Raw genomic sequence first — 72,089 nt, forward strand, 5'->3', positions numbered from 1 at the left:
ACTGGGCTAGCTTTCAACCTTTCGTTTAAAACCTTCCTCAGAGCCCCAGATGCTACAGTTTTTCGGTCAAGCATTTTCTGCTTTCAAAACCTAGGTTTTGGAGATTCACTAGGTGGAGTAGTTGAGGATGAATTTGAGGGAGAAGGTGGAGGAGTGGTTCTAGGATGATCTTATGGGTTAGACATGGTTGTTGATTTCTTGAGAGAATTTGGGAATTTTGGAGAGGAGGGAAATTAGGATTGAAGATAAATTTTTGACGGTTTTAGAATTTTGAAGAGGGCTGGAGATGTGATGTGTATTTAAAGAGAATTAGACATTAATTAGGTAACGGCAGCTTTTTCAGGGGTCAAATAGAAGTCTAATCAAACTGAAATTCCAGCATTTTAATGATAGATTTGGCTTCCTTAGATTTTTGGCAAAAATCGCGGTTTTAGAGTTCAAAATAGAAGAAACTGGTTCAATGCTTCAACGGATAGAATTTTCTAGGAATTTGGCAAATATATGACTTCTGCTCATGATTGAATTGTTAATCTTTCTAACTGTGCAAAGTTTTGAAAACATACCTGAGCTATCATATGAACTCATATTGATGAACCAGGTTCTTCATTTAGAATTCTCTTGAACATGCCTCAAATGCCATAATAGAAAAAACTTTGTAAGAGATCAGTGAGTCATATATACACATGTCACAGGAGTATACTTATTAAAGTATGAAACTGAGTAAGAATTAATCTAGATATTTACACAAAGTTAGAATATTCCTAGCTAAATTTTTTTTTCATTGTGTATTCTGAGCTGGGCCTATTAGGTGATCTTAATCATCCCTAATTCGAACCTGTTCCTTTTAAAGTTTTCTCTACTTAGTGGTTTAGTGAAGATGTCAGCAATTTGCTTATCAATAGCATAGAATTCTATAGAGATCAAACCTTTCTCAAAGTTATCTCTTAAGAAGTGGTGCCTAACATCTATGTGTTTAGTCCTCTTATGATGAAAAGGGTTCTTTGTCATACTTATAGCACTAGTGTTATCACAGAATATAGGAATGCAACCAACTTCAATGCCAAAATCTACCAGTTGTTGTTTGATCCATAGCAATTGAGCACAACAAGAGGCAGCAGCAACATACTCAACTTCAGCAGTGGATAAAGCCACTGAATTTTGCTTTTTAGTAGCCCATAACACAAGACATGAACCAAGAAAATGTGTCATACCTGAGGTGTTTTTCCTATCCACTAGAAAACCTGCATAATTAGCATCAGCATATCCTACTAGATTGAAATTACTTTGGGGTACCAAAGACACAGATCAGTGGTGCCTTTCAGATATCTTAGTATCCTCTTGATAGCAGTCAAGTGAGACTCCTTTGGATTTGCCTGAAAACGGGCACAAAGGCCTACACTGAAAACAATGTCATGTCTACTGGCAATAAGATACAAGAGTGAACCAATCACACCCCTATATAATTTTTGATCAACTGATGAACCAGGTTCATCAATGTCTAATTTAGTGGCAGTTGCAATGGGTGTGTCTTTCTTTTGATTCTTCCAATTTAAACTTTTTGATAAGCTCTTTTGCATACTTCTGCTGATGGATCGTGGTTCCATTTGGACTTTGTTTGATCTGCAAGCCTAAGAAGAAGTTAAGCTCACCCATCACACTCATTTCAAACTCACTCCCCATTAATTTTGCAAAGTCCTTACTTAGCTTATCAGTGGTGGCCCCAAATATTATGCCATCAACATATATTTGTACCACAAGGAGATCCTCACTTTTTTTCCTTAAGAATAAAGTACTGTCAATTTTACCTCTTTTGTAACAATGCTCTAGTAGGAATTTGGACAGTCATTCATACCACGCTCTTGGGGCCTGCTTGAGTCCATAGAGAGCCTTGTCTAACTTATACACATGCTCAGGACATTCTTTGCTCTCAAACCCTGGAGGTTGTTTTACAAACACTTCTTTTTTTAGGTAACTATTCAGGAAGGCACTTTTGACATCCATCTGATGAAGAGTGAATTCCATGTGTGTTGCAAAGGCTATGAGGAGTCTTATTGCCTCTAATCTTGCAACTGGAGCAAAAGTCTCATCATAATCTATGCCTTCCTCTTAGCTGTAACCTTGGACCACCAGTGTTGCCTTGTTTCTTGTATCGGTTCCATCTTCATCAAGCTTGTTTCTAAAAACCCATTTTGTGCCAATAACTGATCTATCCTTGGGTCTTGGAACTAGATGCCAAACTTGACTTCTCTCGAACTGAGTGAGTTCATCTTGCTTTGCATTCACCCAATCTGCATCCTGCAAAGCCTCAACAACATTTTTAGGCTTAATAAGAGATAAAAAGGCATCAAAAGCACAAGAATTCTTTAATTGTGATCTAGTTTTGTCTCCAGATGTTGGATCAGTGATAATGTTCTCAATAGGATGAGAACTTTTATACTTGTGAGGTTTCACAACCAACTGGTTTCTGCTAGATGTTTTTCCCATATTCTGTTGCTGAGGAACAGGGTCATGAACAAGTTCATTTAGGGGATTTATTTCAATTCCTCCTTGATTAGTTCCCCCTGTCAGGTTACCCTGGATAGAAGAACCTATTCCATCACATGTTCCTTCTTTTGGTGCCACTTTGACTTGTGTTGAGGCTTCAGTCAGATCCTTTACCAATCCAATGGCGTCATCTTCGTGTTCATGTCTCTCAGAAAGAATGTTAGTTTCATCAAATACTACATGTGCACTTTCTTCTACACACAAAGTTCTTTTATTGAATACTTTATATGTTTTGTTATGTGAAGAATATCCCAAGAATACTCCCTCATCACTTCTGGGATCAAACTTACATAGGGAGTCTTTTCCATTATTGTGCACAAAGCACTTGCAACCAAATTCCCTAAGATGGGATATATTTGGTTTTCTCCCTTTAAGTAACTCATAGGGAGTCTTCTCTACAAGAGGTCTAGTCATGCATATATTGATAATGTAACATGCAGTGTTTACAGCCTCTGCCCAGAAGCTATGGGGCAGTTTACTAGAAAGATGCATAGTCCAAGCCATGTCTTCAAGAGTCCTATTATTTCTTTCAACTACTCCATTTTGTTGAGGTGTCCTAGGGGCAGAGAAGTTATGATTTATACCATTTTCATCACAAAATTCAGAAAACTTAGCATTCTCAAATTCAGTTCCGTGATTAGACCTAATTGATGCAAGTTGATTTCCTAATTGTTTCTGAGTTTTTCGAACAAAGTCAGTAAACATGTCAAATGCTTCATCTTTAGATGTTAGAAACAGTACCAAAGTAAATCTAGAATAGTCATTAACAAGTACCATTACATACTTCTTTCCACCTCTACTCATGGTTCTCATTGGACCACATAGATCCATATGGACTAGTTCCAACGACTTGGTTGTGCTTATCATTTTCTTGCTTTTGAAAGATGATCTTACCTGCTTCCCCCTTGCACAAGCCTCACAAACTGTCTTTCTTGAACTTGATGTTAGGTAAGCCTATCACCAAGTCCTTAGAGACCAATTTGTTTAGCTGATTCAGACTGGCATGACCAAGTCTTTTATGCCACGGGAGGGGATCATTATCCAGCACACTTAGGCAGGTTAGTTCATTTTCTAAGAGAGTGGACAAATCTACAATATAAATATTGTTAACTCTTTTTCCCTGCAAAGCAATCTTGTCAGTGGTAAGATTAATCACAAAGCATTTAGTAGAGGTGAACGCCACAAGGTTATCTCTGTCACACTGTGACACAATGATAAGGTTGTATTTGAAGTCATATATCAAGTAGACAATCTCAATGGAGTGAGTCTATCTCACATACATTTACAACCCAATAATCTCACCTTTCTTCCCATTTCCAAAGGAGACATTGCCTCCCTTTAAGTCCTTAAGTGAAAAGAATCGGTTCTTGCTTCCAGTCATATGGTTTGAGCAGCCACTATCCATGTACCATATTTGGTTGCTTCCCTTCACTTGGACCTACAAAATGAAATCAGAGGTTAGTATTAGGAACCCAAACTAGCTTGGGTCCCTTTCTATGGGCAAAGGGATAAATCAGATTCCTTCTAGCCCACCCAGGTAGCCTATTTTTTCTTGAACAAAAGTTTTGTTCTTTTGACTAGCCTTCTCTTTTGCATTACATTCATTTTTGTAATGGCCAGTCTTGCCACAATGTGTGTAAATTTTATTTTCAGGAAGAGTGAGGTACTTGCTTTTAGGATCTCACTTAGATGTTTGAGTTCCATAACCAAGTCCTCCTTTGTTGCTATTGTGTGATGTTCGTGTAGCCAGAAAAGTGCATCAAAAGCCTTGTTCCATTTGCAAGTTCTGTCTAGTTCATGTTTTACCTTCCCTTGATCTTCTTTTAGTACTCTCATCTGCTCATCTTTCCTGTATAGCTCATCCTTCATTTTTCCTAAGTTTTTTTCTAGGGTAAGATGACTGTGATCAGCTTTCTTCTTTCCTGTTCCTAGTTTAAGTTTTAAGTTGTCAGACCTAAATTCTAGGACACTAATGTCAAGTTCAAGAACCTAGTTCTTCAACTCAGTATTTTCACTTTCACTCTCATTAGCCATAGACTCTAGATTTTTGCACTTGGCTTTAGGATCATACATTCCCTAGACAGCTCTTCCTTTACTTTGTTAATTATCTCAAACTCATCAATGAAATCCTGCAATAGCTCAGACAACCTTTCTTTAAACAGGAATTTAATCTTGTCTTTGAGATGAAGAATACTTACCTCTTGTTCATCATCTGATTCTCCTATAGCCATAAGAGCTTGTTCATCTCCAGCTTCATCTTCTGAGTCCTCATCTGATGTTTCTCCCTAAGCAGCAACCATAGCCTTTGTTGATCCTTTGTTCCTTTTTGGTTGAACAGGTTCCTTCTTCATGCTCCTTCGTTCAGCTCTTTCCTTCCTCCACTCAATTTCCCATTGAGGGCAGTTCTTGATCATGTGATCAGTCTTACCACACTTGTAGCAGCCCTCATTGGTCTGTTTCTCAGGAGCCCTTAGTTTGTTGAAGGTTGTACCTCTTGAAGAACCCTTTCCTCTCATCAAGTAATTTTTGAAATGTCTAGTGATCACAACCATTTCATCATCCTCCAGATCTGAACCTTCAACAATTCTGAGAGCCAGACTTCTTTCCTTCTTGGGTGCATCCATTTTCATGGTCTGCCTTCTCAGTTCATAGGCAGTAAGGTTTCCTATTAGTTTATCCAGCTTGAGGGTAGCAAGTTCTTTTATTCCTGAATAGTAGTGATTTTGTTTTCCCAAGAGACTGGCAGAACCCTGGTCAAAATCTTCTCAACTTTGTCTTCTTCGAGAATAATCCTTCCAAGAGATTTAAGTTCATTTGTCAGTGTGGTGAACCTTGTATACATCTCTTGGATGGTTTCTCCTTCCTTCATGGTGAAGTTCTCATACTGGGAGTACAGCAGTGTTCCTCTGGACCTCTTCACTTGAGGTGTTCCTTCATGAGCCACTTGCAGAGTGTCCCAGATTTCCTTAGCAGTAGTACAGCTTTGAATTCTACTATACTCATCCTTAGCAGTAGTACAGCTTTGAATTCTACTGTACTCATCTGGACCTAGTGCACACACAAGCCATTTCTTGGCCTTGGCATTTTTCTCCCACTTCTTCAGGTCTTCAGTAGTGCAGTCAGCCCTTGTCCTAGGCACATCCACTCCTTCAGCATTCTTCTTTGTAGTTTCTAGAGGACCATTAGTGACTATGTCCCAGAGCTCATAGTCTTCTCCTATGATGTGATCCCTCATCCTGTTCTTCCACCAAGAATAGTATTGACCTTTGAAAGGTGGAAGCCTAGTAGTGGATTGCCCTTCCCAGTTCCCACTGCACTCATGTTGATCTTTTCCTAAGGTGTTAGCCTCTTCAAGGATAACCCGCTCTGATACCAATTGATGTTCTAAACGTCAATACCACACAAGAGGGGGGTGATTTGTGTGGTACCCAATTTTCACTCTAGAAGAACCTGGTTCTTCTAGGTGTTCTAACTACTACTGTTTGCGGAATAATAAGTACATAAAACAAAAAACACAAAGATTTTTACGTGGAAAGCACCTGGCTCAAAAGGTGAAAAATCCACGACCTACTACTCAGTAGGATTTTCCCAAACTTCCACTAAAATCACTGAGCCAAAATAATATTTACAAAAATTCTTTGTAAACCTAGGATTAACTCTAATCTTGTTGTAGCACACAGCCTCAACTGTTGCGATAACTTCAAGTTAACTTATAACTTGAACACTCAAAGTACCTAATACAATTGCTTCTATGAAAGCTAAAAGGTACAACTTTAAACCACCTACTACAATTGAACTAGAATAAGAAAAAGAACACAATCGAATTGGTTCTTGTATCTCGTTCAAGTAGCTTCAGGAGTGCACACTCAAATCTCACATAAATTGCTTGCAAAATCGCCTTGCTCTTTTGCTTTCAATTTAGTTTAACTTCTACGTTTGTGCAATACCTGTAAAAGAGATCAATCAATGTCATTTAATATGTTAGTAATCATATTTTGATTGGGACTCAATTGATGATCTTCTATCGTAGTTGAGTCCTTGAAGATCTCAAACTCCAACACTATCTTTTATCTGGATTGTGTTCTCTTCATATAAGGAGACTTTCTCCCCTTATCCAATATGCAACTTTTTCAATCAAATCACGAGATATTGTTGATGACTTATCTTTTTCATGTTCATCTCCTTCACATGCATCTCACATGTTTAGATCAAGACTGTGCTTCACCAGATGGACCTGGTCCATGACTGAGTTCATTTGTCATTCTTCAAAACTTTACCTGTTCCTGGGACAACAAGGTGACACTGAAAATATGGTCTAAGCTTCCGTGAAGCTATGACCAATGCCAAAGCCAATTTTTCAAGGTGGGGATACCTCGTTTCGGCATCAACTAAGGTTTTGTTGATATAGTAAATCAGAGAATGCGTACCTTCATTTTCGCGGACCAAAACTGTACTTACCGCGACTTCGGAGACGGCTAGGTAAAAAGGGAGGCATTCACCTGGATCTGCCTTGGCGAATAATGGCGGCAAGGACAAGTATGTTTTCAATTTTCTTAGGGCGTCGACACTTTCTAAATTCCACGGGTGCTTGTTATCTTTCTTTAGCACATTAAAAAATTTATGGCACATATCCAATGACCGTGAGATGAACCTTGACAGGGCGACTATTCGACCTGTCAATTCTTGTACCTGTTTTTTGCTGGTTAACATTTCCGGTATTTTCTTGATGGCCTTAATCTGATCTGGGTTGACCTCAATGCCTCATTGTGACACCAGAAAACCGAGAAATTTGCCCAAGTTTACACCGAAGGCACATTTTTCGAGGTTTAGTTTCATAATGTACCGCCATAGTATGTCGAAGGCTTCCCTCAGGTGATCGATGTGGTCTTCTTTCCTTTTTGACTTAAACAGCATGTCATCGATGTAGACTTTCATTGTTTTGCTGAGTTAATCTTTGAACATCTTGGTGACTAACCTCTGGTACGTCGCCCCTGCATTCTTTAGTCTGAACGGCATGACTCTGTAGCAGTACATTCCCTTGTGAGTGATGAAAGTAGTTTTCTCCTACTCCTCTTCCTCCATGAGGATCTGGTTGTAACCCAAGTAGGCATCCAAGAATCTTAGCAACTCGTGTCCCGCTGTTGCGTCGATGAGTTGGTCGATGTGTGGCAATGGAAAGGAGTCTTTTGGGCATGCTTTGTTTAGGTCTGTGAAATCAATGCGCATCCGCCATTTTCCATTTTTTCTTCACCATGACCACATTGGCGACCCACTAGGGATGTTTTCACTCTTGGACAGAGCCATTGGCGAGCAGCTTATCGACTTTTTCACTGACGGCTTCGTTAATTGCGGCATTGAACTTTCACCTCATTTGTCGCACTGGAGGGGGTCAACATTCAGTTTATGTGTGACGATCTCTTTCGGGATGCCTAGCATATTTGAATGGGAGAAGGCAAACGAATCGGGACTGTTAGTTAAGAATTTACGAAACTTACCTGGTTCCAAGAGATTGTGCCCGATACAAGCCTTTTTTGTGCTGCCATTGATGTCTAGTTGGACGGGATCGAGATCTTCTATGGTCGACTCGGAGGCTTCCATGATGTTGGGATCCTTAATAACGTCTGCCTGTATGTCGAGTTTGGTTCCCCACATCGCTGATTGCTATGCTTTCGCGCTTTCTACTTTTAGTTGTTGGGTATGTGCGCAATCCTGAGCGATGCAATAGCATTCTTGTGTGGTGCATTGCTCGCCTAGGATGCTAAATACCCACCATGGAGTAGGAAACATGATTACTTGATAGAGACTTGACGGGACTGCTCGCATGGCGTGTATCCATGGGTGCCCTATGATAGCATTGTATACCGTATCTTGGTCCATGACGTGAAACGTTGTTTCCAGGATGACTCCTCCAGCTATAACGGGTAGCACTATCTCTCCAGAAGTTCGCTCGACTGCAATATTAAAACTTGTTAGTGTTATGCTACGCGGTATTATTTTATCTTCGAGTCTCATCTGTACGAGGACTCGAGGATGGATAATACACGGGATGCTTCCGTCATCCACCATTATTTTTTTTACATCAGTATGTGCAATACGTAAAGTGATAACAAGAGCATCGTAGTGAGGGAAAGACAAACCGTCAGTATTTGATTTATCGAAGATGATAATATCTTTGAGGTCATTATACCTTTCATGAGTGATCGACCGTTTGAGTTTGTGTGTAGTGATGAACTTTACATGGTTGATTGTTGTGTCATCGCCTCCGCCGATGATCATCTGTATGGTACGAGCGGGAGAGGGCAGTTTTGGAGGTCCCTAGGGTTGTTTGCGCCTGCGGTCAAAGTTAGCTCGTCGCTAATTTAGCATTCTTACTACCTCCTGCCGCAGACCTATGCAATCCTAGGTTTTATGACCTCTTTCATAGTGGAATTCGCAAAGAACGTTCGACTTCCAAGTGCTCGGGTCGGACTTCATCTTTTGTGGCCATTGTACCTTTGTGCCGAGCTTCTCTAGTGTGTACCCTATTTTTGAAGGAGAAACACAAAAATTGTGAGCGGATAAGAGTGGAGGCATACCTCTTTCGTTTCGGTATGGCGCGGTATGTCGAGGAGGGGGATCTGTGTGCCGCGGAGGAGGTGGGATGGATGTCCTGATGCTAATGCCTTTCTCGGCCGAGACGGGGTCCCAACTAATCCCTTCGACCATCGTTGCGACAATCTTTCCGTGATTTAGCTTGAACTGATGTCAGCCGTTGGATCGAGCCATTGAGGTCGTCCTTGTCGGCCCTTACCTCAGCGTAGTAGGCGTTGTGGATTTCTTCCCAAGTAGTGTGAGGGTATTTCATGAGCCTGCTTAACAGTTTTCTGGTCGCTCTCGACCCATTCCTGCTTAACCCATTCTGGAAGGTTGCTACCGCCATCCCCTCTAACACATTCGGCAAGCTCATTCTCACCCTGTTAAATCGGGCTAAGAAGTCCCTGAGTCCCTCGATGTTCATCTACCTAACAGCGAATATGTCGTTTACCCAGCTCCCACCTTTTTAGCTCTTGCATGAGCGGTGACAAACTCTTCCGCCATTTCTTCAAATGTTGCTATTGACTGTTCTGGTAGTTGTGAGTACTAGTTTAGGGCTCCCCCCTATTAGGGTTTCGCCGAATTTTTTCAGTAGCACCGATGGTACTTGTTCTTTCGAGAGATCATTGCCTTTTACGGTTGTGACGTAGTAGATGATATGATTTTCTGGGTCTGTAGTACCGTCATATATCTTCAGGTATGGTGGAATTTTGAAGGTTTTTGGAATGGCGTGGGGGCTGCTTTCTCGTTGTATGGTTGCTCGATGAATCGACCAACGTCTCGTTTTGGCAACAACTTTGGGGCGCCTGGTATTTTGTCGACCCTTTCGTGATGCTCCTTTCTCTGGTAATGGAGTGCCTTATTCTTATTTTTCATTTCCTCCATTTTCTTCAAAATGGTTGCGAGTGCATCATTACCTGCGTCAGCAGTAGTATGAGTGTTCCCTGTGCGGTGGGCATCTTGTTCGCCAGTGACTGTCGTGACATCTATGTGTGCAATGTCTCTATTCTCCCTTTGAGCGGGTTTATCAAGTATGTTGTTCGGAGTACTTCTTAACTGCTCTTCTAGTAGTCTTTTTACTGCCGGTGGCGCCTCTGTTGAAGAGTAAGTGAATCAATAAAGTAGTAGATAGCAAAAACGAGGGGTAATTCATAAGATCAATGAAGTTGTATGAAACCCAAGGAGAATGTAGTTCACTCATGAAAACTTGTACCAATAACCATGTTACGTACTCTGCTACGTAAAGTTCCTCCATCTCAAATTAGACAAGGTAATGTACTTTTTGTCTGTTCCAAAATAAATGACATATTTTTAAATTTGAAAATAATTTAATTTTAAACTCTTTATTTTATGCATTTTATCCTTAATAAGAAGCTTTTATAATCACAAAAATGTCATGGCCCCACAAAAATTTTACCCTTTAAGCTTTTAAGACCACAAGTTTCAAATAACTTTTTTTCTTAAACTCTGTTCCGGATCAAAGTACCTCATCTAAATTGAAACGGAAAGAGTAAGTTGTAACAAAGAATTATAAGTTGATGAACTGACCTACACGTCATCAAGGAAGATGTATGCAGTTGCAATTAGAGATCAGGAGGATATATAGATAGCTTGAATCCGCTGCTTTTAATATAATTACCTTCCAAATTAGCTTGCTTGAGTTTCTTGGTTTGGATATCACGTGCACATTTTGCTCCTAATTTGGTGGTGATGTTCAGTTCCATCACTTGGAGGCTGCGTACATCCGTCAGGCCAAGGGGAATTTCTGCAAGTTTTTCACACAATACAAGAACCAGACGCTTCATTCTAGGAAAGTTATCAGCTGAAGCATGCCAGGCTGCTAAATCTGTTCTCTGAATCCACAAGACCTGAAGGGAACCAAAACCACCAACTTTTGGCTCCCAGTACTCTCCCTTAAATGCATTTTCTTTCAGTTTTAGAACTTCAAGGTACTGCAATTGTCCAAGTATAGATATATCATGATCCCAGTCCAACCAAGCATTTATTAACGTAAGCTGCAACTTCCTTGGAAATATGTATGCTGGAGGAAGGTGTAGTGGTATCCGGCCTATTTAACCAACATCATTAATTAACTTAAAACTTTCAAGGCACTCTAGCTTCTTAACATTGTTGAATAGTGCAGACTCGTTTGACTCAAGAAGCATACCTATGTTGCCACGAATGCCCAACTTCTTCATATTTGGAGCCCTAACAAACACATCTTCCGAGCAACTTTCAGATGCAATTGTCGAAAGAGTTTGTAAGGGTTGGTTTACCAGGGCAGCTTTACTACTTTTTGGGGCACGTAATATAGCAGAAGCATTAGTGTGAAGATGCCTCAGTCGTGGCATGTTCAATATGTCTGCTTCAATGTCAAGAGTCCTCTGTTGTGTGTCAACAATAAGAGTTTGCATGTTCCAAAGCCCTCCCATTTGTCTAGGAATGATCTTGAGGGAGTCGCTTGAGAATGCTATATATCTCAAATGATATAGCTGGAAAAACTCCTTGGTAAAGCGATTAAATGTGAGGGATTCTGCATCCAACACCCTTAGTAGAGGAAAAGCTTTCAGGATATTTGGAATATCTCTAGCAGGCATCTCCAATTTTTTTGATGGAAAGCTCAAGAATGACCTGACATGTTCACCAAAAGGTTTCGTAGAGATGAATTGTAAAATAGAGGAATGAATGCATAAGCGATGGTACGTTGCTAGCTCTTGTTGTCCAAGAGCAGATTGCCTAATATCAAGACTTACTTCTTGGAAAACGTTTTCCTCCATCGTCGCCTCATGCCTGCAAAATTCGTGCAACATATCATGAACACGACATGTTTTAATTTGGCCATCAGAAGTTCTCTACATTACCATCACCAAGTTTTTGTTGACAAGATCATTCAAGTAATCCTCTGCCTTACATTCAAGAGTTAAGCGTCCATTGTACTAATGAAACCTTCCGCGATCCATAAACGGATCAGCTTCCAAGCAGGGATCTCAAAACCTTTAGGAAATGCACCGCAATACAAGAAGCATGCCTTCAAGTCACAAGGCAAGCGATCATAACTCATTTGCGCCAGCTTTTTACAATTCTCCGGTCTTTATTTATGAGGTGCTCAACAACACTTTGATCTACTTGCTCCCATTCTCTTGTTGTTTTACCATTACCAATTTACGCCCCTGCAATCACCACAATTGCAAGGGGTAATCCCTCACATTTTTTGGCTATATTTAGTCCGTACTGTTCCAACTCAGAAGGGCATTTATCCTTGTGGAATACCTTCTTTTCCAGCAACTCCCAACCTTTACTATCAGTTAAACATTTCAACTTATGAGGATCATCATTGCAATACTTAGCTACAATGTAATCTCAAGTGGTCAACAACACTCTATTACACTTGTTGTTATTCGGGAAAGCAATTTTGAGACGATCCCAAGCTTCTCCAGACCATACATCATCCAAAACAATTAGATATTTTCCTCCCCTTCCCAAAAAAATCACGCATTACTTGAGCCAAATTATCATCAGACATATGAGAATATTGTGTAGTATTTCGCTTGAATTTACTAATAATGTTGAGAAATAAGTCCCTTCTCTTGTATGACTGTGAAACATAAACCCAAATGCGAGTGAAGAACTCAAACTCAACTGTAGCATCCTTGAATATCTTATTTGCTAGTGTCGTCTTTCCAATACCTGGCATACCAACGACTGGAATAACCTTTAAATTGTCTGATCTTTCAAGAAGACGATCAATTACCTTCTTGGCCTCCTCGTCAAAGCCAACAACGTCATCTTCCTCAACCACAGGAGGCTTTTAAGAGAACATTGAATTGTCATAATATTAGATTTAAGAAGCCAAATAACACTGACAACAAATAAAAGTTAATGTGCTTCAATTACTAACTAAGAAAGACATGCTTCTGTCTTTAGAAACTTGAAAATAACTTGGTAAAGGTAATGGATTCTTAAATGAGATCGAATAGTCTGACAATTGTGACAATCCTAAATGAATAGTTAATTCATACAATGTTTATGTAACTAGCTTCAAAGAATTTGTTAAAGCCATGTGATTGACATGTTTAAAAGATTGTCAATATGCAGGTTTTATAGGCCCTCTTCCTATACCATCGATTGAGTTCCTACTCGCTTTTTTGCTCTCCTATGCGAATTACTTTTTCAAAATATTATGAATTTTAAAAGTTTCACTAACTATTTTTTTCCAGTAACGATCCAGCCGGTCGTTTAGATTATTCTAGCCTTGTTCCCCTATTTATTGCTTCCTCTATGTTCAATTGTGGTTATGCGACTTGCCGGGGTGGTTAGTTTGGTTTCGGGTGAGTTTTAGAGTGAGTTAGGCTAAGTCCTAAGGTTGAAAGCTTAAGCTGGAAGAGTTGACCTTAGTTTGACTTTTGTGTAGATGACTCTAGAATCGAGTTTTGATGGTTCTGATAGCTTCGTATGGTAATTTTGGACTTAGGCCTATGTCCGATGTTGATTTGGAGGTCCGAAGGTTGGTTTGGTGCTTTTTGGTAAACATTGGAAAATTGAAGGTATGAAATGTTGACTTTATTCCTATCGGGCTCGGATTATGATTTCACGAGTTGGTATAAGTCTACTGTATCATTTGGGACTTGCATGCAAAATTTGAGCTCATTTGGAGTTGGTTTGATATGATTCGGTGTTGTTTTAGAAGTTGAATGTTCATTGGTTCTATAGACTTGAATTGGGGTGAGATTCGTAGATTTGATGTTGTTTGATGTGATTTAAGACATCAAGTAGGTTCATGTTGTGTTTTGGAACTTGATGATATGTTTGTACGGGTCCCAAGGGCCTCGGGTGTGATTCGGATTGAATCCTATTTCATTTTGGACTTGGAGGATTTTGATGCCTGCTGAAGTCTGGTGCATTCGCACCTGCGCAATTTGGGTCGTACGTGCGGCGCTGCAGAAGCGGTTGAATGGTCGCAGGTCTGCAAACGCAGAAGGGAGCAATGCTCCACAAATGCAGAAGATAGATTTTGATGGGGGACCGCAAGTGCGGTATTTATGCACAGAAGTCGACGCGCAGATGCACCTTTGGTCCGCAGAAGCAGAACTGCAGAAGCGACGTGTGGTCCGCAAAAGCGGAAATTGCTGAGTCTTAGTGAAGCCGCATCTACGATGGTTTTCCGCAGATTTGGAGTCACAAAAGCTACAATTTGTCTGCAGGTGTGGAAAGCCTGCGCAGAAAATTGATGAAATCGAGGGTTTATTTCATTTTTCATATTTTGAGTTATAGAGCTCGTTTTTGGGCGATTTTGGAGAAACTTTTCAAGGATTGGATTGAGGTAAGCATTTTTTACTCGATTTTGTTCATTAATCATGATTTCATCATTATTTTTATTATTTAATTAGTGATTTGAGTTGGAGAGATTGGGAATTTTTGTGAAAACTTTCCTAAACCATAAATTGTGGATTTGAAAGTCAATTTGAGGTCGAAATTGGATAATTTTAGTATGGTTGGACTTATATCGGAATGGATGTTCATATTTTTGAGTTGGGTTGGGTTCCGAGGTGCTAGCTCAGGGTTGACTTTTTTATTTTCTTTAAAGATTGAAACTTTATTACCGAAATTGCTTCCTATGCCTTGTATTCATGGTAATAAGTTATTTTGACTAGATTCAAGCCGTCCGGAGTTAAATTTTCGCGGAAAAGGCTTCTTAGTGGATTGATTTAGCTTGCTTGAGATAGGTATCTTGTCTAACTTTGTATGGAGAAAATAGCCCTTAGGACTTGGGTTGATTTGTGTTATTTGTATTATATGAAAGACGCGTACACGAGGTGACGAGTGTGTACACGTGCTTATGTGTGGTATTTTTACCGCATTAGACTCTTTGTCTCTTTCATGCATTTAATTAGAAATCGTAATATCATGTTATATCTTCCATTGTTAAATTTCTCTCGCATTCTTTACTTGATGTTGTTATCACATGCTCTATTTATTATTGTCAAACATGCTTTTATATGCTTTAATTGATGTTGTTATCTCTCTTATCATCATGTGCCTTTTTAATTGTGGAGTTATTCTCATTTGAAGTTATCATTCCATGATGTCTCTTCGTGTTGAATTATTCTCATGTATTTAGACGTAGTTTCTATTTCATACTATCTTTTTCGTTGCTAAGCTTATATTATACAATCGAGTTGGAAGTTGTCTTTCTTGGGAATGCTTTCATTTTGAGTTATTGAAGTTGAAGTTATGAAAGCTATTATCACATTGAGGTTGAAGTTATTGATTATTGAGATATCTTTCCTTGTTGAGTAATTCTCATTCATTTTGTTATTATTGAGATTCTTGTTCACATTGTAGTTGAGTCGTGGGCTATATGTTGTGGTAACTTTGGTATTATTGATTTTGGCAAGTTGTGGCATATGGGCACTTGTAGTGCGAGTTGTTATTATGTTGTGTTATTGATGTGTTTGTGGCGGTATAAGGATAGGGGTTAATGTGTATACGGCGGCATTAGGTGGGATTTATGTATGTATTGCTAGTAAGAGAATTACTTGAAGCCACGCGGCGACATATGGGGGCTAAAGTGCATGTAGCTATTTCAAAAAAATATTTTCAAAAATATCTAAGTGTAAGGGTCACGCGACGGCATAAGGAAAGCTTGTGATTTTAAATTGTGAATTGTGGATATGAGGCGTGGTACCTCGATTGTGATTCTTGTTATACTTTCTATGTTAAAGAGGTTTGTTGGTTGAACAGTTTTGTTATCTCTCCATTTGCCTTACTAGTATTTGTCTGTATTGATTTCTTGTTGTTCTTATCATGTGTTCACTCCTTGTTGCCTTTATTGCTTTAAGTTCCATGGTTAGTTTACATTATTGAACTGCTTTATTATTATTCACTTCCTCGTCTTCCATTATTTAACTATACTATACTTTATCCAGTTTTCTAGTCCTAGTAGAGTCTTGACCTGGCCTCATCACTACTCTACTGAGGTTATACTTGATACTTAGTGGGTACCGTTGTGGTGTACTTATGCTACACTTCTACATATTTTTGTGCAGATCCAGGTACATCTGCTCGTGTCGGATGCCATTAATCCTTCAATTATCTTTTCGGAGACTTCAAGGTGTAGCTCGACATCTGTAGGTCTTGGAGTTACCTTGTTCTATTTCATTACTATTGTTTATCCTTTCATCAAACAATGTTGTATTAGAGATTTTAGTACATTTTTGTAGAGCTTATAACTCAGTTCCGCTGGCTTTGGAGATATTGTTACTGAGGTTTCCGCTTTGGAAATATTTTGACCTTTATCGGTTTATTTTATTATCTTAGTTTATTATTTCTGTTAAGCTATTCATGAATGTTACATTTACCTAGTCTTAGATATTAGGTGTCATCATGACTACCTTAGGTGGTATTTTGGGGTCGTGGCATGTTGGTATCAAAGCTCTAACGTTCATAAGTGCTACGAGTCATAAGCAAGTTTGGTAATGTCTTGCGGATCGGTGCATAGACGTCTATACTTATCTTCGAGAGGCTACGAGAATGTTAGAAATATTCCACTTTGTTGATTCCTTATCATGCAAATTTGTTGATTTAGAAATCATAGTTTTTGTCTTTCTACTTTCTCATAGATGGTGAGGACACGCACTACTGAATCCGATGATCAGATACCCATGTCCCCTACTAAAGCTGCGCGAGGCCAGGGCTAAGGCAAAGGTCGAGGAAAGGCATGTGTTGTAGTTAGATCACCTGCCCGAGCAGCGACTGAGGAGCGACCAGTAGCTCCGGTTCGGGGACAGGCGCCTATTGTCACCCCTACACTTGAGGAGACCTTAGGATAGTTTTTGAGCATGTTGGCACTCTTGCTCAGGCGGGATTGATTCCCCTTGCACTAGCTACATCTCAGGCTGGGGGAGGAGCTCAGAATCATATCGTCTGTACTCCAAGGCAACGGGTTCATTTTGATTTGGTCCCGGGATTTATGCCAGTGCAACTTGTTATTCCGTTTTAGCTCGAGGTTAGGGCGGAGGAATCTAAGGAGGAGGAGTTGAGTCTTGAAAGGTTCAAGTATCACCCTCCTACTTATAGTGGCACAACTACCGAGGATGTGCAGGGCTTTCTAGAGAAGTGCCACCATATTCTTTGCACCATGGGTATTGTGAAGACGAGCGGATTTGCCTTTACTACATTTCAGCTATCAGGAGCAGCCTACAGGTGGTGGCAGGCTTACGAGGAGGGTAGGACAGGTGATGCAGCCCTTCTCACTTGAGTTCAGTTATAAGAGATATTCTTGAGAGAGTTTGCTCAGAGTTTGAGCAGATATGTCAACGGACTATGATAGTATCAGAGTATTCTATTAAATTCAGTTGTCCCGACATGCACCTACCTTGGTTTCTAGAATGAGAGAGCGAGTCTGCAGATTCATCGAGGGGCTCAACTATGATATTAGATTTAGCATGGCTCGAGAGTTTGAGACGGATACTCCGTTTCAACAGCTGGTGGATGCCACACAGAGGATGGATGGTATGCAGGGCCAAGAGAGAGAGCGGAGAGAAGGAGGCCAAGGCCTCGAGGTATTAAATAATTTAGTGGTGGCCACGCTATAGCTACAGCCCTACATGGTAAGGCATATGTGAGTCCCACCTGGTCCACAGGGTTCACAAACTATGGTTGCTGCTCCAGCTGCCGCCCCACCTGCACCGCCTGCAAAGGATGGAGGTCAGGCAAGTAAAGGCCCTAGAAGAAAGGCCAGACCCTTTTTATGTTTTTCCGGATAGGACATAGGTTGTTGCTTCAGATGTTGTCATCACAGGTACTATTTCGGTCTGTCACAGGAATGCCTCATCTTTATTTGATCCAGGCTCCACTTACTCATATGTGTCATCTTACTTTGCTCTGTATTTGGATATATCATGTGACTCTTTGAGTGCTCCTGTATATATGTGTCTGCGTCTGTGGGAGATTCCGTTACTGTAGACCGTGTTTATCACTATTGGTGGTTATGAGACCAAAGTTGATCTATTGCTACTCAGTACAGTAGATTTTGATGTGCTCTTGGGCATGTACTAATTGTCGCCCTAACATGCTATTTTAGACTATCACTCTAAGACCTTGACATTGGCTATGCCATGTTTGTTGTGGTTGGAGTGGAGGGGTACATTGAATTATACTCCTAGTAGGGTGGTATCCTTTCTAGATGCACATCGAATGGTTGAGCAGGGGTCTGATGCATACCTAGCCTTTATGAGAGATGTTAGTGCTGATACTCATATCGTTAAGTCAGTTCTGGTAGAGAGGGATTTTCTAGATGTTTTTCCAGCAGACCTATCGAGCATGTCGCTCGATACACATGTCGATTTTTGTATTGACTTAGTATCGAGCACTCAGCCCATTTTATTCCACCATATTATATGGCACCTATAGAGTTGAAGGAATTGAAGGAGCAGCTTCAGGAATTACTTGATAAGGGTTTCATCTGGCCGAGTGTCTCGCCTTGGGATGCTTCAGCTTTGTTCGTGAAGAAAAAAGATAGTTCTATGCATATGTGTATTGATTATAGGTAGTTGAACAAAGTTATAGTCATGAACAAGTACCTATTACCATGCATTGATGACTTATTTGACTAGCTTCAAGATCCTAGAGTGTTCTTAAACATTGATTAGAGGTCAGGGCATCATCAGCTGAAGATTCGGGACTTCGATATCCCAAATACTGCTTGAGTTCCTAGTTATATCATTTTTGTTGGCCAATGCCTCAGTATCATTTATGCACTTGATGAACACTGTATTCTAGCCATATCTCGACTCTTTCATCATTGTATTCATTGACGACATCTTGGTGTATTCCCACAGCCAAGAGGATCAAGAGCAACTTTTGAGGATCGTGCTCCTGACATTGAGGGAGAAGTAGTTATATGCAAAATTCTCAAAGTGTGAATTTTAGATTGATTCGGTGGTGTTTTTGGGTCATGTGGTGCCGAGTGAGAGGATTAAGTAGATCTAAAGAAGATTGAAGCAGTTTAGAGTTGGCTTATACCGTCTTCAACTAGTGAGATCTAGAGTTTTCCTGGTTTGGCCAGCTATTATCTCTGTTTTGTAAAAGATTTCTCGTCTATTGCTGCACCTTTTACCAGATTGACTCAGAAGGGCAATCCATTAAGGTGGTCCGACGATTATGGGGAGAGCTTTCAGAAGCTCAAGACTGCCTTGACCACAGCTCCAGTTCTGATTTTGCCTTCAGCATCGGGTTCATATACGGTTTATTGTGATGCTTTGCAGATTGGTATTGGGTGTGTTTTGATGCAAGAGGGTAGGGAGATCCGTTGTTTTTTGGGTTTGGCGAGTTATTGTCATCGGTTTGTAGAGGGGTTCTCATATATAGCAACCTCGTTGACCAGATTGACCCAGAAGGGTGCCCCGTTCAGATGGTCAGACGAGTGTGAGGCAAGCTATCAGAAGCTCAAGACAGCTTTGACTACGGCACCGGTGTTGGTGTTGCCCACAGGTTCATGGCCCTATACAGTATATTGTGACACATCCTGTATTGGACTTGGTGCGGTATTGATGCAGGGTGTAAAGGTTATTGCATATGCTTCACAGCAACTAAAAGTTCAGGATAAGAATTATTCAGTTCATGACTTGGAGCTGGTAGCCATTGTTCACACGCTGAAGATTGGGAGGCACTATCTATATTGGCGTGTCATGTGAGGTTTTCACGGATCATAAGAGTTTGCCGTATTTTTTCAAGCATAAGGAGCTCAATTTGAGGCGGAGGAGGTGGTTGGAGCTATTGAAAGACTATGGACAAGGATTTGACCTACGAGGAGGAGTTGATAGCTATTCTAGATCGGCAGGTTCGTCAGTTGAGATCGAAGAGTTATCCTTCGATTCGAGTGTAGTAGAGAGGTCAGCTTGTTGAGGCAGCTACCTGGGAGTCCGAGTCCGATATGCGGAGCACATATCCCCACCTTTTCACCAGCTCAGGTACTCTTCTATGTCCGTTCGAGGACGAACGATTATTTTAAATGGAGAATATGATGACCCAAAAGGCCATCTTATGTTTTAGAACTCGATTCCATGTTTCGACACCTTCAAAACCTCATTTTATCCCTCCTCGATTTGTGTGTGCAGTTCGAGCATGTTTTCGAAAAGCTTTTATGTTGAAAGTTGATAAAAATAATAATGTTTACCTTTAAAAGTTGATTTAGTTGACTTCGGTCAACATTTTGAGTAAACGGACCCGGACTCGTATTTTGACAGTCTCGATGGGTCCGTATCAAAATATGGACCTGGGGTTATGTCTGGAATTAAATCCCGAGGTATCTAGCTCGAGATATGAATTTTTGATGAAAATTGAAAGACTGAAAATTAAATTGTTTTAAGATTTTGGTTAATGTTTGATATTGTTAGTATCGGGCCCATATTTTGGTTTCGAAGCCCGGTACATGTTCAAAATAATATTTATACCTTATCCGTGAAATTTGGTGAGAAAAGGAACTAATTTGACGTGATCCGAATGTCTGGTTGTGAAAATAGAAATTTCAAAGTGTTCTTAAGAATTTTATGTGATTTGGTGCTAAATTTGTAGTTATAGATGTTATTGTGGCGATTTGATCGCATGAGCAAGTCCGTATGATGTTTAAAGACTTGTGTGCATGTTTGGTTTGGAGCCCCGAAAGCTTGGGTGAGTTTCGGATAGGCTACAGGGTGTTTTGGACTTGGAAATCTGGTGTGAGAGTGTTGTATCTGGTGTCTGTTGCATTGTGCTTCGCGATCGCGAAGGGGAAACTTGGCGGGGGAGGATTTTACCCTACGCGAACGCGACACTAGTGTCGCGAACATGGAGTATTGTGGGGGATTGCTCTGCGCGAACGCGACCGGTCGACCGCGTAGCTTTAGATAGGCTGGTCAGGTGACCTGGGAAGCTCTACGCGAACGCGAGCCTTGTCTCGCGAACGCAAAAGTGAGGCGGGATAAACCTTTGCGAACACGTAGTGCCTCCCACGATCGTGTAAGTCCTTACGAGGCTGCTCTTCGCGCATGCGATGAACACTGTCGCCCAGCACTTAAAACATAAGCAAAAACGGGAATTGGCCATTATTTCAAAATTTTCAAAACTAGAAAACCTAGAGGCCATTCTCAAGAGACAATTTCTTCCCAAAGTGTTAGTAAATGATTCTAAACTACTTTTTTCAATTACCCATTACATTTCATGAATTTTCAACCTAAAATCTAGGGATTTCGTGGTGGAAATTGGGGGTTTGGGTAGAAATAGAGATTTTTGTATATTTGGAATTTAGATATCGATTTAAGGTCGGATTTCAAAACTAATTACATATTCGGGCTCGGGGGTGAATGGATTTTGGTCCGAACCTCGAATTTTGACCAAGCGGGCCTGGGGTCGGTTTTTGACTTTTGGGGAAAAAGTTTGAGAAACCTAAATTTATGTATTGAAATTGATTTCTTTAGCAATATCTGATGTTATTAAATTAATTATGGCTAGATACGAGTGGTTTGGAGGTAGAATCTAGAGGAAAAGCGGTATTTGAGCAGTGAGTGGCCTATGGATAGAGGTAAGTATTGTGTCTAACTTTGACTCGAGAGATTAGGAATCATTGACTTAATTGCTATGTGAAAATCCATATGAGTGGCATATAGGTGAGGTGACGCGTACCTATGCGCCGCCAATTTATTTGGTTTGCCTGTTTTCTTCTCGTTCTTATTATATTATCTTCCCTACCTTAACTGCTGCATGTTTTACTGGTATTTCCATGCTTAATTGCTACTTATCAGACATTGTTTTTCATTGTTGAAGGTATACGTTACCCCATAGTTTCATTGTCTCATATTATTGGCTTAAGCTGGTTATCGATGTTTTATGACATATTTTGGATTGGTTTCGCTGAGTAGTATTATTTGTGTGAAGTTTCATAATGTACAAGCTTTCCGTTTGCTTTGGTTTGAGGTTTAACTATTGTGAAGAGTTTTGAGTTATATTGTGAAATTTCTGTAATTATTAAGTAATTGATGCTGATATGGTAGGATCAGGTTGCGCGCCGCAACAGGAGGAATAATGGTGATATATTGAGGAGGAATAAAGGTTAAATGCTATTATACGATGGGATCAGGTTGCACGTCGCAACAAGAGGAATAAGGGTGGATTGATCTGGAGTAATAAGGGTGAATATTCATATTGATATTGATATATGGTGGGATCGGGATGAGCGCCTCATCAGTTTATATGTTTATGTGTCTTTCTTCTACTGTGTAAGTTATTCGGTAGCTTTGCATTTCACTTAAGGATTGGTTATAGCTGGATACTAATAAGACACTTGAGTTCTGTATTCATTCCTTGCAAGTCACTGCTTTATTTTGTCTTGTCCTTATTTCTACTTTTATTTTACACTGTATGCAGGTTATATTGTAATTGCCCCGCCGTAGCCTTGTCACTACCTCGTAGAGGTTAGGCTTGGCACTTACCAGTACATGGAGTCAGTTGTACTGATACTGCACTCTGCACTTCCTGTGCAGATTTTGGAGCAGGTAGTGGCTGATCGAGAGGTCGAGTGCAGATATTTTTAGCTAGGAGACTCAAGGTAGTCTTGCTGGCGTTTGCAAGCCTTGGCGTCCGCAAGCCCTGGCGTCCCCTTCTATGCTCCTACATTTACTGTTTTTACTTCCCTTCATAAGCAGTTGTATCTTCTTTCGAACAAATGTTTGTAGCAAATCTTAGTGTGTTCGTGGATTGTGACACCGGATTCTGGGTAGTAATAGCAATAGTATTAGTAATAGTATATAAACAAATAGGTTATTTACTTACTTCCGCATTTGTTTCTACTTGTTTTAGCTTGTTTACTTTTAATCACCGGAACGTAAAGAAATTGGTTAATAATACCCTAACGTTGGCTTGCCTAGCAAATTTGATGTCAGGCGCCATCACTGTCTCGATGGTGGAAATTCCGGATCGTGACAACAAGGCTAGATTGGTTGTCAAATATTTTAATTCGAAAAGGGGGGTTGATTTTGATAAAATCTTTTCTTCAGTTGCGAAGATGTTATCCATTCAAGTTGTTCTTGGTTTGGCTGCAAGTCCAGATTTAGAGCTTGAGCAAATGAATGTTAAAACTGATTTTCTCCATCATGAATTCGATGAAGAAATTTATATGGAGCAGCCATAAGGTTTTGAAGTCAAGGGAAAAGAGAATTTCGTTTGCAAGTTGAAGAAGAACTTGTATGGTTTGAACAAGCTCCTAGGCAGTAGTACAAGAAGTTTGGTTCTTTTATGAGTCAACAAAGCTTCAAGAAGACTTCTTCAAACCATTATGTTTTTGTGCAAAAATTCTTTGATGATGACTTTATTATCTTATTATTTTATGTTGATGACATGCTTGTTGTTGGTCATAATGCTTGCAGGATTCAGAAGTTGAAGCAAAGAGTTGAATAAGTCTTTTGCTATGAAAGACTTAGGACCAGCAAGACAGATTCTTCGCATGCAAATAGTCCGTGACAGAGAGGCCAAGAAGTTGTGGAAGAAAAATAAATTCAGAAAGTACTTCACAAATTCAACATGGATAAAGCTAAGATTGTAAGTACATCTTTAGCTATGCACTTCAAATTTAGCACGAAGCATTGTCCTTCTAGTGATGATGAGAAGGAAGATATAAAGAAAGTTCCTTATGCTTCGGCTGTTGGCAGTTTGATGTATGTAATGATTTGTAGGTCTAAACATATTGATATGAGATATCATTGGATTAGAGATGTGTTGATTCTAAGTTGCTTGAACTCGAGAAGATTCACACCGATAATAATGGTACGGATATGTTGACTAATGCTCTGCGAACAAGGAAGTTTGAAGTTTGTTGCATGAACCTCGGGATGGCAGTCTCCTCTACATAATCGGGAGGGAAATTGTTGGATTTTTTGGCTTTTTCCATTCCTATGTGGGTAAATAAAATAGCTTTTGGACTAAGCCCACTTTGCCTTATAGCCCACTAATGTCAAGACATATAAATATGACCTATTTTAGATTAGAAACATAACAAGAGAAAAAACATAAGGGTGCAGCAGTGTGAGAGAGAAAAGTGTGTTCTTTTGCTTTAGAAAATTCTGCTCAGACAGTCCGCTTCAATAACTCGTTAACCGTTGGATCGTGCTCAAATTTGAACTAGCAGTTCTTAATATATGGTTCTTAGGGTTCCACAGTGGAAATTGGATTTGGAAGCCTATAACTTTGATTTTGGAGACGTGAACAGTAGCTCATTTTTTGGGTGATTTCTCTCTTCTTCTTTTTTTTTTGTACTCGCATCAATCGCTATTAATTGTTAGAGAAACAGTGAAACACCACCACAATTTGGTTGGCAAATTAAATACCTCATGCTAAGTCAAATTTTAGTAGTAGTAGAGATTAAAATTACATTAATCAGATGACAAAAGTAACCAACAAAGTTAAACTTTGTCCATTCTAAATTAATACATCCCATGCATAACGAAATCAAAGCGCACGACATAAAGGTCAGAAAAACAGTACAGCGGAAAGCAGACTACATAAGTGCTCGATATCAAACAAGATAACGTGTAGTTTCCCCTCCCCCCCCCCCCAACCCAACCCCAAAAAGAGAACCAAAGCATTGTCGCCTTTGTTGAAGAGTGAGTGAATCAATGAAGTAGCAGATAGCAGAAACGAGGGGTAATCCATACGATCAATGAAGCTGTATGAAACCCAAGGAGAATGTAGTTCACTCATGAAAACCTGTACCAATAACTATGTTACGTACTCTATTACGTAAAGTTCCTCCATCTCAAATTAGACAAGGTAATGTACTTTTTGTCTGTTCCAAAATAAATGACATATTTTTAAATTTGAAAATAATTTAATTTTAAACTCTCTATTTTATGCATTTTATCCTTAATAAGAAGCTTTTATAATCACAAAAATGTCATGGCCCCACAAAAATTTTACCCATTAAGCTTTTAAGACCACAAGTTTCAAATATTTTTTTTTCTTAAACTCCGTTCCGGATCAAAGTACCTCATCTAAATTGAAACGGAAAGAGTAAGTTGTAACAAAGAATTATAAGTTGATGAACTGACCTACACGTCATCAAGGAAGCTGTATGCAGTTGCAATCAGAGATCAGGAGGATATATAGATAGCTTGAATCCGCTGCTTTTAATATAATTACCTTCCAAATTAGCTTGCTTGAGTTTCTTGGTTTGGATATCACGTGCACATTTTGCTGCTAATTTGGTGGTGACGTTCAGTTCCATCACTTGGAGGCTGCGTACATCCGCCAGGCCAAGGGGAATTTCCGCAAGTTTTTCACACGATACAAGAACCAGACGCTTCAGTCTAGGAAAGTTATCAGCTGAAGCATGCCAGGCTGCTAGATCTGTTCTCTGAATCCACAGGACCTGAAGGGAACCAAAACCACCAACTTTTGGCTCCCAGTACTCTCCCTTAAATGCATTTTCTTTCAGTTTTAGAACTTCAAGGTACTGCAATTGTCCAAGTATAGACATATCATGATCCCAGTCCAACCAAGTATTTATTAACGTAAGCTTCCGCAACTTCCTTGGAAATATGTATGCTGGAGGAAGGCGTAGTGGTGTCCGGCCTATTTGACCAACATCATTAATTAACTTTAAACTTTCAAGGCACTCTAGCTTCTTGACATTGTTGAATAGTGCAGACTCGTTTGACTCAAGAAGCATACCTATGTTGCCACGAATGCCCAACTTCTTCATATTTGGAGCCCTCACAAACACATCTTCCGTGCAACTTTCAGGTGCAATTGTCGAAAGAGTTTGTAAAGCTTGGTTTACCAGGGCAGCTTTACTACTTTTTGGGGCACGTAATATAGCAGAAGCATTAGTGTGAAGATGCCTCAGTCGTGGCATGTTCAATATGTCTGCTTCAATGTCAAGAGTCCTCTGTTGTGTGTCAACAATAAGAGTTTGCATGTTCCAAAGCCCTCCCATTTGTCTAGGAATGATCTTGAGGGAGTCGCTTGAGAATGCTATATATCTCAAATGATATAGCTGGAAAAACTCCTTGGTAAAGCGATTAAATGTGAGGGATTCTGCATCCAACACCCTTAGTAGAGGAAAAGCTTTCGGGATATTTGGAATATCTCTAGCAGGCATCTCCAATTTTTTTGATGGAAAGCTCAAGAATGACCTGACATGTTCACCAAAAGGTTTCGTAGAGATGAATTGTAAAACAGAGGAATGAATGCATAAGCGACGGTACGTTGCTAGCTCTTGTTGTCCAAGAGCAGATTGCCTAATATCAAGACTTACTTCTTGGAAAAGGTTTTCCTCCATAGTCGCCTCATGCCTGCAAAATTCGTGCAACATATCATGAACACGACATGTTTTAATTTGGCCATCAGAAGTTCTCTGCATTACCATCACCAAGTTTCTGTTGACAAGATCATTCAAGTAATCCTCTGCCTTACATTCAAGAGTTAAGCGTCCATTGTACTGAATGAAACCTTCCGCGATCCATAAACGGATCAGCTTCCAAGCAGGGATCTCAAAACCTTTAGGAAATGCACCGCAATACAAGAAGCACGCCTTCAAGTCATAAGGCAAGCGATCATAACTCATTTGCACCAGCTTTTTACAATTCTCCGGGTCTTTATTTATGAGGTGCTCACCAACACTTTGATCTACTTGCTCCCATTCTCTTGTTGTCTTACCCTTACCGATTAACGCCCCTGCAATCACCACAATTGCAAGGGGTAATCCCTCACATTTTTTGGCTATATTTAGTCCGTACTGTTCCAACTCAGAAGGGCATTTATCCTTGTGGAATACCTTCTTTTCCAGCAACTCCCAACCTTCACTATCAGTTAAAAATTTCAACTTATGAGGATCATCATTGCAATGCTTAGCTACAATGTTATCTCGAGTGGTCAACAACACTCTATTACACTTGTTGTTGTTCGGGAAAGCAATTTTGAGACGATCCCAAGCTTCTCCAGACCATACATCATCCAAAACAATTAGATATTTTCCTCCCCTCCCCAAAAAATCACGTATTACTTGAGCCAAATCATCCTCAGACATATGAGAATATTGTGTAGTATTTCGCTTGAATTTACTAATAATGTTGAGAAATAAGTCCCTTCTCTTGTATGACTGTGAAACATAAACCCAAATGCGAGTGAAGAACTCAAACTCAACTGTAGCATCCTTGAATATCTTATTTGCCAGTGTCGTCTTTCCAAGACCTGGCATACCAACGACTGGAATAACCTTTAAATTGTCTGATCCTTCAAGAAGACGATCAATTACCTTCTTGGCCTCCTCGTCAAAGCCAACAACGTCATCTTCCTCAACCACAGGAGGCTTTTAAGAGAACATTGAATTGTCATAATATTAGATTTAAGAAGCCAAATAACACTGACAACAAATAAAAGTTAATGTGCTTCAATTACTAACTAAGAAAGACATGCTTCTGTCTTTAGAAACTTGAAAATAAATTGGTAAAGGTAATGGATTCTTAAATGAGATCGAACAGTCTGACAATTGTGACAATCCTAAATGAATAGTTAATTCAGACAATGTTTATGTAACTAGCTTCAAAGAATTTGTTAAAGTCATGTGATTGACATGTTTAAAAGATTGCCAATATGCAGGTTTTATAGGCCCTCTTCCTATACCATCGATTGAGTTCCTACTCGCTTTTTTGCTCTCCTATGCGAATACTTTTTCAAAATATTATGAATTTTAAAAGTTTCACTAACTATTTTTTTCTGGTAACGATCCGGCCGGTCGTTTAGATTATTCTAGCCTTGTTCCCCTATTTATTGCTTCCTCTATGTTCAATTGTGGTTATGCGACTTGCCGGGGTGGTTAGTTTGGTTTCGGGTGAGTTTCAGAGTGAGTTAGGACACTAAGTCCCAAGGTTGAAAGCTTAAGCTGGAAGAGTTGACCTTAGTTTGACTTTTGTGTAGACGACTCTAGAATCGAGTTTTGATGGTTCTGATAGCTTCATATGGTAATTTTGGACTTAGGCCTATGTCCGATGTTGATTTGGAGGTTCGAAGGTTGATTTGGTGTTTTTTGGTAAAAGTTGAAAAATTGAAGGTATGAAATGTTGACTTTATTCCTATCGGGCTCGGATTATGATTTCACGAGTTGGTATAAGTCTATTGTATCATTTGGGACTTGCATGCAAAATTTGAGCTCATTTGGAGTTGGTTTGATATGATTCGGTGTTGTTTTAGAAGTTGAATGTTCATAGGTTCTATAGACTTGAATTGGGGTGCGATTCGTAGATTTGATGTTGTTTGATGTGATTTAAGACATCAAGTAGGTTCATGTTGTGTTTTGGAACTTGATGATATGTTCGGACGGGTCCCAAGGGCCCCGGGTGTGATTCGGATTGAATCCTATTTCATTTTGGACTTGGAGGATTTTGATGCCTGCTGAAGTCTGGTGCATTCCCACCTGCGCAATTTGGGTCGTACGTGCGGCGCTGCAGAAGCGGTTGAATGGCCGCAGGTGCGCAAACGCAGAAGGGAGCAATGCTCCACAAATGCAGAAAGATAGATTTTGACGGGGGACCGCAAGTGCGGTATTTATGCACAGAAGTGGACACGCAGATGCACCTTTGGTCCGCAGAAGCAGAAGTGCAGATGCGCCGTGTGGTCCGCAAAAGCGGAAATTACTGAGTCTTAGTGAAGCCGCATCTGCGATGGTTTTCCGCATATGTGGAGTCACAGAAGCTACAATTTGTCCGCAGGTGTGGAAAGCCTGCGCAGAAAATTGATGAAATCGAGGGTTTATTTCATTTTTCATATTTTGAGTTAGAGAGCTCGTTTTTAGGCGATTTTGGAGAAAATTTTCAAGGATTGGATTGAGGTAAGCATTTTTTACTCGATTTTTTTCATTAATCATGATTTCATCATTATTTTTATTATTTAATTAGTGATTTGAGTTGGAGAGATTGGGAATTTTTGTGAAAACTTTCCTAAACCATGAATTGTGGATTTGAAAGTCGATTTGAGGTCGGAATTGGATAATTTTAGTATGGTTGGACTTATATCGGAATGGATGTTCAGATTTTTAAGTTTGGTTGAGTTCCGAGGTGCTAGCTCAGGTTTGACTTTTTTATTTTCTTTAATGATTGAAACTTTATTACCGGAATTGCTTCCTATGGCTTGTATTTATGGTATTAAGTTATTTTGACTAGATTCAAGCCGTCCGGAGTTAAATTTTCGCGGAAAAGGCTTCTTAGTGGATTGATTTAGCTTGCTTGAGGTAAGTATCTTGTCTAACTTTGTATGGAGAAAATAGCCCTTAGGACTTGGGTTGATTTGTGTTATTTGTATTATATGAAAGACGCGTACATGAGGTGACGAGTGTGTACACGTGCTTATGTGTGGTATTTTTACCGCATTAGACTCTTTGGCTTTTTCATGCATTTAATTAGAAATTGTAATATCATGTTATATCTTCCGTTGTTAAATTTCTCTCGCATTATTTACTTGATGTTGTTATCACATGCTCTATCTCTTATTGTCAAACATGCTTTTATATGCTTTAATTGATGTTGTTATCTCTCTTATCATCATGTGCCTTTTTAATTGTGGAGTTATTCTCATTTGAAGTTATCATTCCATGATGTCTCTTCGTGTTGAATTATTCTCATGTATTTAGACGTAGTTTCTATTTCATACTATCTTTTTCGTTGTTAAGCTTATATTATACAATTGAGTTGGAAGTTGTCTTTCTTGGGAATGCTTTCATTTTGAGTTATTGAAGTTGAAGTTATGAAAGCTATTATCACATTGAGGTTGAAGTTATTGATTATTGAGATATCTTTCCTTGTTGAGTAATTCTCATTCATTTTGTTATTATTGAGATTCTTGTTCACATTGTAGTTGAGTCGTGGGCTATATGTTGTGGTAACTTTGGTATTATTGATTTTGGCAAGTTGTGGCATATGGGCACTTGTAGTGCGAGTTGTTATTGTGTTGTGTTATTGATGTGTCTGTGGCGGTATAAGGATAGGGGTTAATGTGTATACGACAGCATTAGGTGGGATTTATGTACGTATTGCTAGTAAGAGAATTACTTGAAGCCACGCGGCGACATATGGGGGCTAAAGTGCATGTAGCTATTTCAAAAAAAATATTTTCAAAAATATCTAAGTGTAAGGGTCACGCGGCGGCATAAGGAAAGCTTGTGATTTTAAATTGTGAATTGTGGATATGAGGCATGGTACCTCGATTGTGATTCTTGTTATACTTTCTATGTTAAAGAGGTTTGTTGGTTTAACAGTTTTATTATCTCTCCATTTGCCTTACTAGTATTTGTCTGTATTGATTTCTTGTTGTTCTTATCATGTGTTCACTCCTTGTTGCCTTTATTGCTTTAAGTTCCATTGTTAGTTTACATTATTGAACTGCTTTATTATTATTCATTTCCTCGTCTTCCATTATTTAACTATACTATACTCTATCTAGTTTTCTAGTCCTAGTAGAGTCTTGACCTGGCCTCATCACTACTCTACTGAGGTTATACTTGATACTTAGTGGGTACCGTTGTGGTATACTCATGCTACGCTTCTACATATTTTTGTGCAGATCCAGGTACATATGCTCGTGTCGGATGCCAGTAATCATTCAATTATCTTGTCGGATGTCAAGGTGTAGCTCGACATCTGTAGGTCTTGGAGTTACCTTGTTCTATTTCATTACTATTGTTTATCCTTTCATCAAACAATGTTGTATTAGAGATTTTAGTACATTTCTGTAGAGCTTATAACTCAATTCCGCTGGTTTTGGAGATATTGTTACTGAGGTTTCCGCTTTGGAAATATTTTGAGCTTTATCGGTTTATTTTATTATCTTAGTTCATTATTTCTGTTAAGCTATTCATGAACGTTACACTTACCTAGTCTTAGATATTAGGTGTCATCATGACTACCTTAGGTGGTATTTTGGGGTCGTGGCATGTTGGTATCAAAGCTCTAACGTTCATAGGTGCTACGAGTCATAAGCAAGTTTGGTAATGTCTTGCGGATCGATGCAGAGACGTCTATACTTATCTTCGAGAGGCTACGAGAATGTTAGAAAAATTCCACTTTGTTGATTCCTTATCATGCAATTTGTTGATTTAGAAATCTGAGTTTTTGTCTTTCTACTCTCTCATAGATGGTGAGGACACGCACTGCTGAATCCGATGATCAGATACCCATGTCCCCTACTAGAGCCGCGCGAGGCCAGGGCTAAGGCAGAGGCCGAGGAAAGGCATGTGTTGTAGTTAGATCACCTGCCCGAGCAGCGACTGAGGAGCAACCAGTAGCTCCGGTTTGGGGACAGGCGCCTATTGTCACCCCTACACTTCAGGAGACCTTAGGATAGTTTTTGAGCATGTCTGGCACTCTTGTTCAGGCGGGATTGATTCTCCTTGCACTAGCTACATCTCAAGCTGGGGGAGGAGCTCAGAATCACATCGCCCGTACTCCAAGGCAACGGGTTCATTTTGATCTGGTCCCGGGATTTATGCCAGTGCAACTTGTTATTCAGTTTTAGCCCGAGGTTAGGGCGGAGGAATCTAAGGAGGAGGAGCTGAGTCTTGAGAGGTTCAAGTATCACTCTCCTACTTATAGTGGCACAACTACCGAGGATGTGCAGGGCTTTCTAGAGAAGTGCCACCGCATTCTTTGCACCATGGGTATTGTGAAGACGAGCGGATTTGCCTTTACTACATTTCAGCTATCAGGAGCAGCCTACAGGTGGTGGCAGGCTTACGAGGAGGGTAGGACAGGTGATGCAGCCTTCTCACTTGAGCTCAGTTATAAGAGATATTCTTGAGAGAGTTTGTTCCCCAGGCCCTTCGCATGGCGCATAGAGTTTGAGCAGATGTGTCAACGGACTATGATAGTATCAGAGTATGCTATTAAATTCAGTTGTCCCGACATGCACCTACCTTGGTTTCTACAATGAGAGAGCGAGTCTGCAGATTCATGGAGGGGCTCAACTATGGTATTAGATTTAGCATGGCTCGAGAGTTTGAGGCCAAGGCCTCGAGGTATTAGAGAATTTAGTGGTGGCCACGCTATAGCTACAGCCCGACATGGTAAGGCATATGTGAGTCGGCCAGTTCATTCAGCACTTCTAGTTACTAGAGTGCTCCGGCTACTTCTAGGTCTTAGGTTGCTCACTATGCACAACCACTTTCTAGTGCACCTCCTACTTGTGGTGCCTTCAGTGGACAGTCTAGCCGACCACGATAGAGTCTATTTCAATAGCCATGCCCACTGAGAGCTTGTTTCGCGTGTGGTGACACTAGGCATATGGCGAGGGACTGCCCCAGACTCAGGAGGGGTACACCTCCATAGATTACCCAGGCTCAATAGATTCCATATGGTCCACAGGGTTCACAGACTATGGTTGCTGCTCCAGCTGCCGCCCCACCTGCACCGCCTGCAAGGGATGGAGGTCAGGCAAGTAAGGGCCCTAGAAGAGAGGCCAGACCCTTTTTATGCTTTTCCGGATAGGACATAGGTTGTTACTTCAGATGCTGTCATCACAGGTATTGTTTCGGTCTGTCACAGGAATGCCTCATCTTTATTTGATCCGGGCTCCACTTACTCATATGTGTCATCTTACTTTGCTCTGTATTTGGATATATCACGTGACTCTTTGAGTGCTCCTGTATATGTGTCCGCGTCTGTGGGAGATTCCGTTACTGTAGACCGTGTTTATCACTATTGGTGGTTATGAGACCAGAGTTGATCTATTGCTACTCAGTACAGTAGATTTTGATGTGCTCTTGGGCATGTACTGATTGTCGCCCTATCATGCTATTTTAGACTGTCACTCCAAGACCTTGACATTGGCTATGCCAAGGTTTGTTGTGGTTGGAGTGGAGGGGTACATTGAATTATACTCCTAGTAGGGTGGTATCCTTTCTAGATGCACATCGAATGGTTGAGCAGGGGTCTGATGCATACCTAGCCTTTATGAGAGATGTTAGTGTTGATACTCATATCGTTGAGTCAGTTCTGGTAGTGAGGGATTTTCTAGATGTTTTTCCAGCAGACCTATCGAGCATGTCGCTCGATACACATGTCGATTTTTGTATTGACTTAGTGTCGAGCACTCAGCCCATTTTATTCCACCATATTATATGGCACCTATAGAGTTGAAGGAATTGAAGGAGCAGCTTCAGGAATTACTTGATAAGGGTTTCATCTGGCCGAGTGTCTCGCCTTGGGATGCTTCAGCTTTGTTCGTGAAGAAAAAAGATAGTTCTATGCATATGTGTATTGATTATAGGTAGTTGAACAAAGTTATAGTCAAGAACAAGTACCTATTACCATGCATTGATGACTTATTTGACTAGCTTCAAGATCCTAGAGTGTTCTTAAACATTGATTAGAGGTCAGGGCATCATCAGCTGAAGATTCGAGACTTCGATATCCCAAATACTACTTTCAGGACTCGATATGATTACTATGAGTTCCTAGTGATATCATTTTGGTTGGCCAATGCCTCAGTATCATTTATGCACTTGATGAACACTGTATTCCAGCCATATCTCGACTCTTTCATCATTGTATTCATTGACGACATCTTGGTGTATTCCCACAGCTAAGAGGATCAAGAGCAACTTTTGAGGATCGTGCTCCTGACATTGAGGGAGAAGTAGTTATATGCAAAATTCTCAAAGTGTGAATTTTAGATTGATTCGGTGGTGTTTTTGGGTCATGTGGTGCCGAGTGAGAGGATTAAGTAGATCTGAAGAAGATTGAAGCAGTTTAGAGTTGGCTTATACCGTCTTCAACTAGTGAGATCCGGAGTTTTCCTGGTTTGGCTAGCTATTATCTCTGTTTTGTAAAGGGTTTCTCGTCTATTGCTGCACCTTTTACCAGATTGACTCAGAAGGGCGATCCATTCAGGTGGTCCGACGATTATGGGGAAAGCTTTCAGAAGCTCAAGACTGCCTTGACCACAGCTCCAGTTCTGATTTTGCCTTCAGCATCGGGTTCATATACGGTTTATTGTGATGCTTCACAGATTGGTATTGGGTGTGTTTTGATGCAAGAGGGTAGGGAGATCCGTTGATTTTTGGGTTTGGCGAGTTATTGTCGTCGGTTTGTAGAGGGGTTCTCATATATAGCAACCTCGTTGACCAGGTTAACCCAGAAGGGTGCCCCGTTCAGATGGTCAGACGAGTGTGAGGCGAGCTATCAGAAGCTCAAGACAGCTTTGACTACGGCACCGGTGTTGGTGTTGCCCACAGGTTCATGGCCCTATACAGTATATTGTGACGCATCCTGTATTGGACTTGGTGCGGTATTGATGCAGGGTAGAAAGGTTATTGCATATGCTTCACAGCAACTAAAAGTTCAGGATAAGAATTATCCAGTTCATGACTTGGAGCTGGCAGCCATTGTTCACACGCTGAAGATTTGGAGGCACTATCTATATTGGCGTGTCGTATGAGGTTTTCACGGATCATAAGAGTTTGCAGTATTTGTTCAAGCATAAGGAGCTCAATTTGAGGCGGAGGAGGTGGTTGGAGCTATTGAAAGACTATGGACAAGGATTTGACCTACGAGGAGGAGTCGATAGCTATTCTAGATCGGCAGGTTCGTCAGTTGAGATCGAAGAGTTATCCTTCGATTCAAGTGCAGTAGAGAGGTCAGCTTGTTGAGGCAGCTACCTGGGAGTCCGAGTCCGATATGCGGAAAACATATCCCCACCTTTTCACCAGCTCAGGTACTCTTTTATATCCGTTCGAGGACGAACGATTATTTTAAATGGAGAATATGATGACCCAAAAGGCCATCTTATGTTTTAGAACTTGATTCCATGTTTCGACACCTTCAAAACCTCATTTTATCCCTCCTCGATTTGTATGTGCAGTTCGAGCATGTTTTCGAAAAGCTTTTATGTTGAAAGTTGATAAAAATAATAATGTTTACCTTTAAAAGTTGATTTAGTTGACTTCGGTCAACATTTTGAGTAAACGGACCCGGACTCGTATTTTGACAGTCTCGATGGGTCCGTATCAAAATATGGACCTGGGCTTATGTCTGGAATTAAATCCCGAGGTCCCTAGCTCGAGATATGAATTTTTGATGAAAATTGAAAGACTGAAAATTAAATTGTTTTAAGATTTTGGTTAATGTTTGATATTGTTAGTATCGGCCCATATTTTGGTTTCGAAGCCCGGTACAGGTCCAAAATAATATATATACCTTATCCGTGAAATTTGGTGAGAAAAGGAACTAATTTGACGCGATCCGGATGTCTGGTTGTGAAAATAGAAATTTCAAAGTGTTCTTAAGAATTTTATGTGATTTGGTGCTAAATTTGTAGTTATAGATGTTATTGTGGCGATTTGATCGCATGAGCAAGTCTGTATGATGTTTAAAGACTTGTGTGCATGTTTGGTTTGGAGCCCCGAGAGATTGGGTGAGTTTCGGATAAGCTACAGGGTGTTTTGGACTTGGAAATCTGGTGTGACAGTGTTGTATCTGGTGTCTGTTGCATTGTGCTTCGCGATCGCGAAGGGGAAACTTGGCGAGGGAGGATTTTACCCTACGCGAACGCGACACTAGGGTCGCGAACACGGAGCATTGTGGGGGATTGCTCTGCGCGAATGCGACCGGTCGACCGTGTAGCTTTAGATAGGCTGGTCAGGTGACCTTGGAAGCTCTACGCGAACGCGAGCCTTGTCTCGCGAACGCAAAAGTGAGGCGGGATAAACCTTTGCGAACACGTAGTGCCTCCCACGATCGCGTAAGTCCTTAGGAGGTTGCTCTTCGCGCATGCGATGAACACTGTCGCCCAGCACTTAAAACAGAAGCAAAAACGGGAATTGGTCATTATTTCAAAATTTTCAAAACTAGAAAACCTAGAGGCCATTTTCAAGAGACAATTTCTTCCCAAAGTGTTGGTAAATGATTCTAAACAACAGTTTTTCAATTACCCATTACATTTCATGAATTTTCAACCTAAAATCTAGGGATTTCATGGTGGAAATTGGGGGTTTGGGTAGAAATAGAGATTTTTGTATAATTGGAATTTAGATCTCGATTTGAGGTCGGATTTCGAAACTAATTACATATTTGGGCTCGGGGGTGAATGGGTGAATGGATTTTGGTCCGAACCTCGAATTTTGACCAAGCGGGCCTGGGGTCGGTTTTTGACTTTTTGGGGGAAAGTTTGAGAAACCTAAATTTATGTATTGAAATTGATTTCTTTAGCAATATCTGATGTTATTAAATTAATTATGGCTAGATACGAGTGGTTTGGAGGTGGAATCTAGAGGAAAAGCGGTATTTGAGCAGTGAGTGGCCTATGGATCGAGGTAAGTATTGTGTCTAACTTTAACTCGAGGGATTAGGAACCCTTGACTTAATTGCTATGTGAAAATCCATGCAAGTGGCATATAGGTGAGGTGACGAGTACCTATGCGCCGCCAATTTATCTGGTTTGCCTGTTTTCTTCTCGTTCTTATTATATTACCTTCCCTACCTTAACTGCTGCATGTTTTACTGGTATTTCCATGCTTAATTGCTACTTATCAGACATTGTTTTTCATTGTTGAAGGTATACGTTACCCCATGAAAATGTTGGTTTATGTTTAGTCAACAATGGCATGCTGAAAATGTTGGTTTATGTTTAGTCAACAATGGCATGCCAATTGGAAGAGTTGGTGGAAAGAGTTGGTGTGGATGCTAGGAGGAAGCTTCCTCCTTTGATGTCACCCATGACATCAAGAGGAGGTAGTTTGATGTCACCAATGACATCAAGAGGAGGTCTTTACCTCTATAAATAGATGCACTCCTTCACTTGTAGAAATCATCCCAAAATAATACAATACATTGTAGTGAGTAGAGAGTTAAGAGAGAAATTCTCTTAAGTGTAATTGGGAAATCTCCCCTTCCTTTGTTAATATTAAAAGGGCAATTGTTCTCTGGTGGACGTAGGATTATTTTGATCCGAACCACGTTAAATCTTGTGTTCTTTCTTTTACGTTTCCGCTAACAATTGGTATCAGAGCGACAGGATTCTTTAACGATCCAAGGAGAAAGAACAAGCAAATATGAGTTCCATGAAGTTTGAAATTGATAGATTCAATGGACGCAACAACTTCAATATCTGGAAGATCCAGATGATGGCGTTACTGCGGAGGGAAGGTTCAATCCATGCTATTGACGGAAAGTATCCTACGGATATATCAGCTCCCGACAAGGAGAAGATTGAAGGGGATGCATTGAGTGCAATCCAACTATCCCTTGCACCTAACGTGCTTTGTGAAGTGAGTACGGGTACCGAAGAGACGGCCAAACAGTTGTGGGAAAAGCTAGAAGGGCTATACCAAGACCGATCAGTGACAACAAGAATGTTGTTACAACGGCGTCTTCACACATTTAAGATGGGGTCAGGTACTTCGTTACAAGATCATTTAGATGCGTTTAATAAACTTGTCATGGACTTACAGATTGCAGGAATTAAAAGGGAGGAGGAGACGCTTGCATGTGCTTTGCTATTTTCATTGACTTCAGGATATCGTGATATTGAGAATTCAATGATGTATAGCAAGGAGCCTATCAAGCTTGAGCAAGTGCGGCAGGCACTTAACTCTAGTGATGTGCGGAGGCACATTGAAGGAGATAGAGATGACCAGGCAAGTGGCCTCTTTGTAAGAGGGAAAGACCAAATCAAAGCACAGATCAAAGTCTCGTGTGAACAAGAAGAATACAGAGTGTTGGGGTTGTGGCAAGAAGGGGCACTTTGAACGAGATTGCCCAATGTCAAAGTCCAAGGAAAAGGCGAGTGCATCTACAGTTGAACAGGTACATAATTTTGATAATGATTATGTACTAACAACATCGTGTAATAATAATAGTAGTTATGAAAACAAATGGGTGTTAGACTCTGCTTGTACTCTGCATATGACGTTCCGAAAAGACTGGTTTAGCAGCTACGAGAAAAGTGGAGGAACCGTAGTAATGGGCAATAATGCAACTTGTGCAATAGTTGGCATTGGCTCAGTTCGGGTTCGCTGCCATGATGGAATCGTGAGGACTATTACACAAGTCCGTCATGTTCCTGATCTGAAGAAGAATTTGATCTCCTTGGGTACTCTGGATGAACAAGGCTACAGGTACATGAGCGAAGCAGGAACTATGAAGGTGACTAAAGGTTCTTTAGTCATGCTGAAAGGCAAGCTGGAGAACGGCCTTTACACATTGGCCGGAAGCACCATTGTTGGCTCTGCAAATGCATCTACAGTGCAGTTATCTAATGATGACAAGGCAAGACTATGGCACATGAGACTGGGTCATATGAGCGCACGTGGACTGGAGATGTTGAGCAATCGTAAACTTTTGGAAGGTGAGAAGATCAGCACGCTTGACTTCTGTGAGCACTGCGTTCTAGGGAAGCAGAAGAAGGTCAGCTTCAGCACTGGCAAACACAAGACAAGAGGAGTGCTAGACTACATCCATTCAGATTTATGGGGTCCTTCTAAACTTCCATCGAAGGGCGGAAAGAGGTATCTTCTCATTTTTATTGATGATTTCTCACGAAAGGTTTGGGTGTATTTTTTGAAGGCAAAAAGTGATGCTTTTGAAGCATTTAAAGAGTGGAAGATTTTGGTTGAAAATCAAATGGAGCGGAAAATCAAGTATCTTCGCACAGACAATGGCTTGGAGTTTTGCAATGAAGAGTTTAATGAATTCTGCAAGGTTCATGGGATCTCAAGACATAGGACTGTCAGGCATACCCCACAGCAGAATGGAGTTGCCGAGAGAATGAACAGAACTCTTCTTGAAAAGGCTCGTTGTATGCTCCTACAAGCCAAAATGTCCAAAGTATTTTGGGCTGAAGCAGTTCACACTGCTGCTCATATTGTCAATCGATCTCCAGCATCGGCAATTGACTTTAAGACTCCGAATGAGGTATGGTCAGGTGAACCCTCTAACTATTCATACTTACGAGTATTTGGGTGTCCAGCTTATTATCACGTTAATGAAGGAAAGCTTGAACCAAGGGCTAAGAAGGTCATATTCGTAGGGTATGTGGATGGAGTAAAAGGGTACAAACTTTGGTGTTTGTCTTTACTCAAATTTATAGTTAGTAGAGATGTCACCTTCGATGAATCCTCTATACTTAATCCTCGTAAAGTTTCCGTGGAGTTTTCAGGAAACAAGAACAACGAGCAGGTGGAGCTTCCGGTGGAGCTTGCCAAGGAAAAGGATCAAGAGACTCAGGTTAAAGATGGAGTCAGAAGATGTAGGCGTTGAAGAACTTGCTGTCAATGAACCATACACAATTGCGAAGGGGAGGGAGAAGAGGCAGACACGAGAACCGGAACGCCTTATAAATCAAGCAAACTTGATTGCATATGCGTTCGTAGCTGCACAAGAAGAGATTAAAGATCTGGAGCCCTCCTCGTATATTGAAGCAACTTCTTGCAAGGATGCCGCACAATGGCGGTTAGCCATGACTGAAGAGATGGAGTCTCTTCACAAGAATCAGACATGGGTCTTAGTGAAAAGACAAAAGGGGAAGAGGACAGTTGGATGCAAGTGGGTCTACCGAAAGAAAGAGGGAATTCCTGAAGTGGAAGATGCTAGGTTCAAGGCGAGATTGGTTGCAAAAGGTTTCAGCCAAAAGGAGGGAATTGACTACAATGAGATTTTCTCTCCGGTCGTGAAGCATAGCTCAATTCGCGTGCTACTAGCATTGGTTGCACAATTTGACTTGGAGCTTCAACAGCTTGATGTCAAAACTGCTTTCTTACACGGTGATCTAGAAGAGACAATCTATATGGATCAACCTGAAGGTTTCCTAGCTGAGGGAAAAGAAGATCACGTATGCCAACTAAAGAAGTCTTTGTATGGTTTGAAGCAATCCCCTAGACAGTGGTACAAGAGGTTTGATGCATTCATGACTACACATGAATTCTCAAGGAGTGCATTTGATAGCTGTGTGTATCACAAGAAGATGTCTGGTAACTCAATGATTTATTTACTGTTGTATGTTGATGATATGCTTATTGCTGCTAACAACATTATAGAGATAAATGCTTTGAAGAAACTATTGAGTAAGGAATTTGACATGAAGGATTTAGGAGCTGCAAAGAAAATCCTTGGTATGGAGATTTCAAGAGAAGACGATGTTGTACATCTTTCTCAGAAGAGGTATATTGAAAGGGTTCTCGAGAGATTCAATATGCAAACGTGCAAGCCTGTAAGTACACCATTAGCTCCTCATTTTAAACTTTCAGAGTCACAAATGCCTCAGTCCGAGGATGAGGTGGAGCATATGTCAAAGATTCCTTATGCCAGTGCAGTTGGTAGTATTATGTATGCTATGGTATGCACACGTCCAGATATTGCTCAATCTGTAAGTGTGGTAAGTAGATACATGTCCAACCCAGGAAAGAGGCATTGGGAAGCTGTCAAGTGGATATTGAGATATCTCAAAGGAGCTTCTGGTGTTGGTCTTACCTTTCGAAAAAGTGGTACAGGTATTTCAATTCTCGGTTATGTGGATTCTGACTATGCAGGAGATCTTGACAGAAGAAGGTCCACAACTGGATACATCTTTACCCTCGTTGGCAGTGCCGTCAGTTGGAAGTCGACTTTGCAGTCGATTGTCGCTTTGTCTACGACAGAAGCAGAATACATGGCAGCAGCGGAGGCGGTAAAGGAAGCTATCTGGTTGAAAAGTTTAGTAGCGGAATTGAGTTTGGTTCAGCTGGAATCAACTCTTAGATGTGATAGTCAGAGTGCTATTCATCTAATGAAAAATCAGAGATTTCATGAGCGCACTAAACACATTGATGTCAGATTTCATTTTATTCGAGATGTTATTGATGAGGGAACTATCAAGGTCGTGAAGGTTATCACAGACGATAATGCTGCAGACATGTTGACCAAGATAGTCCCGCTCGCTAAGTTTGCACACTGCAAGGACTTGGCGGGGGTGTGCATCAACTGATGCAACTCCGAAGAGAACAGTTGCTAGGTGGAGGTGGTATGTTCAACAATGGTTTGATTCTTCTTGTTTCTTACAACGGGGTTGCCCAGTAAGCTTAGAAGTTTTGGCCAGAGTTGTTCACACGCTCGAAACGCAAACCAAGGTGGAGATTGAAAATGTTGGTTTATGTTTAGTCAACAATGGCATGCTGAAAATGTTGGTTTATGTTTAGTCAACAATGGCATGCCAATTGGAAGAGTTGGTGGAAAGAGTTGGTGTGGATGCTAGGAGGAAGCTTCCTCCTTTGATGTCACCCATGACATCAAGAGGAGGTAGTTTGATGTCACCAATGACATCAAGAGGAGGTCTTTACCTCTATAAATAGATGCACTCCTTCACTTGTAGAAATCATCCCAAAATAATACAATACATTGTAGTGAGTAGAGAGTTAAGAGAGAAATTCTCTTAAGTGTAATTGGGAAATCTCCCCTTCCTTTGTTAATATTAAAAGGGCAATTGTTCTCTGGTGGACGTAGGATTATTTTGATCCGAACCACGTTAAATCTTGTGTTCTTTCTTTTACGTTTCCGCTAACAATTGGTATCAGAGCGACAGGATTCTTTAACGATCCAAGGAGAAAGAACAAGCAAATATGAGTTCCATGAAGTTTGAAATTGATAGATTCAATGGACGCAACAACTTCAATATCTGGAAGATCCAGATGATGGCGTTACTGCGGAGGGAAGGTTCAATCCATGCTATTGACGGAAAGTATCCTACGGATATATCAGCTCCCGACAAGGAGAAGATTGAAGGGGATGCATTGAGTGCAATCCAACTATCCCTTGCACCTAACGTGCTTTGTGAAGTGAGTACGGGTACCGAAGAGACGGCCAAACAGTTGTGGGAAAAGCTAGAAGGGCTATACCAAGACCGATCAGTGACAACAAGAATGTTGTTACAACGGCGTCTTCACACATTTAAGATGGGGTCAGGTACTTCGTTACAAGATCATTTAGATGCGTTTAATAAACTTGTCATGGACTTACAGATTGCAGGAATTAAAAGGGAGGAGGAGACGCTTGCATGTGCTTTGCTATTTTCATTGACTTCAGGATATCGTGATATTGAGAATTCAATGATGTATAGCAAGGAGCCTATCAAGCTTGAGCAAGTGCGGCAGGCACTTAACTCTAGTGATGTGCGGAGGCACATTGAAGGAGATAGAGATGACCAGGCAAGTGGCCTCTTTGTAAGAGGCCGGACTAGCCAACAGGGAAAGACCAAATCAAAGCACAGATCAAAGTCTCGTGTGAACAAGAAGAATACAGAGTGTTGGGGTTGTGGCAAGAAGGGGCACTTTGAACGAGATTGCCCAATGTCAAAGTCCAAGGAAAAGGCGAGTGCATCTACAGTTGAACAGGTACATAATTTTGATAATGATTATGTACTAACAACATCGTGTAATAATAATAGTAGTTATGAAAACAAATGGGTGTTAGACTCTGCTTGTACTCTGCATATGACGTTCCGAAAAGACTGGTTTAGCAACTACGAGAAAAGTGGAGGAACCGTAGTAATGGGCAATAATGCAACTTGTGCAATAGTTGGCATTGGCTCAGTTCGGGTTCGCTGCCATGATGGAATCGTGAGGACTATTACACAAGTCCGTCATGTTCCTGATCTGAAGAAGAATTTGATCTCCTTGGGTACTCTGGATGAACAAGGCTACAGGTACATGAGCGAAGCAGGAACTATGAAGGTGACTAAAGGTTCTTTAGTCATGCTGAAAGGCAAGCTGGAGAACGGCCTTTACACATTGGCCGGAAGCACCATTGTTGGCTCTGCAAATGCATCTACAGTGCAGTTATCTAATGATGACAAGGCAAGACTATGGCACATGAGACTGGGTCATATGAGCGCACGTGGACTGGAGATGTTGAGCAATCGTAAACTTTTGGAAGGTGAGAAGATCAGCACGCTTGACTTCTGTGAGCACTGCGTTCTAGGGAAGCAGAAGAAGGTCAGCTTCAGCACTGGCAAACACAAGACAAGAGGAGTGCTAGACTACATCCATTCAGATTTATGGGGTCCTTCTAAACTTCCATCGAAGGGCGGAAAGAGGTATCTTCTCATTTTTATTGATGATTTCTCACGAAAGGTTTGGGTGTATTTTTTGAAGGCAAAAAGTGATGCTTTTGAAGCATTTAAAGAGTGGAAGATTTTGGTTGAAAATCAAATGGAGCGGAAAATCAAGTATCTTCGCACAGACAATGGCTTGGAGTTTTGCAATGAAGAGTTTAATGAATTCTGCAAGGTTCATGGGATCTCAAGACATAGGACTGTCAGGCATACCCCACAGCAGAATGGAGTTGCCGAGAGAATGAACAGAACTCTTCTTGAAAAGGCTCGTTGTATGCTCCTACAAGCCAAAATGTCCAAAGTATTTTGGGCTGAAGCAGTTCACACTGCTGCTCATATTGTCAATCGATCTCCAGCATCGGCAATTGACTTTAAGACTCCGAATGAGGTATGGTCAGGTGAACCCTCTAACTATTCATACTTACGAGTATTTGGGTGTCCAGCTTATTATCACGTTAATGAAGGAAAGCTTGAACCAAGGGCTAAGAAGGCCATATTCGTAGGGTATGTGGATGGAGTAAAAGGGTACAAACTTTGGTGTTTGTCTTTACTCAAATTTATAGTTAGTAGAGATGTCACCTTCGATGAATCCTCTATACTTGATCCCCGTAAAGTTTCCGTGGAGTTTTCAGGAAACAAGAACAACGAGCAGGTGGAGCTTCCGGTGGAGCTTGCCAAGGAAAAGGATCAAGAGACTCAGGTTAAAGATGAGTCAGAAGATGTAGGCGTTGAAGAACTTGCTGTCAATGAACCATACACAATTGCGAAGGGGAGGGAGAAGAGGCAGACACGAGAACCGGAACGCCTTATAAATCAAGCAAACTTGATTGCATATGCGTTCGTAGCTGCACAAGAAGAGATTAAAGATCTGGAGCCCTCCTCGTATATTGAAGCAACTTCTTGCAAGGATGCCGCACAATGGCGGTTAGCCATGACTGAAGAGATGGAGTCTCTTCACAAGAATCAGACATGGGTCTTAGTGAAAAGACAAAAGGGGAAGAGGACAGTTGGATGCAAGTGGGTCTACCGAAAGAAAGAGGGAATTCCTGAAGTGGAAGATGCTAGGTTCAAGGCGAGATTGGTTGCAAAAGGTTTCAGCCAAAAGGAGGGAATTGACTACAATGAGATTTTCTCTCCGGTCGTGAAGCATAGCTCAATTCGCGTGCTACTAGCATTGGTTGCACAATTTGACTTGGAGCTTCAACAGCTTGATGTCAAAACTGCTTTCTTACACGGTGATCTAGAAGAGACAATCTATATGGATCAACCTGAAGGTTTCCTAGCTGAGGGAAAAGAAGATCACGTATGCCAACTAAAGAAGTCTTTGTATGGTTTGAAGCAATCCCCTAGACAGTGGTACAAGAGGTTTGATGCATTCATGACTACACATGAATTCTCAAGGAGTGCATTTGATAGTTGTGTGTATCACAAGAAGATGTCTGGTAACTCAATGATTTATTTACTGTTGTATGTTGATGATATGCTTATTGCTGCTAACAACATTACAGAGATAAATGCTTTGAAGAAACTATTGAGTAAGGAATTTGACATGAAGGATTTAGGAGCTGCAAAGAAAATCCTTGGTATGGAGATTTCAAGAGAAGACGATGTTGTACATCTTTCTCAGAAGAGGTATATTGAAAGGGTTCTCGAGAGATTCAATATGCAAACGTGCAAGCCTGTAAGTACACCATTAGCTCCTCATTTTAAACTTTCAGAGTCACAAATGCCTCAGTCCGAGGATGAGGTGGAGCATATGTCAAAGATTCCTTATGGCAGTGTTGTTGGTAGTATTATGTATGCTATGGTATGCACACGTCCAGATATTGCTCAATCTGTAAGTGTGGTAAGTAGATACATGTCCAACTCAGGAAAGAGGCATTGGGAAGCTGTCAAGTGGATATTAAGATATCTCAAAGGAGCTTCTGGTGTTGGTCTTACCTTTCGAAAAAGTGGTACAGGTATTTCAATTCTCGGTTATGTGGATTCTGACTATGCAGGAGATCTTGACAGAAGAAGGTCCACAACTGGATACATCTTTACCCTCGTTGGCAGTGCCGTCAGTTGGAAGTCGACTTTGCAGTCGATTGTCGCTTTGTCTACGACAGAAGCAGAATACATGGCAGCAGCGGAGGCGGTAAAGGAAGCTATCTGGTTGAAAAGTTTAGTAGCGGAATTGAGTTTGGTTCAGCTGGAATCAACTCTTAGATGTGATAGTCAGAGTGCTATTCATCTAATGAAAAATCAGAGATTTCATGAGCGCACTAAACACATTGATGTCAGATTTCATTTTATTCGAGATGTTATTGATGAGGGAACTATCAAGGTCGTGAAGGTTATCACAGACGATAATGCTGCAGACATGTTGACCAAGATAGTCCCGCTCGCTAAGTTTGCACACTGCAAGGACTTGGCGGGGGTGTGCATCAACTGATGCAACTCCGAAGAGAACAGTTGCTAGGTGGAGGTGGTATGTTCAACAATGGTTTGATTCTTCTTGTTTCTTACAACGGGGTTGCCCAGTAAGCTTAGAAGTTTTGGCCAGAGTTGTTCACACGCTCGAAACGCAAACCAAGGTGGAGATTGAAAATGTTGGTTTATGTTTAGTCAACAATGGCATGCTGAAAATGTTGGTTTATGTTTAGTCAACAATGGCATGCCAATTGGAAGAGTTGGTGGAAAGAGTTGGTGTGGATGCTAGGAGGAAGCTTCCTCCTTTGATGTCACCCATGACATCAAGAGGAGGTAGTTTGATGTCACCAATGACATCAAGAGGAGGTCTTTACCTCTATAAATAGATGCACTCCTTCATTTGTAGAAACCATCCCAAAAATAATACAACACATTGTAGTGAGTAGAGAGTTAAGAGAGAAATTCTCTTAAGTGTAATTGGGAACTCTCCCCTTCCTTTGTTAATATTAAAAAGGCAACTGTTCTCTGGTGGACGTAGGATTATTTTGATCCAAACCACGTTAAATCTTGTGTTCTTTCTTTTACGTTTCCGCTAACACCCCATAGTTTCATTGTCTCATATTATTGGCTTAAGCTGGTTATCGATGTTTTATGATATATTTTGGATTGGTTTCGCTGAGTAGTATTATTTGTGTGAAGTTTCATAATGTACAAGCTTTCCGTTTGCTTTGGTTTGAGGTTTAACTATTGTGAAGAGTTTTGAGTTATATTGTGAAATTTCTATAATTATTAAGTAATTGATGCTGATATGGTAGGATCGGGTTGCGCGCCGCAACAGGAGGAATAAGGGTGATATATTGAGGAGGAATAAAGGTTAAATGCTATTATACGATGGGATCAGGTTGCACACCGCAACAAGAGGAATAAGGGTGGATTGATCTGGAGTAATATGGGTGAATATTCATATTGATATTGATATATGGTGGGATCGGGATGCGCGCCTCATCAGTTTATATGTTTATGTATCTTTCTTCTACTGTGTAAGTTATTCGGTAGCTTTGCGTTTCACTTAAGGATTGGTTATAGCTGAATACTAATAAGACACTTGAGTTCTGTATTCATTCCTTGCAAGTTACTGTTTTATTTTGTCTTGTCCTTCTTTCTACTTTTATTTTACACTGTATGCAGGTTATATTGTAATTGCCCTGCCGTAGCCTTGTCACTACCTCGTCGAGGTTAGGCTTGGCACTTACTAGTACATGGAGTCAGTTGTACTGATACTGCACTCTGCACTTCCTGTGCAGATTTTGGAGCAGGTAGTGGCTGATCGAGAGGTCGAGTGCAGATATTTTTAGCTAGGAGACCCAAGGTAGTCCTGCTGGCGTCCGCAAGCCCGTCCCCTTCTATGCTCCTACATTTATTGTTTTTACTTCCCTTCATAAACAGTTGCATCTTCTTTCGAACGAATGTTTGTAGCAAATCTTAGTGTGTTCGTGGATTGTGACACCGGATTCTAGGTAGTAATAGCAATAGTATTAGTAATAGTATATAAACAAATAGGCTATTTACTTACTTCCGCATTTATTTCTACTTGTTTTAGCTTGTTTACTTTTAATCACCGGAACGTAAAGAAATTGGTTAATAATAGCCTAACGCTGGCTTGCCTAGCAAATTTGATGCTAGGCGCCATCACTGTCTCGATGGTGGGAATTTCGGGTCGTGACAACAAGGCTAGATTGGTTGTCAAATATTTTAATTCGAAAAGGGGAGTTGATTTTGATAAAATCTTTTCTTCAGTTGCGAAGATGTTATCCATTCAGGTTGTTCTTGGTTTGACTGCAAGTCCAGATTTAGAGCTTGAGCAAATGAATGTTAAAACTGATTTTCACCATCATGAATTCGATGAAGAAATTTATATGGAGCAGCCATAAGGTTTTGAAGTCAAGGGAAAAGAGAATTTCGTTTGCAAGTTGAAGAAGAACTTGTATGGTTTGAAACAAGCTCCTAGGTAGTAGTACAAGAAGTTTGGTTCTTTTATGAGTCAGCAAAGCTTCAAGAAGACTTCTTCAAACCATTATGTTTTTGTGCAAAAATTCTTTGATGATGACTTTATTATCTTATTATTTTATGTTGATGACATGCTTGTTGTTGGTCATAATGCTTGCAGGATTCAGAAGTTGAAGCAAAGAGTTGAATAAGTCTTTTGCTATGAAAGACTTAGGACCAGCAAGACAGATTCTTCGCATGCAAATAGTCCGTGACAGAGAGGCCAAGAAGTTGTGGAAGAAAAATAAATTCAGAAAGTACTTCACAATAGTTGGTACCTCCTGTTTTACCGTTTCCCTTTTGGTATTAGCTAAATTACTGTTACTTTACTTCGCAATAGTTAAACCTTTCAACTAGGATACTAGTTACCACTTGTTTCCTTCTAGTTTGATTTGTGTACGTTGTGCACTAGCGAGTCTTCTCTAGATTGTTGTAGGTGTAGTGGCTGCAGTCTGGGATGATAGAATAAGGGCATGTCCTCGGGTGGGACAGAGTGTGGGGCTGGGGTCAGGGGGTGGGTTGGGTAGCAGGGGAGGTAGAGGGGGCAAGGGAGCCTATAGGTTGAGAGTCGGGTCATGGAACATAGGTTCACTAACGAGTAAATCCATAGAGTTGGCGAAAATCCTACAGAAGAGGAAGATTAATATAGCGTGTGTCCAGGAGACTAGGTGGGTCGGATCGAGGGCGAAAAACGTGGATGGGTATAAGTTGTGGTACTCTGGTGTCCTGAGGGGTAAGAATGGAGTGGGTATCCTGGTAGATAGTCATCTTAGAGAGTCTGTGGTAGAGGTCAGGCGGGTGAATGATAGACTAATGACTATTAAGTTGGTGGTGGGTGAGGGTACTTTAAATGTCGTTAGCGCGTACGCACCGCAAGCAGGCTTGGATGGGGATATTAAGAGGCGCTTTTGGGAGGGGTTGGATGAGATTGTTCGTAGTATACCGTCTTCTGAGAGGTTATTCATAGGAGGAGATTTCAATGGCCATATTGGGTCATCTGCAGGTGGGTACAATGAGGTGCATGGCGGCTTTGGTTTCGGCGAGCGGAACGGAGGGGCATTTCGTTGTTGGACTTTGCCAAGGCTTTCGATCTAGTCATTGCGAACTCGAGTTTTACGAAGCGGGATGAACATTTGGTTACTTACCAAAGTTCGGTGGCGAAGACTCAGATTGACTATCTCCTCCTCAGGAGATGCGACAGAAGGTTGTGCGAGGACTGCAAGGTTATCCCAAGTGAGACCCTCTCAACGCAGCATAGGCTTTTGGTGATGGACATTTGTATTAGGATAAGGAGGAAGAAGAGGTCAGTACAAGGACGCCCCAAGATTAGGTGGGGAGCCTTAACTAAGGATAAAGCTAAGGAGTTGGAAGGAAGGTTATCGGCAATGGGAGCTTGGAGAAGTAGTGGGGACGCAAACACAATGTGGTCGACGACGGCGGCTGTATAAGAAAGGCGGCGGGAGAGGTGTTAGGGATATCTACGGGCCACAATGGTGGCCACAAAGGGGATTGGTGGTGGAATGCAGTTGTCCAAGGTAAAGTGGAAGCAAAGAACGGCTTACATGCGGTTAGTAGGGAGCACTGACGAGGAGGAGAAGAGAGAACAGTCAAAGGTATAAGGTAGCTAGGAAGGAGGCGAAGATGGCAGTGACGGAGGCTAAGACGACAGCTTTTGCTCGTCTGTATGAGGAACTAAGGAACAAAGGTGGGGAGAAGAAGTTATTCCGACTCGCTAAGGCGAGAGAGAGGACAACTCGGGATCTGGACCAAGTGAGGTGCATAAAAGATGATGACGGCAAAGTTTTGATGGGAGATGACCAGATTAAGAGGAGGTGGCAGACCTACTTTCATAAACTTCTAAGTGAAGAAGGGGATCAGGATATTATACTTGGGGAATCGAGGAATGCCGACAGTCACCATGAATTAAGTAATTGTAGGGACATTGAGATCGATGAAGTCATGGAGGCAATGCGTAAGATGAGAAGGGGCAGAGCTACCGGGCCAGACGAAATTCCGGTTGAACTGTGGAGGTGTGTGGGTAGAGCAGGCTTGGAATGGCTTACTGCATTGTTTAGTGTTATATTCAAGACTAATAGGATGCCTGAAGAGTGGAGGTGGAGTACAATGGTCCCGTTGTATAAGAACAAAGGTGATGTCCAGAGCTGTAACAACTATAGGGGCATCAAATTACTAAGTCATACCATGAAAGTTTGGGAGAGAGTGGTAGAAATGAGAGTGCGAAGGACGGTGTCTATTTCAGACAACCAGTTCGGGTTCATGCCGGGACGATCTACCACAGAAGCTATCCACCTTATTAGGAGGATGGTGGAACAGTACAGAGATAAGAAGAAGGATCTCCACATGGTGTTTATTGATCTGGAGAAAGCGTACGATAAGGTTCCTAGGAAGGTCTTATGGAGCTGCTTAGAGGATAAAGGGGTCCCGAGTAACTATATTAGGGTGATTAAAGACATGTATGATGGAGCTAAGACTCGGGTTAGGACAGTAGGAGGCGACTCTGAACACTTTCCAGTTATTACGGGGTTGCACCAAGGGTCTGCGCTCAGCCCATTCCTATTTGCCCTGGTGATGGATGCACTGACTCATCATATTCAAGGGGAGGTGCCATGGTGCATGCTATTTGCTGATGACATTATTCTAATTGACGAGACACGAGGCGGCGTCAACGAGAGGCTAGAGATTTGGAGACATGCTCTTGAGTCTAAAGGTTTCAAGTTGAGCAGGACGAAGACGGAATACCTCGAGTGCAAATTTGGAGTTGAGCCGACGGAAGCGGGAGTTGAAGTGAGGCTTGACTCTCAAGTCATTCCCAAGAGGGGTAGTTTCAAGTACCTTGGATCGGTTATTCAGGGGATCGGGGAGATTGACGAGGATGTCACACACCGTATAGGGGTGGGGTGGATGAAGTGGAGGTTAGCGTCGGGAGTCTTGTGTGACAAGAAAGTGCCACCGTTACTAAAAGGTAAGTTTTATAGAGCAGTGGTTAGGCCTGCCATGTTATATGGAACTGAATGTTGGCCGGTAAAGAACTCACACATCCAGAAGATGAAAGTAGCAGAGATGAGGATGTTGAGGTGGATGTGCGGGCATACAAGGATGGATAAGATTAGGAATGAAGATATTCGAGAGAAGGTGGGTGTGGCCCCCATGGAGGACAAGATGCGGGAAGTAAGACTCAGATGGTTCGGGCACATTCAGAGGAGGAGCACTGATGCACCGGTGAGGAGGTGTGAGCGACTGGCTGTAGTGGGCACGCGGAGAGGTAGAGGGCGACCTAAGAAGTATTGGGGAGAGGTGATCAGACAGGACATGGCACGACTTAGGATTACTGAGGACATGGCCCTTGACAGGGAATTATGGAGGTCGAGCATTAAGGTTGTAGGTTAGGGGAAAGTTGTGAATATTTCTACAACACAATAGAGTGAGACTAGCCAGTTAGGAGTTAGACTAAGAATGTCATTGGTCGTCTATTGATGCAGGGCTTTACCTGCTAGTTTTACTATACCAGCCATCTATTTTGTATTTCGTATTCTGTATTTCATATTTCATATCTCTTATACTACTGTTATTTTATTATGTATTTTTATGGTACTAATATATCGGCTCCTGTTGTTTTTTGAGCCAAGGGTCTCCTGGAAACAGCCTCTCTACCCTTCGGGGTAGGGGTAAGGTCTGCGTACATATTACCCTCCCCAGACCCCACTTGTGGGATTATACTGGGTCGTTGTTGTTGCTGTTGTTGTTGTACTTCACAAATTCAACATGGATAAAGCTAAGATTGTAAGTACATCTTTAGCTATGCACTTCAAATTTAGCACGAAGCATTGTCCTTCTAGTGATGATGAGAAGGAAGATATAAAGAAAGTTCCTTATGCTTCAGTTGTTGGCAGTTTGATGTATGTAATGATTTGTAGGTCTAAACATATTGATATGAGATATCATTGGATTAGAGATGTGTTGATTCTAAGTTGCTTGAACTCGAGAAGATTCACACCGATAATAATGGTTCGGATATGTTGACTAATGCTCTGCGAACAGGGAAGTTTGAAGTTTGTTGCATGAACCTCGGAATGGCAGTCTCCTCTACATAGTCGGGAGGGAAATTGTTGGATTTTTTGTCTTGTTCCATTCCTATGTGGGTAAATAAAATAGCTTTTGGACTAAGCCCATTTTGCCTTATAGCCCACTAATGTCAAGACATATAAATATGACCTATTTTAGATTAGAAACATAACAAGAGAAAAAACATAAGGGTGCAGCAGTTTTGAAGCCTGGTGAGAGAGAAAAGTGTGTTCTTTTGCTTTAGAAAATTTCTGCTCAGACAGTCTGCTTCAATAACTCGTTAACCGTTGGATCGTGCTCAAATTTGAACTAGCAGTTCTTAACATATGGTTCTTAGGGTTCCACAATGGAGATTGGATTTGGAAGCCTATAACTTTGATTTTGGAGATGTGAACAGTAGCTCATTTTTGGGGTGATTTCTCTCTTTTCTTCAATTATGGTGCAATTTTATTTTTATTGTTGCTCTTGGTTTAGCACTTGCTTTTTGGTCAATTTTGAAAACTTTTGTAACTCTTGTTGACTGATTAAGTGGAGCTTTGAGGGCCTTCGCTCCCGTGGTTTTTTAACATCTTCACGTTGAAGGGGCTTTCCCCGTAAATTTGATGTCTCGTATCTTGATTACTTTTGCCTTGTTATTCTTCGTTTGTGTGTAGTATATTTGTTGCACGTATTACCATGTGCCAATTTATTGTCTTCTCCTGGTTCAAGTAGATTGGGAAAGTTTGACTTGGGTATTATTCCGTTGCTACCTTATCGCGCACATTGCTTGTGCTTGTTATTTCCCAACAGGATGCTCTAATGAAAAGAGGAAGGCAACATTGATGGTATGGGAGAAGATGTGCTTACCTAAAAAAATTTGGGGAGTCAATATTACGAATTGTATAATGTGAAACTTTGCTCTTGTTGGCAGGGGCGGCCCGACGAGTTCTGTAGCCTAAAGCCAAATTTTATAAGGGGCCTTAACTTTTTTTTTACAAAAAATTATTTATTTATTTAAAGTCTATTTTTCTAGCGTTTCTTGGATACAAAATTATTAATAATTTTCTTATAATCAATAACTTCTAATAAGTCTTTCTTAATTGACAATATAGCTAATCTATTTAACCTTTTATTGAGACATTATTGATCTTAGGTGAGATTTTATCAATTTTAATTTTGATTTTTTTTTCCTGAAATAACGAAAACAAGAGTTATTAACATTATTCCATAAGTATTATAGACATTGGAAAAAGAATCAATTTTTTTATTTGACCAAGTGTATCAATTAAACTATTATCTTCCAATTGCACTATTTTTCTTAATATTTTTATCTTATAAAATAAATCTAAACCATCAATATCGAATTGATTATTTTGCTTTAGAACATTCAACATTAACAGCTTGTTTGGATGGTTGTTATGCATCGTTTCATAATGTATCGTTTCATAATGTATCGTATCGTATTGTACTGTATCATTTGATAAATACAATGTTTGGATAGATTGTGTCGTTTGCCATCATTTCATAATATCACGTACCAGCAATATGAAGAATAAACTTGCAATATTATAAAGAAAAATTATGATACAAGGTAAAATTACTATATAAAAAAGTAGGGTAAATGATAAAATAAAATAATTTAATAATAATAAAGGGTGAGATTGAGAGAAGAAGACAAGATAACGACGCGACCACACCAAATGGTCATTACATAAAGTGGCACATTTCGTCGTCATGTAACAGTGGATTTAACGATACGATACAATAAAATTTAAGTAACAATACGATACGATACAATGGGTAACAACCATCCAAACAAGCTGTAAGGCAATATTTTTTCAAATTTTATCATTTAGTGATCTTAATTTTTACCGTTAAATAGAAAACCAAAAATTATTTCATATGCTTCGAATTATTCAAATCTATTTTGAAGTGAAAAGAATAGCCTTGTCTACTATGTATAAAGTAATCAACTCCAAAGTATTCTTCGAAAGATTTTGAGATTTTATTATCAACATTCTCATCAAATTGTTACTTCCTATATATCATATGTTTCATACAAAATTTGGGTTCGATATTCATTTCAAGTGCAGTATTTTTGACAGAAATCATAGCAGTTGCAAATCCTTCTTCTCTATACTTGTTAAAGAAAAAAATCAAACTTTTTCACTTTACAAAATCTTTTTTAAAACTTATACACATCATATTAGGTGTAACAAAAAATTAGGCCCCAAAAAATGTGGGGCCAAAGCAATTGTTTTACTTGCTTAATGGAAGGGCCACCCTGCTTGTTGGGAAACTGAGTTGGCTGCTAGGAGGAAAAAAATGATATAATGTGGGTGAAATGGGTTCATGGAATATACATGAAGAATAACGAGGATATATAGTCACACAACACCAACTGATTTTAGTTGGTACTGGAAAAATATTCAGAAGATCAAGCTGGCTATGGGAAGCTGGTATATTAATAAATATATTCCCTAACTACCAATGGGTGTTATTCAGTCTCACGGAGTTATATTGCCATGATGGGTGAAAAACCACTTACGGATACAGCTGAGCTTGTTTCGAATACAGTGATGCTTCCTAAATACAGGCATTTTGTGGTTAACACAGGGGAGACTTCCAACAAAGGAAAGAATGATCAGATTGGGAATACCATGTGATAACACTGCATGGCACTTTGAAACTATACAACATTATTAACTGAGTGGCTGAGACAGCAGAGGTTCTTTAGATGTAACAATTTTGTTTTTTATGGTAATATTTCAAATTTTATTGCCAAAAAAAAAACATCGCCTAATAAATTAATACACTATATATTTTTTATTTGAATACATTTTCCATATTCTAACTAAATATACCTAATAAAATAAAAGCATGAAATTTAAAGAGTTTATTAGCAGGCCACTTAAAAATAATAACATTAACGTTAATAATAACTGTGTATTTGGTAACTGGCAGGACTAAAGGACCTGTTATAGTAGGCAAATTGTACTTATAGTAAAATTTCTTTATAAGTGAAATTCATTCCAACTCTATTCCCTCTCTGCGAGACGTTTAGGATTGATCTCATTAAGGTTCACAATAGTAATACTCCCTCCGTTGTTCAAATTAGATGGCATACTTTCTTTTTTAGTCTGTTTCAAAATAAATGGCATATTTTTAAATTTGGGAATAATTAAACTTCTCGTTTACCGAGAAGCTTTTATAAATACAACAAATATCGTAGTCCCACAAAATTTTTACACCTTAAGATTTTAAGACCACAAATTTCAAAAGTTTCTTTTTTTTTCTCTTAAACTCCGTGGCGAATCAAACTAACTCGTCTAAATTGAAACACATGTTCAAGAGGGTGCATAAATTAAAACATAGAGAGTGTATGATGAGATTGAAATGAATAACTTAGTACATACCTTTCTCTCATCCCCAACTCCGGGGGCTGGATCTTCATCTTGAAGAGCCTGAAGACCATAACTATTATTCCGCCTGATTTCTTTGACCGTTTCCCTGATACCTCTGATCTCTTCTGCTGCATCCTGGACTCTTTTATAGTGAACCAAGTCCATATATCTTGCTATTCCTTTGTCCTTGTGAAGCTTTTCTGCAATCACAAATTTATCAATGGCGTCTTCAGCTATGTTCACTACCTTTCTTATACGCTTCACCAATCCTCTCAGAACTTCATTCTCCGTTCGGCGCTTTGCAGCTTGTGTCAAGAAAGCATTAAAGTCACTTAGATCTTGAAGTAAATTCTCAGCCTCGCCTTTTACTCCAAGAATAAGTTCTGCGTTGTCTTGCAACAACTGCATCAAGTTCTCCAATAGGAAATTCACAGCTACATCTGCCATGGTTACTTCCTCTTCTCTTTTTTAGCAGATCGAATTAAAGCAGAGAAAATATTGGAATTTGAAGGCAGATTTATTTTTAGCTTTAGCTGAGAGATGTAAAAGCAGAGCCAAAGGTACAGGCAATAAAGGTAACTATTATATACTAGTACAAGTGAACTTCGATCGATGTGTTTGTTTAGCTTTACTTTTAAATACTCTATATTTTTTACTATTGTTTTAGTTTGTCATATAAATTAATGACTTGATGAGTACCGTCCAAACGGGTTTTATCGTGTATATGTTTAATATTTAAGATTTTTAGTATTGAACACATTATATATTTAAAATTATGGGTTCATATATATTAATATTATTCCCTCAGTTTCAGATTAGATGACACACTTTCTTATTTCGCTCTAAAAATAATGGCACCTTTTTTCAATTGGAAATAATTAAACTTTAAACTCTTTATTTCACACATGTTACCCTCAGTGAGAAGTTTTTATAACCACACAAATATCTTGGTCCCACAAAACTTTTATCTCTTAATCTTTTAAGACCACAAATTTCAAAAGCTTTTTTTTTTCTTAAACTACGTGTTGAATCAAACTACCTCATCTAAATTGAAACGGAGGGACTATAGTTTAAGTGAATTTTACCACATAAAATTATGTTCTGCATCGAAAGTACTGTGTTTCGATGAACTAGGTATTTTGAAGTTGCATCCATTCCTGGTATCGTCGGGTTCATCTGAATCTATATCTTCTATGTGGAGCATAAATTTATGTATAAAGTCATATAAAAATATATAATAAACAGTAGATATGAACCCATAATTTTAAAAGTATAATAGGTCCATTGTAAAAAATTAAAAGTGTAACACATAGAACTTAAATTATGAATCATCCACCCATACAAGTAGAGTTTAAAAGTACAATTGATATTCTCTTCAAAACAATGCACAACAACAACGACCCAATAAAATCTCACAAGTGGAGTCTGGGGAGGGTAGCGTGTACGCAGACCTTACCTCTACGCTGAGGGGTAGAGAGGTTGTTCTGATAGACACTTGGCTTAAGAAGACGAAAAGAGACAATATATCAGTACCATAAAAAAAATCATAGAAATAATAATATCACAAGAACCAGTGAATAGAAGGAAAGTAGAAATAATAACCAGCAAATAAGGCTCGTCACTATAAAAACGGAAGAATAATATTAACACAACATTGACCACTAGCAGTGTAAGACTAAATCGTATTAGCCTAGCCTCACACTAGTAGACTAAATATGCTCAACTACCTCCTAACCTACAACATTAATGCTCGACCTCCACAGCTTCCTATCTAATGCCATGTCCTCAGAGATCTGAAGCCTCACCATATCCCGCCTGATCACTTTTCCTCAATACTTCTTAGGCCACCCTCTACCTCTCCCCGCACCCACAAATGCCAACCGCTCGTACCTCCTTACCGGGGCATCCAAGCTTCTCTTCTGTATGTGCCTGAACCATCTGAGCCTCGCTTCTCGCATCTTATCATCAATGGGAGTCACGCCAACCTTTTCCCGAATATCTTTATTCCTAATCTTATCCATACTAGTGTGCCCGCACGTCCACCTCAACATCCTCATTTCTGCTACTTTCATCTTCTGGATGAGTTCTTAACTGGCCAACATTCTGCCCCGGCCCATACAACATGGTCGGTCTAACCATCGCTCTATAAAACTTACCTTTGAGTAGCGGTGGTACTTTCTAATCACAGAAGACTCCAGCTGCTAACCTCCATTTCATCCACCTAGCCCTATACGGTGTGCGACATCCTCGTCGATCTGCCCACCCCCTGAATAACCGACCCAAGGTACTTGAAACTGCCTCTCTTGGAAATGACCTGCGATCCAAGCCTCACGTCCATGCCCGCTTCTCTCGGCTCAACACAGAACTTGCACTCAAGATATTTCGTCTTTGTCCTGCTCAACTTGAAACCATTAGGCTCAAGGGCCTGTATCCAAACCTCCCGCCTCTCGTTAACGCCACTCCACATCTCGTCAATCAGAACAATTCATCAGCGAATAACATACACCATGGCACCTCTCCTTGAATATGGTGTGTCAGTGTGTCCATCACTAGGGCAAAGGACAAATAAGAATGGACTGGCACAGATCCTTGGTGTAACCCATAAGAACCAGAAAATGCTCAAAGTCGCCTCCCATTGTCTTAATCCGAGTCTTAGCACCATCATACATGTCCTTAATCGTCCTATGTAAGCAACCGGTACACCTTTAGCCTCTAGGCATATCCAAAAAACCTCTCTAGGAATCTTGTCATACGCTTTCTCCATATCAATAAACACCATCTGCAGATCCTTCTTCTTATCCCAGTAATGCGGTTCCTATTTTTTTTTCTTACCAAGGTTATTTACCGTCTGATACAAAGGATTACATTTTTTTTGTTGTTTATATGTTGATCCTACGGTTCTAGTTTATATGTGGGGTTAAGCCATATGGAAGAATATATTTTTCCTCCTGTTCCACTTATCGAAATAATTCAAATAACTATTAAATCTAACTCAGAATTAGCTTGACTAAAGTTTGAAGATAATGTAGGTATTTACAGAGTATACAGAAAATATTTTTTGATGAATTAGTAGCAGTTTAGTTTCTTTTCAAAAGAGAGAGGTACATTATTTAAACCTACCAAAACAGCGTTTTGCTGAAATACACAAATAAGCAAGCAGAACTTGTCAAAAGTTGAGTCGTCTCAAGATAATAACAATAGATTCCTTCTTCCTTCTTCGTGAACTGTGTGATATTTGAATCTATTTGTTGTTGAAGTTCCCCGCAAACTTTGGTCGATGATTATAAAAATTAAACGCATACTTACTCATATATTCCATTGCAATTAAAAAAGATAATTTTAAAGTGATTTGAAAAGATACATTCGAACCATTTCACGTGCAAACCACATAGATTTCTTATAGACATTAGTAGAGAATTACTATCCCAAGAATGGTGCATCGTTCATCCCAAATTTTCTTATTTAGTGTTAGCCCGACCATTTACTAATCACCTATGGTTTTGATGATAACAATAATTGAAAAATTAAATTTTAATGAAGCCAACTAAAGGTTAGTATGAAATATCAAAACATTGATAATGTATGGGTCCAAATTTGACCAATCACGACCAACGACGAGTACGACGAATGACAGGTCTCCTTGACTCAATGTCCTGTGGGAGACGACTTAAGGCAAACAAGAGAATGTACGACCCTTGTAATAGTGCAGGCCCATTAGGGGACATTAGGAATATTCCTTGTAACTTGTCTTTTACAGCTTAGAAGGGTTTCGCTCCTTGTATATATAGAGGACAATAACCTTGTAAAGGGGAGATTTGGAGAATATTGGCTATAAGTCTACTTATGAATGAGAAGTGTTCTTGAAAGGATTTTACTGATTCAGATCGCTAAAGAAATTTTATTACCCATCTTCTCCTTACATATCTTCCAATCTAGAGATCATTATGCTTAGCTAAGATTTGCCTCTTCAATTTTGATTGATTTATCCAAAAAGGTTTCGATATCTTTTGAGTCAAATAATTTGGCATCGTTTGTAGGGATTTCTATAGTTGAAATCGTAGTTTTCATCTAGATTCTTGAAGAAATAATCACTTTTCTTTAGCTTCATAAAGACCAACAATTGCGAGAAAGGGAGAAGCAAGGCTAAAGACAATAGTGGGTGTCACAAACAACCTCCTAAATTCCCTCAACAAAGCCAGTGGAGAAGACAACGAAAATGCAACACCAAATGTTACACCTGAGGGAGAGATCTCACCTCCCCCGCAAGAGGATCTTACGATCTTACGCGAGAGGGAAACCTCAACATCCGCAGCAGGAGAAGCGTCACCGACCGTCAAAAGGCTATTAGAAGAATGGTTGACAAACACCTTGAACAGCATGCTCGAGAAACAGGTAACACCTGTACTGTTGTTGATGCAGGCGACGATGCACTTACGACCATCTTAAAGAAAACGGAAGAGATGGAAAATAAGAACAAAACACTCCGTGACCAGATGAAGGAAAATCAGGAAAGGGTCGATAAAATACCAAGCGCTCTGAAGTTGTTACCAAAACGCAATGTGGGCCAATTCATCGAACAACCATATAGCGAAAGGGCAACTCCCCATTCTATTCCGAAGACCTTCAAAATGCCGCCATATTTGAAAATATATGATGGCACCACAGACCCGGAGGATCATTTAATCTATTACGTTACCGCAGTAAAAGGTAACGATTTATCAAAGGAATAGGTGTCGTTTGTACTACTGAAAATGTTCGGCGAAACTCTGACAGGGCGAGCATTGACATGGTATTTCCAACTACCATCGCGGTCGATATCAACGTTCGAAGAGATGGCAGATAAGTTTGTCACCGCTCATGCGGGAGAGAAAAAGGCAGAGGCAAGGGTCAATGATATCTTCGCCGTCAAGCAAACGACAGGCGAGGGTCTTCGGGATTTCCTAGCCCGATTCAATAGGGTAAGGATGAGCCTACCAAATGTGTCAGAAGGAATGACAGTAGCAGCCTTTCAAAATGGGCTGAACAGAAACGGGTCAAAAGCAACCAAAAAGCTACTAAGTAGACTCATGAAGTACCCCTACCACGTGGGAAGAGATCCATAATGCCTATTGCGCCGAAGTGAGGGCAGACGAGGATGACCTGAACAATCCGCTCCAGCGATTAACATCATTCCAAACTGAGACAAGGAGAGATCGTTGCAATGACAGTCAAAGGGATCAACTACCACGTTTCAACCGAGAAAGGCACCAGCCCTATATCCGAACATCCAATCCACCTCCTCCACGACACGCAGATGCCGCACCTCGATACACCACAACCCCCCTCCCCCCCGAAACGAAAGAGGTATGCCTCAACTGTTATCTGCTCATAACTTTTGTGTTTCTCCTTCAGAAATAGTGTACGCACTGAAAAAGCTTGGCACGAAGGTGCAGTGGCTGCGAAAGATGAAGTCGGATTCGAGCACCAGGAGGTCGAACGTTCTATATGAATTCCACCAGGAAAGGGGACACAAGACCGAAGACTGCATAGGTCTACAACAAGAAGTGGTAAGAATGTTAAACCAGGGATACCTGAAAAAACTGTTGAGCGACCGAGGAAGGGCCAACTTCGCTCGTGGACGCGATCAACCTCAAAGACCTCTAAAACCAATATCACCAGCTCGTACCATACAAATGATCATTGGTGGAGGCGACTCGATAATCCACCATGTGAAATTCACCACTACACATAAACTCAAACGGACGGTTTCCCACGAACAGTATGACGACCTCGAAGAAAATATCATCTTCGATAAGTCGGATACCGATGGTTTGTCTTTCCCTCACTATGATGATTTGGTTAAAACTTTACGTATCACAGATACCGATGCAAAAAAGAATAATGGTGGATGACGGAAGCGGCACGTGTATTTTTCACCAACGAGTTCTCATGCAGTTGAGGCTCGAGGATAAAATAATACCGCGTTGCATAACACTAACGGGTTTTAATAATGTAGTGGAACGAACCTCTAGGGAAATAGTGCTACCTGTCCTAGAAAGAGGAGTCACCCTGGAAACGACATTCCACGTCATGAACCAAGAAATAACCTATAATGCCATCATAGGACGACCATGGATACACGCCATGCGCGCCGTCCCGACAAGTTTCTATCAAGTAATCAAATTTCCCACCCCATTGGGGATATTTAACATCCGAGGAGAGACACACACCGCCCAAGAATGCTATCGGATAGCCCAATATTGCACGCACACCAAACAACTAAATGGGGCAAGTGCGGAGGCATAACAATCAGCCATGTCGGGAACCAAACCCGACGCACAAGTAGAAGCCATAAAAGACCCGGACGTCATAGAAGCATGCAAAGCAATCGTATAAGATCTTGATACCCTTCGACTAGACAATACCGATAGCACGAGAAAGGCTTATGTCGGACACAACCTCTCGGAACTAGGTAAATATTGTGAGTTCTTAACTAACAAAGCCGATTTGTTTGCCTTTTCCCACTCAGATATGCCAGGAATCCCAAGGGATATCGCCACACACAAGCTGAACGTTGATCCTCTTTACCCTCCGGTACGACAAATGAGGAGAAAGTTCAATGTTGCCATCAATGAGGCGGCCAGCGAGGAGGTTGATACATTACTTGTCAATGGTTCCATCAGAGAGTCGAAATACCCTCAATGGATTGCCAATGTGGTTATGGTAAAAAAGAAGAACAGGAAATGGCGGATGTGTGTTGACTTCACCGACATGAACAAAGCATGCTCAAACGATTCCTTTACATTACCACACATCGATCAGCTCATCGACGTAACAGTATGGCACGAACTACTAAACTTTTTGGATGCCTATTCCGGTTACAACCAAATTCTAATGGCTGAAGAAGATCAAGAAAAGACCACTTTTATCACTCATAGAGGAACGTACTGCTACTAGTTAATGTCGTTCGGACTTAAGAATGCAGGGGTGACATATCAAAGGTTAGTCACCAAGATGTCTAAAGAACAACTCGGTAAGACCATAGAGGTTTACATTGATGACATGCTAGTAAAATCGACAAAGAAAGAGTATCACATTGGCCATCTGAAGGAGGCCTTCGAGATATTGAGGCAATACAAGATGAAGTTGAATCCCGAAAAATGCGCCTTTAGCGTAACTTTAGGAAAGTTCCTTGGTTTTTTAGTGTCACAAAGGGGTATCGAGGTCAACTCAGACCAGATCAGAGCCATCGAAGGAATACCGGAGGTACTGACTAGCAAAAAGCATGTGCATAAATTTACAAGATGAATAGCCGCCCTATCGAGGTTCATTTCACGATCATCGGATATATGCCACAAATTCTTCAATGTGCTAAGGAAAGACCACGTACTGCAATGGAATGCAGAATGCCTCGACGCCCTGAGAAAACTAAAAGCGTATCTATCTTCGCATCCCCTTCTCGTCAAGGCAGACCCAGATGAATGTCTACTTGTGTATCTAGCGGTCCCGAAGTCGCTGTAAGTGCAGTCTTGGTCCGCGAAAATGAAGGTACGCAATGTCGGATTTACTATATTAGCAAAACCTTAATCGATGCCAAAACAAGGTACCATCACCTTGAAAAACTAGCTTTGCCATTAGTCGTAGCTTTATGAAAGCTTAGACCATATTTCCAATGTCACCCCATAAAAGTGGTGACAACCTTCCCCCTAAGGGGTATCCTACACAAACCCGAGTTATCGGGTAGATTGGCCAAATGGGCCATAGAACTAAGCGAGCACGATATAACATACCAACCGTGAACTACCATTAAGTCACAGGTGCTCACTGATTTTGTCATTGATTTCAGCACAGAAATATTTCCTGAAGCAGCGCAGGAAGCGCTCCGCGCCTCCGCACACGCCGACCTCTGGGTCCTCTACACCGACTGCGCTTCTAATGCCTCGGGATCGGGACTAGGACTCGTCCTCGAAGTTCCTACGGGAAAAGTAATTCGCCAGTCCATAAGATGCCCAAGATAACTAACAACGAGGCCGAGTATGAAACTGTGATTGCAGGATTGAAATTAGCCCTCAAATACAGCGCCCGATGACCCGTCCTCCATTGCAACTCTCAACTCGTGGTGAACCAAGTCACCGGGACTTTCCATATCAAAGAATAGAGACTACATAAGTACCAGTCGAAAATTCACAAACTGCTGCCAAAATTCGATGAATGCTGCCTCGACCAAATACCCAAGGCGCAAAATATCGAAGCAGACAGCCTCGCCAAGCTAGCGGCAGCCACCAAAAATATCAACAAGGAAAACGTGGTCACCCTTCTCCATTCCGCAATAGACCACGTCGAGGTACATTCTGTAAGCTTGACTTGGGACTGGCGCAACTGCCTCGTAGCATATTTCCAGGATGGACCGCTTCCGCAGTATAAGAAAGAAGCCAAAAAACTTTGGATACAGGCAGCCAGATACAACCTTGTAAACGGTGATCTCTACAAAAGAACGTTCAACAGCCCCCTGGCCAAATGTATTCGGCCAAACCAAACAAGACGAGTACTGGAAGAAGTACATGAAGGGCACTGCGGTGCTCACACGAGAAATTGCGCCCTCGTCTGTTGCCTTATCCGCACCAGATACTACTGGACCACCATGAAAAAAGAAGTCGCGGACTACGTCAAGAGATATGAACAGTGTCAGAAGTATGCCTCTATGATACATCAAGCAGGGGAACTCCTTTATTCCGTCACTTCACCATGGCCATTCATAAATTGGTAGATGGATACAGTTAGACCCCTCCCAGCCGGGCGAGGTAAGGTACGTTTCCTTTTGGTTTTAACTGATTACTTTTCTAAATGGGTAGAAGCAGGTACATACACACAGATACGTGAGCAAGAGGTCATCGCGTTCATATGGAAAACATAATATGTTGTTTCGGCATCCCCAAAAAATCAGCTGCGACAATAGACCTCAGTTTGTCGGAAAGAAAACAACCGAGTTTTTTGAGAAATGGCACATCAAACGTATACTCTCCACGCCATACCATCCCGTCGGTAATGGTCAAATTGAATCCTCCAATAAAGTAATACTGAATATATGGAAAAAGAAGCTTGAGGACGCCAGAGGGCTATAACCTGAACTACTACTGGAAGTATTATGGGCATACCACACCACACTAAAAACTAGTACGGGTGAGATGCCATATTCGCTAGTCTACGTGACTGACACAGTTATAACCGTCGAGGTCGGAGATCCTAGTTTGAGATACTCCAACGAGAGAGGACCAAGCAACGACGAAAGTAGGCTACAAGATCTGGATGAAGTCGAAGAACGGAGATATATGGCCCACATAAGAATGGTAGCCCAGAAGCAACAAGTGGAAAGGTACTACAACAAGAAGGCCAAAGTACGACCGCTCAAAGTCAGAAATTAAGTCCTCAAGGCAAAACACAATCAGCGAAAGACCGTAATGAAGGAAAACTGGGAACAAACTGGGACGGACCATACAAAATCACAGTCGCAGCAAACAAATGAGCATTCTAGTTAGAGACAATGGAGGAAAACTACTCCAAAACAACTAGAATGTCACCCATCTCAAATACTTCCACTTCTGAAAGAAGGTACCACCTAAGTCGTGCTCTTTTTCCCTAATCCGGGGTTTTTACCAATAGGGTTTTCCCGGTGAGGTTTTTAACGAGGCGGCAAGGGAGACGTCTTGAGGTTCAAAGTATTGTTCATTACCCCGCTCGTCAACATGATCTCCGGAGCCAATTAATGAAGGGACTGGATATATGTAATCAAATCTCCATTGTATGTACAGAGTCGACATGTGATTCTTACAAGAATATAATCAAATCTCCATCGTATGTACATAGTGGACATATGATTCTTACAAGTATATAATCAAACCTCCATTGCATGAATAAAGTCGACATGTGTCTTCCTACGGGAATACGATCAAACCTCAATGACAAATGGCCAAGGCCATCGACTAAAACATGAGCTCGACCTCGTTCAAACTACGACGGGATACCACTTTGACGACAGTTCGAAGCAATATCCCAATGGCCAAGGCCATTAACTAAAACATGAGTTCGACCTCGTTCGAACTACAACGGGATAGCACTTCGACGACAGTTTGAAGCAACATCCCAATGGCCAAGGCCATCGACTAAAACATGAGTTCGACCTCGTTCAAACTATAACGAGATACTACTTCGAAAACAACTCGAAGCAACATCCCAATGGCCAAGGCCATCGACTAAAACATGAGCTCGACCTCGTTCGAACTACGATAGGATAGTACTTCGACGATAGATCGAAGCAACATCCCAATGGCCAAGGCCATCGACGAAAACATGAGCTCGACCTCGTTCGAACTACGACGGGATACTACTTCGACAACAGTTCGAGTCAACATCCCAATGACCAAGGCCATCGACAAAAATATGAGTTCGACCTCGTTCGAACTACGACGGGATACTACTTCGACGACAGCTCAAAGCAACATCCCAATGGCCAAGGCCATCGACGAAAATATAAGTTCGACCTCATTCAAACTACGACGTGGTCATACTTCGACAACTGTTTGAAGCAACATCCCAATGGCTAAGGCCATCGACTAAAACATGAGCTCAACCTCGTTCGAACTACGATGGGATACCACTTCGACGATGGTTCGAAGTAACATCCCAATGGCCAAGGCCATCGACTAAAATATGAGTTTGACCTCGTTCGAACTACGACGGGATACTACTTCGATGACAGTTCGAAGCAACATACCAATGGCCAAGGCCATCATCGAAAACATGAGCTCGACCTCGTTTTGAACTACGACGGGATACTACTTCGATGACAGTTCAAATCAACATCCTAATGGCTAAGGCCATCGACGAAAACATGAGCTCGACCTCATTCAAACTATGACGGGATACTACTTCCACGACAGTTCGAAGCAACATCCTGATGGCCAAAGCCATTGATGAAATTATGAGTTCGACCTCATTCAAACTACGACGGGGACATACTTCGACGACAGTTCGAAGCAACATCCCAATGTCCTAGGCCATCGACTAAAACATGAGTTCAAATTCGTTCGAACTACGACGGGATATTACTTCGACGACAGTTCGAAGCAACATCCCAATGGACAAGGCCATCAATGAAAATATAAGTTCGACCTCATTCGAACTATGACGGGATACTACTTCGACGACAGCTCGAAGCAACATCCTAACGGCCAAGGCCATCGACGAAAATATGAGCTCGACCTCATTCGAACTATGACGGGATCATACTTCGATGACAGTTTGAAGCATCATCCCAATAGCCAAGGCCATCGACAAAAATATGAGTTCGACCTCGTTCGAACTACGACAAGATCATACTTCGACGATAGTTCGAAACAGCATCCCAATGGCCAAGGCCATCACAAAAAAAAATAGGAGGGGGGGGGGAGAATCGTCCTCACCCAAAAGCTTAATCGACTCAATAAGCTCGACTGGTATCCTGGATACCATAAACATTACAAAGAACACCAACAAATCGACAAAATAAAATTCTACATTGCATCAACATATTATTTACATTTGTCCTTATAAACGGGCTCAAACATGCCCCCTACAGAAGCCCCAAGACAAAATTAAGTACGAATAAAAGATTACACATCACCCCTAGGGGGTAAGCATCCTCATACCAAGAGTTCGAAGAAAGGTGGTTCACAACATCAGAATTGATGTCATCTCCGTCGGGTGTAAGGGGGTCGTACTTGCATGCCTCACGAGTTGCACAAGCTTCGGTATGCACTTTTTGGAGTACCACTTCAGTTGCCCTTCCCTCGGCATGGAAATCCTTGTACACATCAAGCCGGGCCTCAACCAAAACCCACAACTTATATAAACGATGAGGAACGACCGGGTCAACCGAGGCACGAGATGTAGAAGGTTGAGAGCATCGATTTGCATCCTCCGCTCTCAGCGAGGTCACTTGCCCATTCAACGTGGATAGCTCTGCCTCCAACTCCCTAACACGCCCTTCAAGCCCCGCGATCTTAAGATTAGAGGCCTCCTTATCCTCAGTCAGCTCTGACTTACAAATACGGATGGCATTCTCCAAAGACGTCGTTCTAGAAATAGTTGCTGCCAACTTATCAGCATTGACGTTCAGCTTGCCCTTAAGTCCCTCAATCTCCACCGCCTTCGCACTCAGTTCAGCAGTCAAACTAGCCACCTTTGCTTGTAAATCAACATTCTCGCTATCACCCCCTGCTCAACTCGAGCTCGTCCTCCTTAACCTTAAAGGAGGCCTCAAGTTCACTGTTACAGGCGACAGCCTTCACAAGCTCCTCGTCCAGTTCCCTCAGCTCTTCGATATTGTGCTCCAATTGGTCCTCCCTTTGTTTGAGCCCTTCGCGAAATAGCTGAAACTCAGGATCTTGATTGTAAATATCAGCCACCGCACGGTGCTTAGCATGATACCGTTGGTATTTGGACGACATCTTCCCGTAGACGACATTCCTCTTCCTCTCCCAATGCTCGCACTCGGTCACCATGATTAGGCTCTAGCATAAAAGAGAAAGTGAAGTTAAAACAAAATACAGGTCGACAATCACCGCACAAGTCCAACGATAAAAAGGAAAAGAAAGGCACCTACCCGCAAGACCATACCAGCGACGTTCTGAGACAACTCCACGTCACCGATCGCCCTGAGCACCTCGTTTTTAGGGCAACACATAGAGGAGCTAAAACGGACGCCACTTGCTCACAGTTCGACAACAAGTTATAGTCCTCTAGGATGACTATGTGACGATCATACCCCTCCGCTCTGACCTCCACATGAGTATGGCGACCTACGAACTCGTTGACATCCTTCAGGTGGACATCTGAACCCGAGCCTTCGCCCTCGATGTGATGGCCTCCAATGTTAGACGATGCACCTCCCTCAGCAGAGCATACAGAGCCAGCTCCTAGGTAAACTACTTCCGTTTGGGAAGATCTCCCCGATAAAATCGCGTCGTCCATAAATGTGGGTATAGGTGTCGTCTACGACACCCTACTTCTATCAGCGTCCACAACCACACCCTTCCCGAGCTCTATTCTTCTCTTTTTCTCGACAACGGCTCGTCCCCATTAGAAGACTCATCCAGGAGGTGTGAGGTAGGTACTGAAGAAGCCTCCTCCCTTACGACCACGATTCGAGAGGTACCTTCCACTTGAATCGATTGAGGATGACCCTCTCGAACGGACTCATTCAAAGTAAACTACATTCCCGCGACAGCGACGACCTGTCAAAATGCAGGGACTCGCGCCCTCCACTTGGAAGCTCCTCAACCTGCTATCACGAAGAAGTAGAATTAATGGACGACAATATATAACCAACGAAGTGGTAAAGGGAAAACACTCACCAGCTGGAACTTTAGGGCTGTAACGCTTTAGGAAAGAAGGCCAATCTTGGGTTTTTGTTGCATGGGGTAACAGACAGGCTACCCAATCCTATATGCCCGCAATAAGGCAGGGCAGACGTCCCATAGCTGCAAATGAGAAGCAAGCAAACTTTATAATGAATATAGATGAAGGAAGAATAAAATGAGTGGCGACACTTACGAGTCTCGTTCCATCGCTCCAGGAACCTAGCGGATTCAGAAACGATATGTTCAGTTTTGACAAAAGAAGTACTTGTGCCAAAACTTGCAACTTGCTTGGTCGTTTGTCCTGACCACCAGCCATTTCGTGCCACGGTGCCTCAAATACACCATGGTACCTCTGTAGAAGCTAGGCAAGAACAGGTGCAAAAGATGGTGGATAGAAACATTACATTCCGCCAATTCCGCATATTTGGTCAACAACAGAAGCACCTTAAGAGTATACGGCGAAAGTTGTGCCGGTCAAACTTGGTAGAACTTACAGCACTTTTCCGCTAAGGGGAAGAGAGGAAAGTGTAGCCAATCACAAAATGGTACTCATAGAAAGTGCAGTACTCAGGTCTGTGGACCTCTACAAAATCTCTCCCTGCCGGAATCATGTCAACGTGAGTGGGAATGCTATACTTTATACGAAGAGCGTCAATGTGAACCTGCTCCGATTCAGAATGTCCGGGGACAGGAGTAGGAGGGGGATCTTTGAGGAAGTCACTTCGAGACATGGGGTGTCTCGACAATAACTCCTCCACCGTAGGAAGACTGTCACCCTTTTCTACTATCGTATCTTCACCGCCTGAAGGGGGCACCGTAGACAATGGGGTGGCCTCAGGAACCCCTTCACGGGAACGATGTGACCTTGGCATGCTTTTGTTCAAAGAGGTATTAATATAGGGAAAAAAGAAGGAGGAAGAAGTTGTGAATGAAGAATGTGAGAAGAAGAAGTAGAAGGGTATCGGGGCAAGCTCGAAGAAATAAGGGGAGGTTATCAGGAGTGAAATGGCCAATAACTTTTGAAAAAACAAACCCTCCACCTATTTATAGGGTTGGGTGCCAGAATCAAAGCGGAAGGTCACAGAGTAGCGCTAGAACCGAAGTAATAAACCGTCAACTCTTGCCTCGAAAACATGCATAATGATGACGCACGTGAAAATGACATCATTTCCTGGTAAAATGTATTACCCGGTGTCTTGCTAAGCACGCTGACCACTCCCCATTGGCCATGTCGTAATGCCTCGAAGGATCAAATTTCTCCATAGGAACGCATGATGTCCGCTCATATAGGACGCACCCAGTTGCAATCCCGACAAGCGGAGGGACTAACTGTATGGGTCCAAATTTGACCAATCACGACCAACGACGAGTACGACGAATGACGGAGTCTCCTTGACTCAATGTCCTGTGGGAGACGGCCTTAAGGCAAATAAGAGATTGTATGACCCTTGTAATAGTGCAAGCCCATTAGGGGACATTAGGAATATTTCTTCGATATCTTTTGAGTCAAATAGATAATATTTCAAACTGAGAGCTGTTATATATATACAATTGTTTTTCCTTTGTTTCAATGTTTTCAAGATTTTCAAATAACACCGATCACTTGATTTAGACTCTTTTTTTTAGCAAACATGAAATATATATATTAAAGGTTAAGGAACATGTAGTACATGAGATTCATAGTTAGTGTCACACAGGACAATTTGATTACCTAAGCTTGTTAAAGTTTTACAAGCATCATAAGATAAAAGTTTTCCACAAACATATTGTTCTACTAAATCACGTTCTACTAGAGTTTTTACTTCTGCTGGTAGATCCACAAAAACTTTCTTCTTCTTCCTGAGATCAGCAGTTGCCATCTGTGCTAGTTGGTGAGCTACCTTATTCCCTTGCCTGAACTCGTGCTGGATGATTACCTGCTTCTGTTGGAGCATTAACAACCTGCATTTGTTGACAGTGTTAACATAAAGATTGTTACCTTGTTGGATTGATAGGATTACCTCCGTCGAATCTGTTTCAATTTGTAGAGGGAACAACCCCCAATTAACGGTTATTTTTAGTCCATCTAGTAGAGCTTTGATCTCAACATGTAGTGATCCACGTGCATGATCTGATTTGGTATAGCCAACTATTTAGTGGCCGTTAGCATTTTTGATTACTCCACCCAGGCTACAAATTTGCATATTTTTGTGGAAACTTGCGATCACTTGATTTAGACTCATTTCTTCAAGCTTGCAATAATTATAACTTTTTAAATGATGTTTTAGTTTACTCCACGAGATCTTTCATATAAGAGTTATTGAAATTTTTTTAAAAAGTTTTTCCAACAAAAACCACTTGATTTAAATTTACTTTTCATATTCAAAATTCAAGACTCACTTTTTCAAACTTGCAAAAATGGCAATTTTAATGACGGAAAGTGGAAACCCTTAACTGATTATGAAAGCAAAAAAAAATTTCCAAAAAAAGTAGTTGCACTTCAAATTAAATAATGCTATGCAAATAAGTTGCCCCACAAAATTATTACAACTATTAACACCACATCTCACTAAGGTTGTCTCACCTGATTAGCTAAGATGCAGAAATAGGAAAATTTAGCATTACATGACAACCTAACCTAATAAATAGCATAAATAAACTCAACTTATGATTATTGGCACCTTATAACCTACATACATATTTTAATTGAATTAATTAATTAGTATTTCATAACCACACTAGAAGGGCGGCTCAACACTATTTGAGGCCTAAAGCCAAATTAGCATAAGAGGCCTTTAACTTTTTCTCCAAAAAAAAGGAAGAAAACTTTCTTATATAATTTACTTAAAAATCTAATTTTTAACTTTTTGAGATGCAAAATTATGAATAATTATTTTATTAGAAATTTCTTCTAATAATTCTTTTTCAATCGGTAATATAGCTAATACATTCAATCTTTCTTACGTCATGCTTGATTTTAAGTAAGATTTTATCAATTTTAGTTTTAAAAAAATTCTTTCAAGTTTCTAGTTTGTGGTCGAGGGCGGCCAGATGCAATTGTTACAGGAACTAGTGTTATTATTCTATGCGCAATATAAGTATTTGAAAAAGAATCAAGTCTTTTTATCTGATTGAGTATAATGACTACATTACTATCATCTCTTCTCTTTTGGGATTTTATAGATGATTCAACTTTGTTTTTCCTTATGTTTTGAATAACTGGACTCATACTTTCTATTTGACATTTTTAAGTCCAATTTGAATCGATCTCAATGGATCCCTCGTTACTGCCCAGAGGAGAAGAATAAGTAGGGATGACAGGATTTGAACCCGTGACATTTTTTACCCAAAACAAAGGCGCTACCAAACTGCGCTACATCCCTTTCAATTGGTCTACAACAGTGTCATTGTAGAGAATCCCTGCCCACCACTCTCCCTGTAGGTCGAGCCTCCTTTTCAGTCGCCCTCTACATCGTTATTTTTTCCATAGATATCTAATTTATCTTGCCATTTATTCTTTTTTGGTCTTTATTGATTTATATACTCATCATCATCCCGCCGCTCTTGATAAATACTACAAGGATATAATATATACTTACGT

At 40.9% G+C, this 72,089-nt stretch overlaps 2 protein-coding genes and 1 pseudogene across 2 annotated transcripts; all 3 read right to left on the reverse strand.

Moving 5' to 3' along the window:
- Positions 1–5,245: 5,245 nt before the first annotated feature.
- Positions 5,246–5,779, reverse strand: LOC138880923 (uncharacterized). Its single transcript, XM_070161108.1, has 2 exons — positions 5,563–5,779; positions 5,246–5,487 (listed from the first exon to the last, which is right to left on the reverse strand). Exons 1-2 carry the CDS (start codon positions 5,777–5,779, stop codon positions 5,246–5,248), a joined length of 459 nt encoding a protein of 152 aa, XP_070017209.1.
- Positions 5,780–10,669: 4,890 nt separating this feature from the next.
- On the reverse strand, positions 10,670–12,925 carry LOC104244963 (putative late blight resistance protein homolog R1A-10; annotated as a pseudogene).
- Positions 12,926–24,464: 11,539 nt separating this feature from the next.
- LOC104244964 (putative late blight resistance protein homolog R1A-3) lies at positions 24,465–55,733 on the reverse strand. Its single transcript, XM_070162441.1, has 3 exons — positions 55,146–55,733; positions 25,194–27,454; positions 24,465–24,852 (listed from the first exon to the last, which is right to left on the reverse strand). Exons 1-2 carry the CDS (start codon positions 55,578–55,580, stop codon positions 25,229–25,231), a joined length of 2,661 nt encoding a protein of 886 aa, XP_070018542.1. The 5' UTR covers positions 55,581–55,733; the 3' UTR covers positions 24,465–24,852; positions 25,194–25,228.
- Between the last annotated feature and the right edge of the window lie 16,356 nt (positions 55,734–72,089).

Source organism: Nicotiana sylvestris, chromosome 11 (assembly GCF_000393655.2).
Source record: "Nicotiana sylvestris chromosome 11, ASM39365v2, whole genome shotgun sequence".
Classification (NCBI taxonomy): domain Eukaryota; kingdom Viridiplantae; phylum Streptophyta; class Magnoliopsida; order Solanales; family Solanaceae; genus Nicotiana; species Nicotiana sylvestris.

Excerpts from the sequence above, each read along its gene's own strand:
- LOC138880923 (XM_070161108.1), bottom strand. The coding sequence starts at position 5,779 with ATGAGGGATCACATCATAGGAGAAGACTATGAGCTCTGGGACATAGTC. Across the intron at positions 5,488-5,562 it reads GTACAGTAGAATTCAAAGCT|TGGCTCATGAAGGAACACCT; the intron begins GTACTACTGCTA and ends ACACTCTGCAAG.
- LOC104244964 (XM_070162441.1), bottom strand. The coding sequence starts at position 55,580 with ATGGCAGATGTAGCTGTGAATTTCCTATTGGAGAACTTGATGCAGTTG. Across the intron at positions 27,455-55,145 it reads GAGTTGGGGATGAGAGAAAG|CCTCCTGTGGTTGAGGAAGA; the intron begins GTATGTACTAAG and ends TTCTCTTAAAAG.